Raw genomic sequence first — 67981 nt, forward strand, 5'->3', positions numbered from 1 at the left:
CGTGACTGCAGGGATTAATCTTCTTGGTTCTTTCGGTAAAGTCACGTAGAAGGGAAATAATAAAATAATAAAAATAAAACATGATAAAATAATTCTCACGACGTTTCGGCCACAACACAAGCAGCCGTCATCAGGTGAAGAACGTGTCTGTCGGGAAGACAGCGTCATTTCCCTTCTACGTGACTTTTCCGAAAGAACCAAGAAGAAGATGTAATTAACCAAGTTAAACTTTAGTTACCGTGCAGTTTACTGATAGACAGACAGTTTAGATTTATCTTCTTAAACATATCCATATTACCAGTCTGTTACCCCCAGCTCCACGCACCACCATCAACATCACCACACGTTGCTTGTCATGTTTAGCTTCTTTTTTACTTTAGTTACCTGCTTTAAATTTTACCCACCCAGCAGCATAACAAAAGGCGGATTAATCCTAGCTTGCTTATCTACTTCTGCCATCTACATTACAAAGGCTCAGTTACAGCAGCAGTACTGACCATCTCACAACTCCTCCTCTCCCGCAGCCCATCCTGTCTCCTCCCCCCTTAGCCAGTATATAAGGTCGTGCCTCTTGGGACTTTTCTTCACATGATACAGCAATTTTGCTGTGACGGTTTCACCTGAAGACGGAAGCTTGTGTTGCCTCCGAAACGTCGTGATTTAATGTATTTGTTTTCTTTTTTAACCTACGTGACTTTACCGAAAAAACCAAAGAGTATGAATCCTTGCAGTCACGAAAGTTTCAAATCTAGAACTCTGTGTTGTACCCGTGTGTACTAGACTTTGCGCAGTTCCCGTGTGTACTAGACTGCTGTGTGGACAACGCGGGGCGGATTTAATCAGTTTGCTCATTGATTCAACTACCGTGTAACGAGAATTAAGCGGTGACCTCTGGATTGAAAGTTTGGTGTGCTAACCATTTCACCATGGTTGCACCCTATCGGCTAATATATATAAACAAAATCCAGTTTCTTGGTATAGTCTTGTAAATATCTGCAAGGACTCCAGCTTGTGTAACCGAATCCTTGTTTATACAAGTGGACTGTTTTATAACCAACAGTGTCTCCAAAGGCAATGTTATAAGAGTATAACTTTTATGAAAAGGAAAGCAAGCATCCCACACCGATAGTTTTTGTCAATATTTACCGACAAATCCTTTAGAGGATCTCTCTAGACCAGCAACACGAGTAAGAAATTGCAAAGATTCGCGTTTAGTTTCGCCTATCATTTATGGCCAAAAAGAGCTCACATCTGCTGCGCTTAAAGTTCATGTTACTGTTTGTTTTAACAGCAGCCGCAAACTCCTCAAATGGATTCGTACAAACTATAAGCAGCATATTATCTTTATACTTCACCGTCGAAAATGATATTTGAAATAAATCGGGGGGGGGGGGGGTGTGAGAATTGTCAATAAACGAGCAGGATTCAGAAGTGACAGGGCACGTGTACAGTACTATAATGAATATGGCAAGCTGTTAACTCCCTCGCCTGGTATGCAGGAGGTCGTGGGTTCGATCGCGTCCCTTGACGCCTGTACATTTGGAGTTTGCGTGTCTCTCTCCCCGTGGTCGCGTGGATTGTTCTCCAGGTCCTCCAGTTTCCTCCCCCCACACATTTAGAATCATGCGTTTAGAGTATTTGGCTGCTTTAAATGACCACATGATAAGCTATTTCGTTGAATTTCGATTTAAAGCTTTCGTGACTGCAGGGATTCATCTTCTTGGTTCTTTCGGTAAAGTCACGTAGAAGGGAAATAAAAAAATAATAAAAATAATAAATTTTTATATTACTTTTTTTATTATGTTTTTTTTCTACGTGACTTTACCGAAATAACCAAGAATACTATTTCGTTGAGTTAACATTCGTGATAGCCAGGTCGCTCTGAAAAAGATCTATATAGCTCAATGGGTCTTAACTGTTAAAAGAAAGTTTTCGTTTTTAAATGTTGCAAGGAACCTGAGGCTACGGCTGTATCGATGCAGCAGAGGGCAGAGAGGAGCAGTTTTGCTAATCCATCGATTTTGTCGCTCCACCGAGTGACGTTGGAAGTTCCCCCATTGACAAAACTCTGCCAAATGTTTGTCAATATTTTGAATACACGTGTAGGATGGACAACAAATTCGGAAAAATCAAAGGAACTGGAAAGAGTGGAAGACCTAACAAGATATTGGCTTGACGGCATAAAGAGATTGGTGCCAGAAATGTGTGCACTCCACTTCAGCATACTGGCACAAGACAAAGGAAAGTGGACACAAATAACGAAATGTGCAGTGGACACCTCTGGGCTACATGCTCATGGGCCGTGATGCTGATGATGATGAATGTTTGGTCACGTCATCCTGATGGCGGTCACCAAATAATACAAACTGGCCGAGGCAAATTACTTAACTCCGCGACTGGGGTACCAATCGATCCGAAGTCGGTGGTGCTACTCCACGATGTCGAAACGCAGCGAGGACGACTGCGCTGAAACCCTGAACGCTCGCACGTGGCACCGTGGTGGTGCATCGCACACAGCTCGTCGAGATGAGTCGATTGCCGCATCGCCGACCATCAACAGACTAAAAACGACTGCATCGCGGACATTATTCGAGAGCCTATGACACCCCGGGGTACCGCCATAAGGTTCAAGTATCTGATGACATGATTCCACTTGTGCATTCAGGGTGTTGGCGAATTTTCCACTGTAAGTAGTTGCCATGGCTGCACAAGTGAGTATGCAAATTGCCTGCAGACGTTTCACGCAGCTGAATGTCCGTAACGTAGGGATGGAACAATTCCGCTCAACGTCAACTTGGTGAATTGTCGCGATTCACGATCCCAATAATTTTCATGAAATCATCACAGTAGTATACGTTGTGGTGAAGGGTAACGCCTCCTGTGTTTGGGTTACACGACCTGGCTACAAGAACACCAGTATAGATTGAAAGATCATTATAAACTCGTTCGCATTTGATTCATGTATCAGGAGTCAAATAATCAATACTAAATCAAATCACGACTTAAAGCTTTCGTGAATGCAGGAATTCTTATTATTTGGGTCTTTCGGTAAAAGCCACGTTATTATTTTGATTATTTTTTTCTACCTACGTGGCTTTGCCGAAAGACCCAAAGAATATAATATTTAATCAACTAAACGATGGCATCGTGCAATTGATAATGCAGGGTACTTGAACTGGACATAAAATGTCCCCAGATATAACTACACCCTACAATGCCATACCCATACGTACACCCCTGACAACTTCATCATCATCATCATCCACGGCCATTGTCAATCCACTGCTGGATAAAGGTTCTCCCCAAACTGCCACCAACCTCTCGCGTTCCTGCGCTGTAACAATCCACCTGGGGGCCGAGCACACCGGAGGTCATTTGCACGATTCAAATGCATTGCGGGAGCCTCATCCCACCACCGTACACGCCACACCTGGCACTCTGATTTTTCATCGTTTGGCACTCCGAAGGATGGCTGCATGTGGAAATTACACTGCAGAGGTGGCCGGGTGGCTCAGCTGTGAGCTGCTCAACTTATAATGAAGTGAATTTTGTTTTTAATTCCCGAAGAAGCTCCCAGTACATGGAGCGAAACTTTAGAAATTGTGCTCAACCAGCACGCGTCAACAAGCCGAAGACGGCAGCAACCGCGAAAGTGCCACGCAGCAGCATCAGTTTCACACACAGTCGGTCGCAACCACGAGGACACGAGAGGGCAGCACAGGCACACGAATTGATACCCCCCCCCCAACCCCGGTTTACGTCGAGGATGCGTTCGTGCACGGTGCGACGACGAATATCAAAACGCTGTAAATCAAAGCGATTCACACACACAGGGGAGGTGGAGGCGAAGGTCGAGGCGACCGGATACGACACGGGACGGACGATGCCGCCTGAGGCGACGCAAATCGGGTGGCTGTGTTGATAAATCGTCGACGTGTTTGGGAAGCGAAGTCAAAAAGGGGACTACCCAAACTGGAGTGGTGCTGTACAATACCGTAGCAGCAGCTCCAGGTGGAACTTTGATCGAAATAAAATTAAAATCCTTAATTACGCCGCTTTTCAGAAATCTAATTAATCTATGAACAATGTGAACCTCGTTAAAGTTGCAAATTATGCCTCTGCGATATATTTTGAGCTCGGCACGAAGGTTATTTAGCGGTTATCTGGTTACAGCAAGTGAATTAAGGGGGGGGGGGGGGGGTGCGGGACGTGCATATCACAGGCTCTGGTCACGTACTGATTCTCTGTATATAAAAGAAAATCTGTGCACACTTCATGCATCACCCACACTGGATTAATTATTTAGGCCCTGCCTGCCCAACACAGCACATTGTTTTACGTATGAACACCGTCAGTGGGGCAATGCATACAGATACCATTTTTTTATGAAGTGTTGCACAGACTTAAGTCGTGATTACACATAGTTTCCTATAATTAGTTCAACAGAGTACTGCAAATGCGTATGCCACAGAAATTGGGCCAAAACACTGGCTCATATTATTGTGTTAACAAACCCACATTTTGATTTGTTTACTCACTTCTGATTATAATGGAATACACCACCCACAAAATGCAGTCCTTTGCCGCATGTACTATGTTCAGATGAAGCAAGCCTTTATTATTGGCTCGGACTTGTGGCACAGTGGTGAGCGCATTACACTACGCAATTACTTGAGTTAAATCTCTGAACACGGCTAACATCAGTGGCCAGCGATATCTGGACGGATCTTGGGAACCCCTCTTCACGAATCTGCAGTTATCCTTGATTACCAATTTGACGTGGGGAGGTATTCATCCAGCAGTGGATTTACAAAGGTCTGCACATTACATTACTGTATCATTGTTCTTGTAAATGCGGGGCCAGGCGAATTGCCCACTACTTTATATCCACTTGCAGAAATGATCATTGAAATGAGAAAGGTTTTATATAGCATCATTCATGCGAATTGCATTTCGCAACAATTGCCCAAAACTCTCCAGTCCTCTATATATTAAGATATGTTCAGGAAATTAACGAGTGTTCATATACTCTTAAGGAATGTGGAGCACCGAGAAAAACAACGTGTGCGAGGGGGCAACACTCTATCCCATACAGATGGAAAAGGTGGGGTCCATATTTGGTGCAGCGCATTCTCCTGGAGCGAGGCGATGGTACCAAGACGCTCACGGGAAGGGAGTTTCACAACATTTGTCTGATCCACCAACCCTCGTCTCCACGTGCTGGATCACACGCTACAGCCCGGCAAAGTAGTTCTAAACAAGTTGAGTCGTCTGCACAACACAGAAAAGACTCGAGTCACTGGCTCTCGGGTGTGGATCAATCAATTTCAAGGACAGTGCATACATTATAAGAGTTGTGTTTTTTTTTTGCATTCCGACCGCAGATATTGTGGTCAATGCAAACATATCTTCTTGTAAAAAAAAGGTGTTAGTTTTGTTGCCAGATAAAAGGGTAAAAAAACAATTGTCATATTTTGCTACTGGCAAAGGAGGTTCCAATAGTCTATGGGATGCTGTTGAGATTTTTGTATTGACAGAAGTGTATTTATCCTGGCAACTTCACCGAGATGTTTAACAAGTGAAATGCCTTTGGGAATGTGCAGGGCGAAGGCTCATCCATAGCATATTATAATTAAGGGAAACATTTCAGAAAATTGCACAATAGATTGAACTTCCACAATAAAGTTTTAACAAGGACATTATTTTATATAAATCCCCTCGTTAAATTGTATTCCAGTATTGGATGGATTTCCAAATTATTTCTACCAATATTAACGTACAAATTGGCCCATCAAACAAAGCTACAATCTAGCACCTCTAATGAAGTTGTATTAGATGTTTTTTAATCAAAATCGCAAGTATCAGTTACTTGCGATATACAGACATATTCTTTTAAAGTACCCGCTGAAAAAATACAGAAAGTGAATCTGAACTATCATCTTCGTGGCAATTCAGCACGCAGATGCGGAGAGGCATGTTCTGCACGGGATGCTAACAATTTGAGCGGTCAAGCGTTAAATTATGACACCAATTACCATCGCTACCAGCAAAGATAAACGAACAATTACAGAAAGGGTTTATTCTGGGAGACTGCACATGCTACCATGTGTGTGCCCTTGGAGCCAGAGATTGTAACGCGAAATCAATGGCACCTTTGTTTCATGAGCAGAAAGCACACGTTCCGCCATTTGTCAGTAAAAGGACACCCAGGATTTACATAACGCCAAAGACAGAAAATGCCAGCTAGTATCCCTGGAATAGATCAGTGTGTAGACCACACAGGTCTGCATTTATTATAAATGACCGATTGAATTAAGAGAACATTAGGGTGGCATATCGCAGATGTCCTCAGTAGGAATCGGATAGACATTGCATCATGGAATTGGACAGCTGTTTGAATACATTATATTGTCTCCACGAGTATTACTCGCTTTGAGTATTTTTACTAGATGAATATATCTTTTTGGTTTAGCTTGGAACATTTACACGTTTAAGATGAAATATTTTGGCACAACAATAACTGTACATTCTAGATTTGAAGTTTTCGTGACTGCAAGAATTCATACTCTTTGGTTCTTTCGGTAAAGTCACGTAGATGAAAAATAAAAATAATAATAAAAATATTAAAATGAGTTATTTTCATTTTATTATTTTTCATCTACGTTACTTTACCGAAAGAACCAAAGAGTAATAACTGTACAGATTTTTGGAATTGGTTGCAAAAGGCACGAAACTACTTGCTTTAATAGAAAAGGTATTTTTTTATATCTTATATCATTGATGGTATTTAACTCCAAAATACACCACATTTAACATAGTTTTAACTCTGGAAGTTCATAAAATTGTCTTTGATCAAAGAAAATCTGTAAAACAACGAACGAAAGTGGTTGTATATGAAAGCATGGTGGTGTTGAAGATGTATGCCATGTGATACACGGCTCTTTGATATGCTCACCACTTACTTTGCTCAGGAAATAGATACCTTTAAAAAAATGTGCGCTTCAGCGGGAAGTTTTTTCTAAAATACTTCACGTAGGTCAAAAACGGAACTGGGACAAGATGAAAAACATTTTTTTAGCCAGAGTCCACATACCTGTATTTCTTAAAAGTGTCAATTTAGATCATAGTTTCTCATAAAATTATGAAAAGGACACAAACAAAATAGTGGTAACCCTCCCGTTTTCTCACAAACACACCTACATATATTTTGTACACTAGAGAAAATAATTAAATCACTTCGGTTAGAGAATGTGAGGCCAATATCAAGGTTAGCAGCCAACAGAAGCACTCAAGACTGTGATAAAATCGTCACCTCTGCCACATCCTTAATGGCTAATCATATCAGGAAATGTCTTCTTTGGCAGTGATATTTATTCAACGTCTCCCCACGTCTTCCTTCAAAAGAGTTGAATGTGAACAAGCCCTGGAGTTGAAGCCCAGAGAAACCTCCTGGGCAAAATTAGAAAACTCAGCACAGCATTCTAGATTTGAAGCTTTCGTGACTGCAGGAATCCATACTCTTTGGTTCTTTCGGTAAAGTCACGTAGGTATAAAATCAAATAAATCACGACGTTTCGATCGCAACACAAGCAATCGTCATCAGGTGGGAAAAGCACAGCGAGAATTTTTCACTTTCTCCACCGCTGAGGGAGACACGACAACAGATTCCTGGCAACTGCAGCCAATCCTCCATATCTGGGGAGGTGGCCTTCTTGCTACGCGCAAGGTTTATCAAGCCACTTAGACTTACCTAGTCAGTTCAATCCAGCAAGCCTCACTTGAACCAATGTGAAGGGTGCGTGGCGAGGCAATGGCACAGTGATTGTCACCTTCTGAAATTCCACGTGTTTACGAGGGAAGACGCATCTACACTTTGCTCTGAATGTCTGATAGATAACGAACGTCTCAAAAGCAAAAAGGGCAACAAATATATTCTTGGATCTTTCGGTAAAGTCACGTAGAAGGGAAATAATACAATAATAAAAATGAAACAAAATAAAATTCTCACGACGTTTCGGCCACAACACAGCGTCCAACAAATATGTTAAAAGAACTCAGTTCCATGTAAAATGAATAATAACGTTTTAACTTTATATTGTACAATAGGAATTGCAAAGTTGTAGTCAGGTTTTCCAATAATATTAAGAAATGCTTTGATAATACCATAGATGGTTACCTATAACAAATATTTAGAAAATTCAATGTGTTTCTTATTGCAGTAATATTTGTTAAAGGTCGATAGTTCTTTAAGTTTTGTTTAAGTTTATTTCTTTCACCTCCTCTATGTCTGTATATGTTCAGAAGCTCTCATGACTCAGGTGTTGCCTTCCTCAGTCTTCACTTAAATCCTTTAACAGTTCAGTGGCTTGTTTTAAGAAACATGTTAAAACACACAAATATATTCCAAAGTAAAATGTCCAAACATTTGCTGTCTGCTCGCACAATTTAGGGAGGAAGACATTGCATGGCCAGCCAATAACTTAAAGGAATTCTGTTCCACATCCCTGTTCTTGTAAACTGTTTACACTCCCGCAACCCTTATCACTGGAGCCAGCAGACATTCTCAAAAGAACACACACACACACATTCCTTCACAAAATAGTCTTCACTTTTGGTTACAATTTTTTTTAAAATCATTAAGATGCAATCCGTTTATTGTTTTCTCACATTGACGGAAGGGCCTTGCACTAGAGCCCACCTAGCGGGTATTATTGGCCTACTCTTCCTACACCTTCACACTGGACAAACGTCTTGGAGGAGGTGGGAGTGCACACACTTTACCCCACCACACGTGACGTGCCAATCGACTTGCTGTGGTGAACCTATTTAGACTTGGATGCCACGGTACACTACCTCACGTGGTGTGCCGGAGGTCGTGGGTCGATCCCGACCCTGAAGCCTGTATATTTGAAGTTTGCATGTTCTCTCCGTGCTTGTGTGGATCTTTTTTTTCTCCAGGTCCTCCGGTTTTTGCCTCCACATTTAGAAACGTGCGTTTTGAGTATTTGGCTGCGATACATTTCCACGTGATAAGTCACTTCGTTGTGCAATTATTGTGGTCAGGTCCCTTCTGAAAAAAAGCTATCTAGCTCAGTGGGCCTTACCTGGTAAAATAAAAAAATATATCTAGTTTCGTTTAAATAGTTTATACTGCTGGGTGGAAAGAAGCGAGGGGATGTAAGAAACTGGCACCATTGTTTCAACTCTAGCCGAGAGAGTGAATCGGACCAGTTACCTCTGGGTTTAAAGACCAGTTGACTCACCGTTGCACCACAGCAGCAAGCTTAGATATCATAGCATGCGACATTTCTCTTCTGGTTGCATGCATATGCTTTTTTTAAAGATGCATTGGTTTTTTTGACGATGGTAAAGTTTACATTTTGTAGAATATTCAATGCTATGTTGTTGTAACGCCTTGGCTGTGTTTTATACAGTACTTTAACTCGCTATGATTTATGCCCTTCCTGTCTTTGTGGCTTATATAAGCAATACATTTATTGGTGGTCAGCTTTTATTTACAGAAACACTGTTGTACTTGCATAAACTATATTGCAATATGACATACAGTACGGAATGTTCTGTAGATATAAAATTGCAACATTAAATTCAAGCACTTTGTCGACTTGAATATGCAATTCAACAGCCATAAATATGTTCATGCAGACTGAAAACAAACTATAAACATGAATGAAAAAAATCTCAAATCACACCAAATGTTACACCTCACGATGGCAACAACATCTTTATTTGAGGTCAACATCTTTGATGTCATCAACATCTTTGTTGCCATTAACAATCTGTTTAAAGCCCAGGGATGCCCACCAGTTCAACACAGCAGATTTTAAAACGGGTTCTATTTTTTAAATATGATTTTTTTTCTCAACAATAATACAGAGAACTAGAGGACACACGTCCTCCAATTGACTGACATGTCCCCACTTAACCGTCGTGATCGCCACCCGTGATCCCAGAGGGGGGAGAAAAGAGAAAGTCAGCAAAAGGATCAGAGAGAAAGCGGCAAAAATGAACAGAAGACAGAAAGGAGAAGACGAGAAAATCGGAACAAGGATTGTGAAAGGAGATTGCGACATTCTTTATTTTATGTAAGCACCCGTTTGCACGCACGCAGACAGTCCTATCAAATAAGTACAAAAAAATGCTCAAAAGGTTACCGATTTTTGAAACCCCTTCCTTAACCACTTTTTTCTCTCTCCCATACCTCGCTAATGTGATACAGAAAAAAGCATGTTCTAGGACACACTCCACATACGAAATAATTTTCAGGACAAACAAATCATTCCCATTTGAGTCATTCTTTTTCGAGCCAAACAGAACAGTGTAAGAATTCTCTACTGTGCAGCGTGTCTTATGAGACCTCTCATTTTAATATTACTACTCTCGAAAAGGCAAGCACACAGTTCGTTCCTGTTAGTAGATTATAACCATTCCTGTGTATTTGGTAGTGATAACATGAAATCAATGTACGACTGCAGTGCCTGTAGCCAAACATCTACTAAAATGTGTTTTTTCGCCTCTCCTTGAACTAAACCTCTGAATGACAAACCTGAACCAGCACCTACAAAGCCCCATGGGTAAAATGAAGAGTGCACAGTTGTAAGGCCTTTCTGTTTCAACCTCAAAACTCCACAACTACATGATTCACAGATCAGGTCATGTCCTCGTGATAAAAGCACACAAAGTAGTAACGTTGCAACAAAGTCCCTTTCACACAAATCACAAATCTACCTTTCATCTACCAACTCGCACAGTGAATTTGAATTGATTGTTTAGCGCTCATTAACGACAACTTTATACAGTCATAACACAAGGGTGATCTCTCCAGTTTCATCTTTTAAAAGGAACACCAACACAACAAGTATGTGCGCGCTTACAAAGCACCATTATGTCTATTGATGTTAGTAATGGCCAAATTCCCTACTGCATTGACTGAACTTTTTTTATATAAATAAAATATATCACATTCATCAAACCCATTACTCTGTTAAAATAAGATTGGTATCGTAACTACTAGACAGATAAGCCCAGGTAGTGTGCTTCAAACAGAAAAATATTAAAGTTTTTATTGCATCTTTCAACGTGACCATTTGCAATACTCTTTCTTAGTAGTTCTATCTAAAGCACATAAGGAAATGCCTTGCATTTTTACCAAGCTTCGTAATCTAAATGTTGACGATGGGTGACTACGCTTTGAAAAAAGCTGATGGGGCTTTATTTTCGCAGAGATGACAAGTTTGTGAAAGCAAACGGGCTTTGTTGCTTTGCCAAAAGGCCACGCCGTCTTGTGCACCAGAGGCTGCACAAGTAAACAACCAAAACAACAACAACAACAACACGAGTGCCCATTGCTAAAGATACAGCGGCTGCTTTGGATGCGCACATTTTGAAGCGTCGTCTTCATAGTCGTGATTTTAATCGAATGACTGACAATGAGGCATCGAGCAATCAAATCAGCTCATAGTGCATTTGGATTGTCACATCAGAAGCAGAATATTTATGTTGGAGGAATCCGATGAGCTATAAAGATCCTTTTCACAGATGTCCAGTAGCAGCCAGAAGCAGCGAGTCTTCCTCACTTGATGCGATAACCTCGAAGTGCACCTAGCCTGGCACGAGCGACGGATGTTGACGTGACCAGCCGCTCACTGGGAACAACATCGTCATCATCATCGTCATCACCATCATTATTGTGACAAATAGAAGCAGCTTGGGGAAGGTTTCATACAACAGTGGATAGATCATGGCTAATGACGATGAGAAATTGATGTAAATGTCAGTGTGTTTTGCTGACTTTTGGTGCTGTTCAAATTTGGCTAAGGTTACTGTGCAATATATTTCCAGTTTGATGCTGTAAAAAAATGAATAATATGCATGTGTATTTATGTATGTTGAACTTCTTTCACACCGTACGTAGCCAACCATGCTAATCGGAGGTGTGTGGGAAGGACAAAAATATAAACACAAAAAGCAGTGCGTGAATAATCCCCTTGCATTTCCTCTATGGCTCTGGGTTGTTGGGTACGGTTCAGGCTAAATGCAGCAGAACCAAAAGTTATGTTAAATAGCGTTATTTTTCAGGTCATACTTTGCAAGCATGAAACAATCTCATGAAAACATCTCTATTCTTATTGCTGAACCCAGGTTTTGACCCGTGAAATTTAAAATAAATAAATGTTGCTATGTGTCTAAACAGAAATAATAAAGCACATCTATTTTCAATGTCTGTCAGTGTGTGCAGCCATGTTATGAATGCTTTTGACATATACTGCATTTACAATTATGTTTCACTATGATTTGTAATGTGGTAATAGACATGACTACGTTTTTATTACCGCCTGTCTCAACAAAATTCTGAACACTTTTTGCAATATAATTCTCGATATAAAACCCTTAATGTCAACATTTTATTTAAAAATAAAGTGTTTTAATGCACTATGTATAGCACGTCTGGAAGCTATTGCTCTTACTCCATGAAAAGGAACAATGCAAAATATAATGGCATTCAAATTTTATGTTTCCTTTTGTCTGAAATATCAACATAATCATCAACCATAATCAATCCACTGCTGGAAAAAATGCCTCTCAATGCCATCATCATCATAGATGGTGCAGACACCTAAATTCGAATGCTATTCCATTACTACAAAATGCATTTAAATATTATAGTTTTCCATACGATATCAACGTTTTTACATTTACAGTATCCATTTAGGCAGGCATACACTCTCAAAGTATTCCAGTATTCCATTACGAACATAAGAATGACAGAAATATGTCTCTACGGTGACTCCTGGTTTGATGCAAATAGAAAAAGCCATCAGCTAACATACATCAGATTGCCGAGCCAATAATTGTCAAGAACTATAAATGCTAAATTCAAGGCTATATAAATGAAGGATGAAAGCAAGCTGCTCAATTCAGTTCCCGAAGAAGCTCCCAGTAGACTTGAAACTTTCGTGACTGCAGGAATTCATATTCTTGGTTCTTTCGGTAAAGTCACGTAAATAGGAAACAAAAAAATCTAAAATATAAGCAAAAAACCCACAACGTTTCGATCGCAACACAAGCGGTCTTCATCAGGCGCCTGTTTACGTGACTTTACTGAAAGAACCAAGAATATGAAGCTCCCAGTACATGGAATAAAATGTTTGTTCTCATGCTGACCAAACACACGTTCAAACCCCGATTACACATCGGATAGCCATACAGCATCACTGCAAACACGTACGCAGAATTATTCTCTTGGTTTGGGTTTGGGAAAAGAGTTTCTTATTTAGTACATGGCACTGTGAAAGTTGTGGACATGCCTTAGGTTCAATTGGAACCCATCAGAGGAATTTTTACCACAATATTTATTGCGAAGTACCGAAATTAGTTTTGCAAGAGCACGCATTTGAGGTTTAAGATCAAATATGGCCCTGCATGATGGAAATTAAACAGGAATTAAGATGTTCAAACCCAAATAGATACCTATTGCACTGCATCAGGTCTGCATTAACTACGTGCATGCATAAGTGGCTCATGAGAGACAGCAGAAGCTTGGGGAGGTCTTCATTCAGCAACGGATTGACCAACAATGCTGATGATGAGGCATGCATTCCCTCCTTTTCACAGTAACCCAAAACTCTCATTTGCAATATTCGCCTTTGAACATTACACTGCAGGATTAGCTCCAACAGCCCATGAAATACTATTACCTGTTAACTCCCAATACGACACAATCTAATTGCCATGACAAACATTTTGCTTTAGTAGTCCCTAGGTGGACCACCATAATTACGGGGCCTTGCTTTAAGACCATTACCAAGGTGACTGTGTATATGTGGCTGTGTAGTGCGAGGTCAGAACTTGCTCATTACCTTCTCCCAGTTCCTTTGAGGCCGGTCATCACGCCTAACCCTCTTCACATTTTGACCCCCCCCCCCCGCCCCAACTCCTCTTGCCCTCTTTCACTTCCCATAACACTGGGTTTTTTTGCAATTAAGAAATTGAAACGTGGAATTTACCAGTAAAGTTTGCTTCAAAACATGGGTCTCCAAAACGCAATTTTCACAAGCCTGCCTTAAAATGTACACAAAATCGTAAACTGGTTCCACACCAATTTAACAAATTTATATTTACATGTAATTTGAGGCTTCATTGTAGATTTTCCAGCTGTGGTCAATAATAGATTAATTTTAAGAGTCAAATAGTAAACCTTTTCACTTCATATTAGAAGCATCGTAGGCAGTTTGAAAAGGAAGTTAAAAAAATCGCGGGGCAGCGTATACATCTGACTCTTCAAATCTTAAAATGCCCTTTTTACGAAATTCCCAGCAGTGGTTGTTAATGGCAGTAGATGGTGGCATTGAGGAGGCGTGTTGTGTGCGTGTGTGCCTATTGGCAGACTGGGCTCTTACTATGCAGCAAACTGTTTGGTTTGGTTTTATCGTCTGGAACAAATGTTGATGCAAGTTAAATTTAAATTATGAAATAATAATGGGTTTTAACCTTTTTGGCAATGAAATATGTGTTAAATGTCCCAAAAACCAAAGAGATACCTTTTGCAAGGAATCAAAGTCTGCATTAACCACACGTACTTGTGGTGAACATGCAAACAAGCATGCTCTGATAATATATGCATTGTCTTTGAAACTGATTGGCCTGGTATCTGCCAATCAGTATAAAAATATATCTATTTGGTATTTGAACATATTAACACCTGTTTTATTGCCAGAAAGGGTAAGTCTTGATTTGAAGCTTTCGTGACTGCAGGAATCCATACTCTTTGGTTCTTTCAGTAAAGTCACGTAGGTATAAAATAAAATAAATCACGACGTTTCGGGCGCAACAACAGCGTCCGTCATCAGGTGGCAAACCTGATTAATAGGGTAAAGCCTATTCCTATTTTTCATACTTTAATCTTCGCAAAAAAGGTCCCGTTGAATTGAAAGCGTAACAAGCATGGAGGGAAAAAAATGTGCGTACGTTATTATTCTGACTTGGCTGAACTGACATTTGTTTTTTGGAAATAATGTGACCGTAAGGTGAAAGTATATTCACGTAATTAAAGAAAGGAATTTGTAAACGTATACCTTTGGGGAGTTAGCCACGTGGACCAAGTATGGTTTTGGTTTGACGCAATGCAAATAATGTCTTTTGATGCATGTGTTGGTTCTTTCAAATTATTCCAAGGTCTTTTGCATATACATTTCAAATTGCTTGCCTAAATCTGTACACAATTAGCCCACGCGGTCTGATAGCAGCGAGGTACAAGTGAAGACTGTTTGTTTGTTTTCATTTTGCAGCATTACAAGGCTGATGACAGTGATCAATCTTTTTAGCAATAATACGTGAATAGTGAATGCACTTTTGATTCATGACTTCAAATGTCAATGTGTTCACACTTTGGAAAGCAAATAAATAAGGATCTTCCAGAGTTGCTATTGAAGAAGGGTAAGTTTATGATAACGTCACCTATTATTTTAGATTTTCCCTGTTTTAGGGCAGTAACATTGGGAAAAGTCGCACTCATGACACACAAAGCGCTTGCAACAAATGAACCACAATACCTTGCTGATAAAGGAGCACAAACCATCACGCGAACTCCGGTCATCCTCACACTTTAGATGCACTTCTGCGGCCATCTGGAACGCTCAATCCTTCTGATATTAGGAACCCACTGGATCAATGCACGTTTAAATCAAAATTTTAAAGTTATTTATTTACAACTGCTTTTAGTGTTTCGTTTGCTATCCTTCCCCTATGGATCTCCGATTAGCATGATTGACTACGTACGTTGCGAAAGTTCAATATAAATACAAGCATGTTATTTGTGATTGTGCACGACTGCCAATACAGTATCACACAGTTATTTTTTTGCTTTTATTAAGTCATCAATGCTCAATTTGCTAAAGGCATTTATGAACCAAGTGTTGAGTGAATGAGTGCACTTTATTCGCGGTCGTGAAAGTGGGTACACAGTTTATTCTAACACGGTCACAACGAGGAAGTAATGTTTATGTTTTTTTATGGAAATGTGAGTCTGTTGGATTACCAACCCAATGGAGAGTATTTACATACTAGCCTTTTGCCCGTCCAAGGACGGGTGTATTGCAGTAAATTTGAAACTTGCAAGCGAAAAATCAGACCGCGACGTGATATATTCATTGCATCCATTCATGTGCAATTTGTAAGGGCGCGGTGACACAGACTTATTTCATTTAAAGGTTGTAATCCCTTGTTCATTGTGACGTCATTTTTACTTCTATGTCTCAATAGCGTTACGGAGATCGCGTGACGTGAGGGTTCTGCCTTTGTAGTGAGGGTTGTGAGTTGACGCCGAGGAGGGGGGAGGAGGCGCCTCGCCCCCCGTCCATGTGGAGTGATGTCACCTGCTTATGATTATTAATGAGGGGGGAGGTTCATGTGGAAGACGTCACTTGTTCATGAGTATTAATGAGGGGGGGCTGGCAGACGTAGAGTGACGTCACGCGCGGGACACACAGACATGCTTGGCTCATTATAGTAGTACATTACAACAATGTTGAGGGAAGATTGCCAGTATGGATTTAGTCAACCTAATGTTGTCTGAAAACTTGTAGTTGTACATAGTATGCCACTTCAAATCTATCACCGATTTATTTTTATACAGTCTGCAGATGTTAAAGCAAAAAAATGTTGCCGTTATATCATCAACAAACAGAAAATGCTTTCTAAAACACAACACAGACAAGCAACACGTACCTGGTGCTGACCGAGTTTTCGTGCCTACATTTGGAATTATCAGTTCACAAAAACACACGACACCTTGAAGGTGACCTCGATTTACATCACTCGTCAAGCCAAACTCCCTTTTGAGTAAATAGAAAACATCATCAGCGCCACAATCGTACTGCATCAGACGTCGGTGCTGAACTTCGGTTAGTTGATTGGTAGAGAATTTAGGTCAATATACGAGCAGGATAAACCGGTTAGAGCAGAGCCGGGCTGAATGAGAGCGTGGATCCAGGTGCACGTTCTATGGAATCCCCGTCAGCTGTAGTGCTAATCAGCTGTAGTGCTAATCAGCTGACCTGTACCGACTCCTGCAGTTTGGCTTGCATGTCATTCCGGGCTGGAATATTGCCCCCTGAGATCACTCAATAGACATGTGCGCAGTGCACTCACCTTTAGTTTATGCTCTCATTTCCGTGCTAAGGCAATCACAGCATGAAAATACTCCATTTCCTAGGAGGTCCTTCAGGGATGTGTGTGTGTTCGTCTTTGCAGGGGATCCAGATGGCAAGCTATTTCACTCACAACTGGGTCAATCAGCCTTCTAAAATTGTGAGAAAACAATCTTTTTCGGTTGGAAACCACATCAATATTCATCATTCAACGCTCGTGTAACGAAGAAGTAAAGTGTTTCAGCTGACGATAGCTTGCATGATCAAATTACAGTGTTGGTTTAAGTCGAGGTTTTTTAAGGACAGTGGTCATTTGTAAAATTGTTGGTGAAATATTGCACGCATACACACACGTGTACCATTGTCCACGTGGGATTTTTGAAATCCGTAACAAGCAGTGATGTCATATATATTTGAGTATATACGCTAATAAGTCGTATTATTTGTATGTTGGTAAATCCAAGCGTATTGGGCATTTCATGCAATCGTCGCAAAAACATTTGCATTCCTACACACCAAATTAAGCTCGTCTTTGCAAAGATAAACGTGTAGCGCTGCAATTGTTTGCTCAATCCACTGCTGGCAGAAGTTTACCCACGAGAGGGAGCTCTAGAAAGCCCCCTCTAGAGGACATTTGGCCTACTTATCCACTCTGGCCAGACGATTTGAAGTACCCACACTTTACCCCACCACACGTGACCAGCCGAATGACTAACTGTGATGTACCCATCCATACTGCTTGTGGTTGTCATCTAACCAAAACTCTTTGGCTGTAAATTAACCACTTTGGCCTGGCCAATAGGCTTGAATACCACATGTTGAGTGAAATTGGGCAGGACAGTAATAAGCCTTCACCAATGGTGCGGGATTACACGGGGATTCCATACCAGCTTTGAATAAAGTGTTAGAGTCTGGGATTAGAGATAACACTCAAAACATAAGTGCATGCGAATGTAATATGACTATCTGATAACACCCACATTGTCTTGTTTACCAGCCAAAGATATGTGGTTTGCGCCAGAGATTACTGATGTCTGAACAAGTGGTGTTCATTGAGAACACCTGTATGTATGTATTTGAACTTCTTTCGCACCGTACGTAGGCAACCGTGCTAATCGAAGGTGCGGGAATCGGTATTATTATGCCTGATGTAATCATACACTAAAAAATCACCCAACCGGTTTCTAAAACTATTATTTTAAAATTATAATCACTCATCAATATCGCCTTCGCCTAAGAAACAAACCCGTAACCATTAGCAGTGTCTCGGCTGGAAGCTAGCAGGAGTCCATCTTAGTTTTAGGGTCATTAATGTGTGCAAACAAATTAATAGCCATCTCTGTTTCTCTGCAATTCCAAGCATGCACCTCTTTATTCATGCTTCTTTGCATACTTTTCATCTTTGTTCCATTTTTTTCTCAATGTCCACGTATCTGATCCTTGGTATGCACAGGCATTTTTATCTGAGTGGGATTAGTGTACTTCAACCTGGATATGCAATGTTCAAATGTCCATACATATTGGCAATTGTATTTTTTTTAATGTCTGCGGTATAAAGAAACATTCTAAAGCCATGTGATACACAGGTCTAAAGCAATACCCCACAGTATAAACAACATTCATTACTATTGTAGGGATCTGAAAGTGTTCTTTTTTAAAAAGAAGAGCAGTTAAAATAGGAATATAAATGTGATAGAATAGAATGCAGTGGTATACACCCTTGATGTATGTGGCACAATGACTTCTCTGAATATTTGTCTTGGTGCAAAAAGTTATTTTTCCTTCTTGACAGATACAGATTTCCAACTGCTGTAAATTTTAGAGGATTTCAGTCTGTCCCTCTTTTTTGCGGAATGAATCAAAGAGAAATTCTTTTGTACAAATAAATGCTGGGCTCGTCCATGAAATGTCAGTGACATTGTGTGGTTTTCAATGATTGCGGTAAAGTTGCGAACTCTAAAGATCGTCAAGAGCCCCATCACTTTTACACATACAATCGCACCGCTGTATTTAGCATGCTAGGTATTTTTTTCAGTGACCGCTATTGCCAATAAAACACTTGAAGTTACCATACACCATAAAAAGACCACACACTGTGCTGCTGTCCCACAGCACTAGCAACATATTTGGACATGTGAGCAGGAGCCTTGTCAGCTGATGACAAAAATACTGCATTTTTGCAATGAGCAGTGATGCAGGCTTGCCAGCGATCCGCTTTTGCTATCATGACAGCTTTTCAGTTTGCCCCTCTGTGTTAATAAATTTAACTAAAATATTTAGTTTTTACCAGGTAAGGCCTACTGAGCTATATAGCTCTTTTTCAGAAGCGACCTGGCCATAAATGATTGCTCGATGAAGTGGCTTATCGTGTGGAAATGTATAGCAGCCAAAAACTCTGAACACATGTTTCTAAATGTGGAGGGGAAAACCGGAGGACCCGGACAAAAATACACGCAACAAAGGGGAGAGCATGCAAACTACAAATATATAGGCGTCAGGATCAAGATCAAACCCACTACCTCCTGTATACCAGGAGAGGTAGTTAACATTTTGCTACCGCTGCGCCCCACCTCCTTACAGAGGCTCCCTTTAATCATACATGTCTGCGCAATCGTTTATGTACCACAAATAAAAGGTTGTTTTCTAAAACAACTGAATATAATACGTAAGACTATTATATTAAAGTACACACACAACACACCTTTGATGGTAAGGATTTGTTTTTAAATATCTAAAAAAAGAGAAATATTAACCAAAGAAAATTTGTATAAAAATGTCAACTAAATGTACTTAATAGGTATAGAGCCATTCATAAATAGCTAATAATGGTGTTAAAATTCTGATATGAATCACTTTTGGGCCATTGTGCACTTCATAGCGTATTAATGGAGCCGAGCTTCATTTGTTTCAAAACAAATCGCAAATGTGCATTCAATCCCAAGTGTGCATGGGAGATATTTAAGGGACCGTCACAGAAACGACCATCTCTTTGTGCCGATTTGTGTCCTCTCTCTGTGTGCCGTTGTGATGTCTGTCTGCTTGTATGTCTGTCTATAGTTTTCTAGTTAGATTTTTGTTGCTCACACAGCCGATTTGTGTCCTCTCTCTGTGTGCCGTTGTGATGTCTGTCTGCTTGTATGTCTGTCTATAGTTTTCTAGTTAGATATTTGTTGCTCACACTTAAAATTCTAACTTAGCAAATTTTGAAACACGTAGTCAACCAGGCCATGCGTTAATTGTGTGTTAACCGACTCTCTGTGTTGTATTACATCACATTTCAATATTTTACTAGGTTATTTAATTTTCGTGTGCCTGTATACTCCTCTCTATGTGTGCCGTTGTGATGTCTGTCTGCTTGTATGTCGGTCTATAGTTTTATAGTTAGATTTTTGTTGCTATTTCTTTTATGCCTGATGATGATTGCTTGTGTTGCAATCGAAACGTCGTAATGTGTTGTTTTATTTTGATTTATTATTTTATTTTTAGACGTGACTTAACCGAAAAGAACCAAAGAAGAATAAATGACAATTACAGCCGCAAACATGTTGACAAAACTCCCATAGAAAAACACAGGCAGTGTGGTCTATGTGCAGTTGTGCTGCACGTATTTCACAGCTCAGGTCTGCCCAGCTCATAGAATGTCTGAATTCCACCATAAGCCCAGCATTTTACTCAAGCAAACATGAGGGCACTGAAAAAATATTAAGTTTCTGCGTGGCAGCATTAATGGCACTGGTAGGGTGCAGGTGGCTTTCATTGCTTTTGTGATTTTTAGTGAGTAACCATTTAATACAAAAGGCTGATACCATCTTGAATCTAGCATATGTCATCACTAAAAAAACCTTTAATAACCGCTCACTATAAACATTGGCACAATAATGCATTCCTTACTGTGAAATGCAAATGTGAGAAATGCATTCTTTGTTTGTAGATAATTGGAATGTCATGTAGTTTAGGTGATATTCTCATAGCCAACAGATATGACTTAAACATTTTCCAAATTGCGTTGAATGTCTTACAAATCGTGCACATTTATTGAAATTTGTCAATTGTGTGCCAGGACTCAAGTTTTTATTGGCATGGTACCATATTAATGATTTAAACTGGTGCAATAAAGCGTTATAGAATGTCATATTTTGACACTTAAAACCTTTAACATATTTGGGGGAGAAATGTGTTTAAAGCTGCATTCTTGGCATTTGCTTTACATATATACACTCACTCTGGCGATGCATTTACGGTTTATAATAAATGTTACAGATATGTTATGCAGTGGCTTTTGGGTGCGAAGAGACACTTATTGTCAGGACTGATTCATAAAGTGATGAGGAGTCTCACGCATCACGTCTAACCAATCCAGTCTATTTAACCTTATCATTTGACATTGATTTTATAAATGTCATCAGCAATATGCTCAACCTGAGGTCAAACACGCTAAATTAACTGCTTGTTGAATCTTAAGACCTGATTTTATGATTTATCTTTTAAACATACATATCAAATTCAAAATGCCATAGAACGGAGCTAAATATTTAAATGTCATATAATTCATGGACACACTCTAGCAGTTAGGAGTATTAATTCTGCTACATGCTCATTAAATCTCAAATATGAAAACATATCACGAATACATTTCAGAAATATCAATATTGCCATACTTTACAGTGAAATATGGTCAAAATAACCCCCACATCATGCACGCTGTGAGGAGGCCTTCATCCAGCAATGGATTGGAAAAAGATTGTAGATTCACAATAGAAATGGTTTGGACAATAGCGGGGCTAACAAGCCCCTGTGCTGATCTAGGAAGGTTCCATCTCATTCGTTTTTTTTTCAATGCTATTAATTTCTGCACAGATGGATATGTTTATGGTGCGTGGGCGGTGATGTCAAGAATAATGTGCAGTGCTACTCTGACCCTTACGACACGTGAAGAGAGCTAACAACCATGGCAGTTCGCCTCGGACACACACGGTGCCAAGTGAGGCTTTGCATCTGTCTCGTCACCTCTCAACCCCTTCCTCCCTCATCGTTTCCTCTCCCACCTCCCCCTACGTCCACCCGCCCCCTCCACCACCTCGCCCAATTGAGGGCGTCAATGCAATAAGTAAAACAGGGCTACTCGTAACAACCTCTGCAAGCCACGTGGTGGGGGATGAGGTGTAGTTTCACAGGTGCGAACATATTACCTCAGACCAGGGCTCTTAAGCCGACTGAGATCATTGTCCTAAATTCCTGCCAGACTTCGCATTAAGAGCACAGACAACTATTTGGTCTTAGCAGCACATTACATGTCCCCCTATGAGCCTAAACCTAAATAAACATCCCAAGATGTGTGCAGTGCAAGCCACTCTAGATCCACTCTAGATCTAGTCTCAATAAAATGTGAGACACACACCACATTATTTAAGTTATTAGGCTAATATATGTTTTATTCAGGCCTCGGTTGGTAAGAGCTTGGATGGCTGCATCAAGTTCATCTGAATCAAATTCCACGTCATAATCTATAAAGGCTATGGAGGCATTTTATTTGATATTCATTAGTCTTTTTCCGGATTGTGACCGTTGATGTCTATGGTGAATATATATCGTAAAACTCCGGTAAAAGTTAGACCCTGGATAACCATATTTAGTATTTAGCCACACCAGATCAGCTGAAGAATAACATTACTCAGCAAGCAACCTCCGATCTCCACAGGCCTCGAGAACAAGTTTCTAAACCACTGGAGCAGGTGGGGACGGTCACGGCCCACCACTTTACCCGCCCAATTATTTCCAGTATTGTTGGCCCCGTGACAACGCGGTGTTAGTGCTAGGGTCCGAACTTCAAACATCTTTTTTAACTTGAACGTCTCTGAATAAATATTCTGAGTGTTCTCTTAAACTCAGGTTTGGTTGTTTCAACTGTCACCATTCTGTTGCTGCTTTTCTTGTTCAGCTTTAGCGGTGTTTTATCACCATGTTTAAGGGATTTTTTCACGTTGTTTTAAAGTCTATGATGTATTTTATATCCCTGAACTTTTGCATTGCCGTTTAAAAAAATATATTATGCACCTGTAGTGTATCCCAGATAGTAACCCCACAGCTGTCTCAGATTCCCAGAGTCGCTCTTGCAGTTTTAAAGATGAGTTCAACAGAACTATAACAAAACACAGATATGTAGAGTCTCCTCCTGGATTGAATACACCCTGTAGCAGTGTTCTTCACTCATTTTCTAGAGGGGAGAACCCTTTTCGCCGATAAGACATCATCAGTGTGAGGGCCGCCGCACACATTTGACACCATTGGGGTTTGCCAACACGACGATGGGGAGGATGGTGTTTTCACTTTTTGTTTATTATCGGGGGCCGCACGTCAGGGGCCACACTAAAGGCCACCAGGGACCGCCAGTGGCCCACGGGCCTTGCGATGAAGAACGCTGCCCTTTGGGGAGTCTCGACTCAGGCAAACTCAGTGCCCACACTCCGACCATCCAAAACCGGCTGGAGCCAATCTTAACTTTTTTTTAAATCCAGTCTAGCCTCTCAACCAATTGGCACATTGTCAAATTTAAATACCCGCGCAGCATGTCGTCTCGTACCCAATCACAGAGCCTTCAATTGGAGTCAGGGCTGTCTTGTCTCCGAGCGGATTATATCAAATCCTGGAAGGAATTACCTGTGGGACTTGCCACCTGGTGGTGCCTATGTAACTTCTGATGCCCCGACCGGCGGCCCGGTTGCACACCTCGCTGTGCCCTGCATTGTGCGGGAGGGCACTCCACACCCCCAGCGCATCGGGAAAGGCTCGGCATTGCTTGGACTCACGGTGCAAAGCCCTTTTTTGTACTAACGCTCTTAACCTTCAACAATGCGTGTTCAACCCCCCAACCCCCCTCCGATGAAGCTTGGAGAGGTGAATGGAGTGCAAAATAACTCACAACTGCCTCGTTGTTAAAGAGCTAACGTAGAAGATCCCCAAGGTTTTGATCTTCCACGAAGCTAATGGTCCCCACCCTAAATAGCATTCGCACAAACCAAGGCAGATGCGGATTACTGATGCACACGTGGAAATTTAAAAACAACTTTCCAGTGTGCGACTGTGGTCATCCAGAACAGACTGTAACCAAATAATGACGCAATTCCCGATCGACAAATGCGAAGGAGACATTACAGCGATGCACTCCGCTGCTGTTGACCCGGTTATCTTGCCTCCACCACCCCAGTGTGACATTTGTAGTCGTTCAATCTTGATTTGAAGCTCTCGTGACTGCAGGTGTCCGTACTCTCTGGTTCTTGCGGTAAAGTCACGTAGATCGAAAAAATAATAAAAATAACACCTTTCGGTCGCAACACAAGCGTGTTGGATCTACATCAGCCGTACGAGAATAAGAAGCGTTGATTTAAGGCGTTGGAGGGCAACACACGTGCATGGCTAGTGCTGCACATAACCACACAGTGCACATTAAACACAACTTACGAATTGTTTTTATTGTATCACATGTAACAGTATTTACAGGAGAATAAATGCATGTATACTTAATTTTATACGCGTGTGTAATGGTGGGTGTAATGTGTAGAGAGTTGTTAGCAATATATTACATCGGTTTGCATTGCTGTAAGTAGCTCGTCGAACCGTTTGCGTTCCCTCAATTATCCTCGATAGACAGAGTTTACCGACTCGACGTATCAACTAAAACGACCACAAACTTGCACAACCGCACCGAGATTTCATAAAGAAACTAACAAACGCACGTTGATTATTATTAGGAGAGTCAGACAAAGACATTAACAGCGACGTGTTCTCAGACGGTGGATTGGTAAAATAAAAGCATGAATATCAACAGCAGCAACCACGACCAAGCCACTGATGGATGGAATTGCCTCCCCAAGTGATCACCGCCCCCTCAACCCCGTCCACGAGAAGCAACAATCCATCTAGCTTCTGCACACGGTCCGAGTTCATGAATCCATTGTGATTGATGTTCTCTTGGGCGCGTTCCCTCCTTTGCCTGCCGCTCGACTGCTGACCATTATCCCATCAAACATTGTCGCCTTGCCCAAGCCCACTTTCCTTAGCGAATATGTCAATACGATGTCTTTAAGTTGCTGGTGTTAAAGCTATCGACGTAACCGCGCGTCGATTGACGTGCACATTACCCGTTGTGACACGTGGATCAGAAATATGCCCCTTTGACAAAGAATATGGAAGAAAAAAAGATGCAAAATGCGCCGCAAAAACAATGCCTGCTGGTAATGCACCTTTAGAGACGAAGAGAGGAACACATGAGGCATAGAACACGAGCAAGTTAGATGCATCATGTTGCACGAGCCAGTTGGATTGTTGAATTGCAGGACTTAGTGGTGCAGATGTGCATCATGGCAGTAAATATGATGATGATAGGCCGATACGAATTTTTTTTTTATCTAGTTGTGATGGATTAGTGTTTCTGGAGCGAAGAGCTGTAAAACGATCACTTGAAACAAATGTCAAAATCTGATTTTGCTTTGTGTAATTATACCACTCAGGGGGGTGGGGTGTTACAAGTCTGTATTCACCACAATGTGTTCAATATGGCAAGAGTGATTCATTGTACACGTGTTAAAAATAAAACAGAATGTTGCAATGCACATGAAGCCATATTTTACAATTTACTTTCTGGTGTTGCAAATAATCCACCAACTAATAACATTTTAAAACCTGGCAATATAACAATAAGGATGTATATTACATTTTTCTTATAAAACATAAGAAAACAAAAAATCTTTAAAAAACTGACTGCCAAGTTGATAATTATGCTTTATAAGAAAACATTAAATAATCAACTTAATCACGTGACATGGCATATATATACTTAGCATACATGGCGACATCATACATTAACTAAAAACATTAACAATGAAAAAGGTAATCCATAAATGAATTTCTGTGTTTTCTATTTAACAATGGATAATTAAACACATTCCAAGAATTCACAATTATAGAGCAACTATATTGACCATACGTGGTATTCCGGGCCAGTTGTTCCTTTAAATAAAGCGACAGTATGTATATGTATAAAGCCAAGTCGATGATACTAAACTAGAATTTGAAGAAATATAAAAGCCTATAGACTTTTTGGACAAAAACTTTGTAGGTTTAATAAACTTGAGCCTGCAGGAAGACGCGCATACCTTTCATTTTATACCAGGCATTACTTCAGCCCCTTAGATGGCTCGGTGGGCTGACACCATGCTTCACAGTTACTTCAGAGCCACACCGGGGCCATGCTCAGCCAGCCCGTGTGGCTCAGGAGGCTCCAGGTATTTTCTTTGTCCACTGCGGAACCCAAGCCGTTGCCACTGACTTTGCACGCAATAAACGATTTGAGTCGCTTGTAGATGCAAAATACGACTCAAATTATGAAAATGCTCAACCCAACCCCTGGCCCTGCTTTTGCCCCGAGCCAATTTCAGATGTCTTGTGATGCAAGAGTTTCACCAGTGGAAACCAGCCATGGTGTGAGGCCCCTTCGCTGGCATGGCCCAGATGTGTCAGTGGAAAATGGTATATGTCTAGCCCAAGAAGAAGCATTTGAAATTGGTTCTTAATGTGCATTGATTGCAATACACAGAATAAAACACATAACAAAAATGAAGATTCCCTATACTGTATAAATACACTTTCATTTGTAAGAGGATTTTGGAATTACGGAGGTAGTTGAAAGTAGTAGATATTCCAAAGTGATCATTAACGTGTTGCACGCAGTGCCGATTTAAATGCTGGGATGGTGCAATGATCGCCCTATTAGCCAATGGGAGTGGCAATTTTGACTCCAGGAAAAGGGAAAGAATTCCACTTATGATTTATATCAGTCAGAAGACATCTATATATTAAACATTTGCTGGTATATGCCAACTGAAAGTCCAACATTACAATCCTCCGTACATCTCATACCATGCTGCCAATGATTACATATCGAGCCCCACGTTGCATATCCAACTCGCTTGGGGACTGACAAATAGGTGTATATGTGAAAAGTTCAGACATGTGAACATATATAGCAAATTACAATTACACCGAAGACAAATACTATACAGGACATGGGCAGTCAATTGGTCAGGGTGGATATGTGATGGTCGACTCTGTGACGTTGTCCTGTACTTTTAAATTACAAATTATGCATTTTTGTGATTCCAGTAAAAAGAACGCAAATGGACATCGAATACATGTATTTTACTTTTCACAGAACATCATGGGACCTCCTTTGCCAGGACCAAAATATGAAACTGATTGGTCCACACCAGAGACAATTTTCTCTGGTGTGGACCAATCAGTTTCAAAGACAATGTATATATTATCAGAGTATGTTTTTGCTTGCATTCTGACCACAAGTACTGTATTGTGGTTATTGCAGACATGATTCCTTGTAAAAGGTTTCAGTTTGGTGTTTTAACATCTTAACACCTGTTTTATTGGCAGAAAAAAGGGGAAAACCTATTCTCATATTTCACAGAACATGTCAGAATTAACAATATTTCACTCAGCCGTAAAAACAAAAATCATTTACGTTCGTGACACTTAAACATGCGGTTGGCGTGATGTTGATGTGCTCTTATCTTTGTAATGTTGTTATATATCTATTGGGCGAATCATGATGGTGGTGGCACGCAAAGAGTAACTTGAACCTTTCCAGTAATGCCACTTGATACCATTAAACCTACCCACGTTCTGCCCAGCAGAGTAGTACATCCCATTGAGGTTGGACGGCCCGCAGGCATCAAACCACCAGCCTGTAGTAGGACAACAACAACAAAGACATAAACAACAACATTATTGGGCGCCATGGTGGCGAGCTGTTATCTCCCTCGCCTCGTATGCAGGAGGCCGTGGGTTTGATCCCGACCCTGACACCTGTTGTATATTTGGAGTTTGCATGTCTCTCTCCTACCGTGGTCGAGTGCATTTTTCTCGTGGTCCTCTCGTTTTTTCCTTCATAATTAGAAACATGCTGCTGTTATAAATTTACACGAAATAAGCCACTTCATTGAACTGTCATTTCTGGCCAGGTCGCTTCTAAAAAGGAGACATATACAGTAGCTTTGTGTTTTTACCTGGTCAAATAAAAATTGTAGTAAAATAAAAAAAATAGTTGTAAAAGTAGTAGTCGTAGTAATTGTTCGTTATAATAAAATGTAAATGTGCAGCCCCGCAAATCATTGCTCACCCCACTGCTTGTGGAAGGGCCTCTACTAGAGGCAGGCTGTAGAGAGCCCCACTAAGATGGTATTTGGACACATTTTCCAAGATATACGGCCTACACTTTACCCCACCACACATCACCTACCGATTGACTAACTGCTGTGTAACTATTTATGCAACTGGGTGGACAGAGGCAGGAGGATTTAAGAAACTTGCACCTTTATTTTAACTACCAAGCCATGAGATTGATCGAGCGACCTCTGGATGTACAAGTCCAGTGTGATAGCCATTAACACCACCGCAAAATCCTACATAAAGAATTAAATTGATCATTCCTGACCTTGGCTTGAATATAACACTTTCCCTGTTGGTGATAACCAGTATTAATTGCACCAAAAAAGAGGTGAACACTTCATAGCAGTTAGTTGCAGAGGACAGTCAATGAACAGTGAATTCCACCATCGCTGGCGGTTCTCAATCACTAGATGATGAAGCAGTTCAAAGAACAAATTTAAAAAAAAACAGCCCTGGGAGTGACTAAAAACAACATCGTCTTCATGGACATATGGACATTCATTGCTTGATGAAGTGTGTACATTGAAACTAAGACTGCTTCTAAAATTGCTTCAAACATATCTCGAAATTTGTTATATATTTTAAACTAAATTTAAATAGTTTTTACTCTATCCCTAATAATCAGTCTCCGTGTGTAAGGTACGATGGACATAATCCTCACAGAAAGAAAATTTTGCAATTTGTTCTATTTCACGTGTGCTTTACGTACAAATAAATACCATACATTTCTAAGAGAACAACGCAATGGTGGCTGTACAAATAAATACTTCTGGTGGTCAGTTTTACTCAAATAATAATGACTTCCATGCTTCTGCACTTGTTTAATAAATCGGAAAAAATTTGTTACAGTGTAAAAAATCTGTTCAACCCATCTCATTTTCATTGCCTCCACGTGCCGATGCATTGTAATGTTGAGAGCAGTTTTTGGCATTACTGCCAACATACTGTTCTGCTTAGTTTCCATAAAACATTGTGGAATCTTGGAAAGGTTGCTGGCAGTGTTGAGATAGCCATTGTCTTTAGCAAAGCAATTCTCTAAAATCTCCAGGGTGTTTCTTTTTCAAGTTTGTTCTCGTAAAAAGGCCACAGCCACGGGTCAATAAAGTTAGTTAGTTGATATCAATCAGTAAATACCATCTTGTTTAAAATCTAAATACTGCGTAATTAAAGGGGTTTTGGGCAATTTAGTTTGAAAAATAAGCAGAACAAATTACAGATCATTATGTTTAAAAAATAGTTTCATGCTACGGTGAAAAGAGTTTTATATGTTCAAACCAGTTAATATGGAAATAAATATTATAGAATGCATCCACTAAGTTGGAAATAATACAAAACTGGTGATGTTCTTTTTTCATAAAAATGTAATAACATGTATATAACCACACATTTCCTACAATAAACTTCTTAAATTTACGAGAAAATGTTTATAGAGGTGAGTGGTCAATGCACACGTATCACTAAATCACCCATAATGTTCCCCATAGCATCATATTTTGGAAGCTAAGCAGGGCTTTAGCCGGCATTGCACCTTTGCTACTTGGATGGGAAATTCTCAGATGGGCGACCAATCCTGCATAAAACAGGTGCTTGCGGCTCCTTCAGGGGTTACGTTGTCAGCAAAGGGCAGTACAGCAAAATCCAATGTTGTACAGCACTTCTATGCTCCAACATCTCTGCACCATACCTTTACTAACCTTCACTGACTGGCATGTTGTTGCATGGTTAAACGTATACAGTGTGGTGATGCCCCCATCCAGCGGTGAATTGACAAAAGGGTTGTACATGTTGCATGAATGATCAAAGTACCAAGGCACTGAGCCCCCGCATAATGAAATGCACTTCGAGTAATTCAAAGCAAATGCAAGGGAGCAATCAATCATTAGTGAATGTTGTACCATTTAGAGAAAATTATGGTTTTGGACAGGGGTTCAGCCACTGTGGGTGTGCAGACACTCACGCAATCTTGTGCCCCTGGTTAATGTTAAGCATATCTTAAAGAGGGATTATTTTTGTTACATGTACCATGGCAAGTCTTTAATGGCAGCATAAGCAAAGGACAAATAACATGCATCTGTATCCCAACCAATAACCACTGGGAACCATTCGCTAGCAGGACAGCACCAACTTCCAGAGTGGTGGCTGTTGCCGCTGGTTTATGGTTACACTCCAACTTGTCAGTTCCACATTGTTATCATAATCAGAATCTTTACTCATACTGGACGAATCCAGTGAGTTGTGAAGCTCTTTTTCACAGATGTCCAGTAGGGGAGGGTCAGAAAGTTACGATAACAAATAATACAAAAAGACGATAGGAGTGCAAAGTCTGGTAAAGGTAAGCAAATCATTTTTTTTATCTTACCCGGTAAATCCCACTGAGCTATTCGCTTTTTTTTCAGAAGTGACCTGGCCACAAATGACAGCTCGAAGAAGCGGCTGATGACGTGGCAATGTATCGTGGCCAAATAACCTCCACAAGTGTGTGAGGCTGCCTATCGCTCGTACCTCCTGTGCTCATCTGCGCACATCTGCAGGGGCAGTTGTCGTTGTCCGCGTCCCTGGTGCTGAAGCTGCTGCTTCCTTGGCCGAGGCTGCTGTGCTTGCCCGCCGTGCCTCCGTAGCCCCGAGCGTGCAGCCTGAAGCGGCGAGGAGACACCCGCGTTCACGTCAGCAGGGCGCATCGGGCGGGGCCTCCGGCATTGGCGCCTTCATTGCAAATGAGTGCCCGATGATGCTGGATGTAATTAGCAGCGAAACTTCGTACTCAAAAAAATTGGAAATGTTGTGGATTCACTCTTCAACACACCGGTGGGCTAAAGTAGTGAACTATTTGTCTTTTGTCAACGTGAGACTTTTTTGCTGATTGGCCGTGTCGGGTGGTGGAGGGTTACGACACATTTATAAATAACGCGATCTAACCCAAAAACGTTTATTATGAATAATATTGGTCGCGAAAGCCTACGTGTTAAACTGAATAGTAAACTAAACTATTTTACTAAACTAAACTATTTTATTTTTACCAGGTAAGGCCCAATGAGCTATGATAGCTCTTTTTCAGATGCGACCTGGCCACAAATGATAACTCGACGAAGTGGTTTATCACGTGAAAATGTAAAGCAGCAGCCACATATTCTAAAAGCGTGATGTTGATTCTAAATGTAAAGGGAAAGACCGGAGGACCCGGAGAAAAATCCACACGGACATGGGGAGCAAAAACATGCAAACCCCAAAGATACAGGCATCAGGGTCGGGATCGAACCCACAACCTCCTATGCACAAGGCGAGGTAGTTAACATCTTGCCACTGTAGCGAGATCTTAAATAGAAAAGCAACAGGGAGCTCAAAGAGCAGCTGTCCCACGCTACGCTCCGCAAGTGATGAATCTGGCCTGGCAATTTCTGAAACGTGCGTTTTGCTGCTATACATTTCCTGTGAAACAGGAGTGATCATTTGTGATCGCCAGGTCGCTTCTGAAAAAGAGCAGTATGGCTCAGCGGGCCTTACCTGGTAAAATAAAACATAGTTTAGTTTTGCGTAGTGTTGGTGTATACGATAGAATTGTATTAATAATTCACAGCCCTTTGTCAATCCACTGGCGGATGAAGGCCTCCCCACGCCGCCTCTTGCTTCACCATGATTCACCACATTGTGTCAGTGTGGGTTGTTAAAGGGATCCAGGACCGGTTGACACATACCTCGCAGCTAATGTTAGCCATGTCTGGCAATCGAACTTCGGTTGTATGTATGTTGAACTTCTTTCGCACCATACGTAGCCAACCGTGCTAATTGAAGGTTGCTGCGATCAAAGCGCAATGCAGCAAAAGCGCCATACCAACATGTGTACGTGTGTATTGTCTTATCTAGAGGCCAATGTTAAGTGAGGCACTCACTCGCATTTGTTTGTCGGGGATCGAGCTGCAGCTGAAGGAGATTCATCCTCCCACACATCTCCTGCAGACACTTAATGTCTTTCATTTGTAGGCGAGACGTAGTGGTGCTTTTTTTAAACGAAACTTTTCACACCATTAACGCGTGCATTCCACAGCCATTATCCACGTCTGCTCGCGCAGTTGCAGCACCGCTCAGTGAAAATGTACCCACGCACGCATCCCCATGTACCCACAGCGAGAAGCACACAGCAGCTCTGCAGCTGGAGAAGAGGCGAAACTAATAGGGGCAAGGAAAAACGATGTTTGGCTCCCTGATCTGTCTTCTTGAGGTGTGCGTGCGTGTGTTGTTCAGAATTGTGCCTGTTGCTTCGCTGCTGAACCCAGTTCCAGAATTCGCTTTCTGGAGAAGCTCTCAAAACGTGAGCGAAACGTCGGACATCACGGCGATCAACGTGCGGCACAACCCGAAAACACAACGGGAGCCGTACAGTATGACGGCGGAAGCGTATGCAGAAACAGTATTTGTTACCTGTAATTTTGCTTCTCACTTGCAATGGAGAATCGCTCATACGTGGAAAATGCTGTGTTGCCTTCCCAGTCTTTCAATGTTATTCTCATCTGGTGCGTTTTTTGGCTGCACAGTTGATGGATTATTTCATTTCCCAACCAATGTTCACCTGTAGCCTCCCCAAATCCCTAGACACGTAGAGAAAAACAAATCAGTCATATAATCCAGAAATACACTGCATGTGCATATTCATGTGCGTACGAGCATGCATGTATTTCCCTACAACTATGGGGAATACATGCATTTCTATGGATGTAAAATATACACGCATGAGACATAATGCATGTGTGATGTGAATTCATAAAAAACAACGTCTAACCATGTGCATGTACTAACTGGTGAATGTCCTTTATAGCATTGCATTGTATATCTATGACATTTAAGGAATTAGCACAATAATGATGCAGTAAAGACTTGAGCGAAGTGAATGAACAAAGTAATCGTAGTGAAACTCTAATTTATGAATACCTATGCATTCAATTGATACCACGAATGCGATTAAGCATGTTAGTGTAATTAACACATCAAGGGTGAGGTTATCTTTTAAGATCGCTGTGCAAATTTTGAATTCAGAAAAATCACAGTTTTAAAGAGTCACCTGGTGGCAGAACAATTAACATTTTTATTGGCTCCTATCATGGAATTGTGTCTTCTTTGTTTTGCATCTTGCATGAAAACAATATACCGGAGCCGAGTCCTGACAACACTTACCGTTGTGTAGTCTTGCCAGCTTCGGTGGAAATCCACCGACCCGTCTTCTCTGCGCTGAATTACTGTCCAGCCACCGCCATCTGTTTCCATGTCACAGTAGACCTTGTGAAAAACAAAGATTTGGAAAGCATGGAAGAGTTTAAATTGAGGACAGTAAATGAGTTATATTAAAAAGGAAAACAAAAAATATTCGTGTGTAAGCACCCATTTGTATGGGTGAGTGCCAACAATAAACCTGCTAACGACAGTGAACTAACAACATTTAAAAAATGCATTGCATAACAATTCCATTGTGTATATAGTCCTTGTGAAACTTGGCTTCCTAGCTCAATTGTTCTGATTGAAAACATCCCACTTCAGCCGTGAAGCTTGGTTTCTGTTTAGCAAACTTGCCTTTTAGTTCTTCCTGGTTCTTTCGGTAAAGTCACGTAGAATGGAAATAATAAAATAATAAAAATAAAACATAATAAAATTATTCTCACGACGTTTTGGCCACAACGCAAGCAGCCGTCCTCAGGTGGAAAACATGTCTGTCGGAAAGACAGCGTCTGAATGTCTTCTCGACAGACCTGCTCTCCACCTGAGGACGGCTGCTTGCGTTGTGGCCGAAACGTCGTGAGAATTATTTGATTATGTTTTATTTTTATTATTTTATTATTTCCATTCTACATGACTTTACCGAAAGAACCAAGTAGATGAATCCCTGCAGTCACGAAAGCTTTAAATCGAAATTTGCCTTTTAGTTTTCCATATATAATACCCACACATGTGAAGAGCCACATTAACATGAACTGTTCGACTTTAAAATGTATCGCTGTTCGTTTTTCCTGATGATGAATTATGAAATGTAGTGTTTTATTGCTGTATGCACATGATGGAGTTTGATAGCTGCTCACGTTTTTAATTGCTTTGCCATTTGTCAGTTGGTTTGTGTTTACGTTGATGGGATTATTATATTTTAACATTTCTGCTTAGGGGGGGTGAGTGGGGAGAGGGTGAATGATTACGCAGGAGCCACTGAATCCCTTGAGGTCCAATGCTCAGTACGGAAGAGTTCATGTTTTTGAAGCTTATTTTTGAAGGAGGCAATTAAATTATTTATTTAATACAATAAAACAATATAAAAACCACATACACTGGCAGAGACCTAAGCAATGTGAGTAATACTCAATACAAAACATATGATCCGAAAACCTCATTCATCACTCATCAGTGAAGATTAACATGTGCACGTGGAAATGGCAGTATCCTCACATTGCTGATTGATAAATCAATTACATATATCTTTATGCGGAGATTTTGGAATATAACTTACTTTTGCCGGTACGGTGTCATTGGCAGGGTAAATAACGTACACTCCACTATTTGTATGTCCAGATTTTATGAATTCCCCGCAATCCCGAAATATATTTTTTTCTTCCTTGTCACGGAATGGGAAACGCGCTGTTGGGAAAGAAATACGTTCAATTAAGCATGTGAATATAAGCCACCTGCCACGATTAATTATACATAACTCGAATAATGACTTTTGCGGTTTGGATCAGCAAAATTGTATGAAATGTAACACTACAAAGCATGCTGCAATCTAATTCATAAAGACAGCAAGAGCGCATGACCACGGCTATTAAATAGAAGGAAGTTAGTGTAGTACATGAATAACACTGGTCAACACACTTTTTCTGGCATAAGGTATTCCAAGGGTTTTAATGTAATTTTGAGGTGCTGATTCCAAATCTGGCATCAGTTTTTGTCTATCACATCAGGTTTTGAGATATCAAATATTGCATTTTCAATCAAAATTGCAGAAGAAAAATATTAAATAAATGTGGATATCTACATAAAATGATATTATAAACACACTATCTTAAAAATACAGCACCATATTTTAACACTAAAGCAGTCACTGACTCGCAACAACTTGCAATCATAAGTGACAGAGTTAATTTCGGGTAAAATCAATGAAAATGGGGTTTGCCGATAGCATAAAAATGAGATGTGATAGAGCAAATCTGAGATCAGATTTGGAATCGGCACCCTGAAATTAGTCTAAACAGCTGCAAAAGTCCAGGCCAGAAAAAAAAATGTTTTGTTGACCAGTGTAATTAATCCTCTGCGAAGCCCCTCCAGAGGGCATATTTGACCTACTCTTCCACACTGGTCCAACATCTTGAAAGAGGTGGGAGTGCCCACGCTTTACCCTACCACACGTGACTTGCCGATCGACGAACTGCAGGGGGATTCATTAAAGTTGCCCCATTGTTTCAACTGCTACGAGTGGATATATAAACACTGACCCCTGGATTACAAGTCCAGCGTTCTAACCATTACACCATAGCAGCATCTTGGGTGAACGCATCCTCGATTAGCACAGTTGGCTACGTACGGAGCAAAATAAATTCAACACGTACAAATATGACATACAATGTATATACATCTCGCGGTGGCAGGATGTTAACCGCCTTGCCTGAATACAGGAGGTGCATGTAGTTAAAATAGTTAATTAGTTCCTAAAAAGTATAACTATTTTTTATTTTACCAGGTAAGGCCCACTGAGCTATGTAGCTCTTTTTCAGACGCGACCTGGCCACAAATGGTAGCTCAACAAAGTGGCTTATCATGTGGAAATTTGTCGGTCTGAACGCACGTCGATTCTAAATGTGGAGGGGTAAACCGGAGGACCCGTAGAAAAATCCACACGACCACGGGGAAAGAGAGAAAGATAGACATGTAAACTACAAATATACAAGCTTCAGGGTCAGGATCGAACCTACAACTTCCTGCATACCAGGCGAGGGAGATAACATCTCACTACCGCAGCGCCCCTTAATGCTGTTGTTAATGTCGTTGTTATTGTTCTTGTCCTACTACAGGCTGGTGGTTTGATGCCTGTGAGCCGTCCAACCTCAACGGAATGTACTACTCTGCTGGGCAGAACGTGGGTAGGTCTAATGGTACCGAGTGGCATTACTGGAAAAGTTCAATGGGATGTTCGTAGCCCTCACCGTCGTCCTGCGTGAGGCGTGCGAGCGTCTCTTGCAGGGCGCTGGCTAGCTGCGCGTGCTGCCGCAGCAGGCGGCCGTGTCCGGCGCCTGCCTCGTCCAGCCGGCGTGCCAGCTCCGCCAGGCGGGCGCCCTGCCCCGAGAGCAGCTCCTGCACGCGGCGCCGCTCCTGGTTCGCTCCGGCCAGCCGGCCCTCCTGTTCTGCGAGCCTGCGCTCCAGCAATCTGCAGAGCGATGTTTGCATGGGTAGATAAATTTTAATTGTTGTGTTTTTTTTTATGGTTGATTGCAGAATATACTGGCCCACATGCTGGCACACAACTGGCCGGGTGGCTCAGAAGGCCAGATACGCTAAGCTGGCTTCGCTGAGATCCGAGGTTCGTTTGTGATTAACCCGGGTTCTCCAGTGTTGCGAGTTGATTGTCTCAGCATTGCTCATCATTGATTGCACACATAAAAATAAACATTACATTAATGATCGTTTTAACTTATTTTGGCTAAATTCTAGCTGTGAGAATTAAATATTGTGTTGACTGTCATGCTGACGAACATTGCTCTCATATGCAGGGTGAGTGATAAAGTGCTGCCCCCTACTGTGTGGGTCAAAGGTCACTTGAAGGAATCTCAGAGGTAGCTCAATGTTATCCATTTCTGTGGGTCGTTCTCTGTGAGAGATCCACGTGGATACTTCACGTCAATATTACAATCGGAATGAGATTGGATATAAAAAATTACTAAGCTGAAGCTATGGTTAGTGGTCGAAATATATATTTTTCAGCACAATAAGTAACACAGATGAAAAATGAAAATCTTATTGCGAGACCAGCATGATAGCCTGTGTGCCACAGTGCAGTTCTCACAGTAAAGAGGCAGACAAAGATCTCCCATAGAGCCTTAACAGACTTTTTTGGGGCAAGTGCTGTTAGCGAGAAACTATGAAGGCCGGCATGGCACACAAGGGGGTGGGTGGGTGGCCAGCACCACGCCAGACCGTCTTTGTCTCTCCTGAACAACGATGCTTACACATTGTACTAGGTACTTATTCCAGGCTGAGTCGACCTAGGTGAAGCCCAAGAGCGGTTCAGATAATAATCACTGGCGTTGGCTGCGAGCGGGCATCAAACTCATCCGAGAGGTTCGTAGGGCAGCGCATTAACTGCTACTCTACCACGCCCCTAAAAAGGGAGAACATCCTTACACACACGTACACATTTTTCTCCTGGATCCTGCTGATGTCCTGTGCCTGTTGAAGAAGTTGTTTCTCCAGTTTGCTGGTCGAAAGGGAGTTTTCCAGCAGCTGAATCTCCAGCCTTGAAGTATGATTTAGGACCTTGATGTTAAGAGAAACAGCAGAGTTTATTAACGCTGCTACTCCAATACCAATAACTACATATGCCTGAGTAAATAAAATGTCCCTAAATAAACAACGAACGGAACTTCTCAACCGTGAAATCATATAATGACTGTAATTGGAAGTTGTCCATCTGTAAACAAATGATTTGTCTTCAACATTCAAATGGAAATTAAAGCACGTGATGCAGTAGATTGTCGTCATTTATTGTATCAGACTCCCTGCCATATTTATAAATATCCCAATGATTAAACACCTGCTTATGAATCTATTTATTTGACAAGCAAACATTAGCACAGATCATTTTTAAACAATAATTATGTGGGCTGTACTTTTTCCTTATAAAATATATAATGCAACATAACCAGACACATCTTTCTTAAGATATGTTTGCATGTATTTGTGTTACTTTGGTACCGATTTCATTTCCATTAACTGTATGCATTTTTCGTCTTATACCTGTATATTTAAGCATTACATAAAAAGGAAAATATAAACAAAACACCACACCATCATGACCATGAACAACAGTCGCAGCTGTAATGGCATCAGCAGCAAATATCAGGAGCATCAGCATCCTCAGTGAACGTTGATGCCAGAAAACAACAAATAGCACGCCTACCAGACTGAGCCAACATCCACCTGTCTAACAAATGGTGTCAGAATGCAGCGGATACACTGAATCGTCACCAAGATACAGTAAATACCACATTTGATATCGTGCAAGAGGTGCATGGATTGCATGAAATGCACCTCACCCAACAAGTAACTGCAAATCCTCATGAAGAGAACTGCAAACTCTATCCACCTGGGAACATCACCAGCTCATCGTTGCAGAAGGAATGGGATCGGCTCTACCACAGGCTGCAACTCCCACACCATCACTATGCTGAATCAGAATATGTATTTATACTGGAGGGATCCGATTAGCTATAAGGCTTTTCGTTCACAGATGTCAAGTAGGCATGAGCGGCTACCTGGCTTTGAGCTCCTCACCACCTCTGGAGCAACGTTAACAGGTTTCAGGTGTGAGGTTCTCCATTCTGTCGAGACCGCCCAGGCCTGCTTTATTCAGGACACCCCACGGGGCCACGATGGTGTTGTGGAGGAGGGAGAGGATGCACACATGCTGAATGGCTGCTCTGTCCATGCCGGACTTCCCGGAGGTCGTCGAAAGCTGATTACAGCTGACTCCAAGGTCCATGGCTGCCTTAGAACCAATTAACTGTTTGTTTGGTGTGTGTGTGTGCGTGCGTGCACTCTAAACCTTGTCTTGCAAGGTGGTCGGGTGGCTCAGAGGTCAGGGCGCTGGACTGGCAACGCTGGAGCTCATAGGCTCAAATCCAGGCAGCCGTCCATGATGAAAACAGATTCTCTAGTGCAATGAGTTGGTGGTCTCAATCTGGTCACCAATGACAGCACAAAAAAGGCATCATATTCAATTTGGTTCTGGATTGAATTTGGATAAATTCCAGATTTGAGAACTAATAAAAAAAATCTGTTTGACTGTCATGCAACAGACATTATTCTGAGCGGGCGGTAATGTGACCAGGTAATCTTTGTGATGACCATCTTGTCCACACTGTTCTCTAATATGCAGGGTTGCACTGCTGTGTGAGATAATTTCATGGATTCTTCATTCCAGAACGTCCTTGCCTTCCTCTCGCAGGTAATTTCTCTGTCGTTGTCAGCGACCTTCGTGACCGTCGGACATCCTGCCGATGGTATCATCACTTGTGCGTGCAACTGTAGCTCTCGAAAACAATGTGTTATGAAAATAATCTACCACAACTATAATTGCTAGGATTGTTGGTTCGTACGCAAGCACAGGGTACCTTTGCCCCAATGGGAACGATTCTTGGTTTACACAACCCGCACGTACGATTTTTGGTTTTCACACCCGCACGCGTGCAAGTCTCGGATTACACACTCACACGCACGGGTCTTGGTGTTCGCACTCGCACGTTACGAGTCGAGGTTTACATGTCGACACGTGCTCTACCTGTGCCTCGATGGTGGCGAGCCTGTGCGTCTGCCCAGCGGTGTGCAGCAGCAGGTTGCTGCTTGCCTCCAGCATGGCGGTCGTCTGGTTGTGCATTGAGCGTTGCTGCAGCTGAGCCAGCTCCATCATCACACCTTCCCGAATGGAGTTCTGCAGCTGCGGACAGGGACACCGGAAGACAGGACACTTGACGATTTAGATTCACCCGCCACAGCGACGCAAGGAATTGTCACGAATCGTCGTCGTAATTTTAATTCGAGAATTAATCCTTGGTTTTTTTTTGTCTCGTTATTAGAAGAAAATGAAAAAAAACGTACAAAGTGACCAAAGAAGCATGGACAGGAAACACGCTTGAAATTACATTGACAGACAGAATGGAGGAAAACGTGAATGAGAGAACACACAGAGGTTAAAGACAACATTAATTACCGTTAAGGAAAGTGGACTTGGGAAGGATGCGTCTCAGAAAAGGTCAAGAACAGTGACGGAGTGGCAGCCAAGGAAGTGAACGTGCCAGAGACAACATTCACTGAAGAGATGGTGGAAGGCAGTGAGCTCGCGAGTAGGTGCTAGGGTGATGATGATGATGCAGATAGTGCATCACTTGAAATGTATTTTGTTCATTTTATTTGTTGTTTTGCTCATTTTTGTTTCCTCTATTGAACTAAACGACTCCGCGAATGTACATTGAGCATTCACATAACCTTTAATCCGTGAATAAACGCATCAATACATATTCATTTGTATAGCAGATTAAAGATAATGTACGGGGTTGCCCAACACTCGTGCTATAAAAAAAATACAGGAGATTTAATTTACAATATCAACAAAGCAATGTGCCCGAGGCAATATAATATTAAAAACATTTTAAAAAGCTTGTATTACAATTAAGACCAGTGCACTCAACACCAGCATGGAAAAATAAACACGAAGCAATTGTTTATTGTTTATAAACTTCCAGCTAACGCTTGCTCCTTCCCGTCGTCCGCTGCCCTTGATGTGAGGAGATCCCTTCTCCATGGCCCAACAGAAGGCTGCTGCTCAAGCAGAGGTCGCAAACGGGTTTTAATTCCTTACCCGTACCCGGCCGCACCAGGGTCGCAAACGGGTACCCATACCCGGCCGTACCCTACCCGTACCCAGCCGGGTATGGGTAGGGTACGGGTATCGGGTACCTGATTGCGACCTCTGGGATGAAGCCATGTTGCAGGCGCGGGTGGGTTGATTCTAGGAACCGATCTACCCGTACCCGGCCGCACCAGGGTCGCAAACGGGTACCCGTACCCAGCCGGGTACGGGTAGCCGGGTATTGGGTTGGGTACGGGTAACGGGTACCCGGTTGCGACCTCTGTGCTCAAGTCCACGATCAAGGCGGCTTCTCTTCTCCTCTGCTTGTGACTGATATATTTTTTGACCGTTGAACACCGATCTAATTTTCATTTGCAGTGCATCCCAAACCCACTGAGCCGAATTGCACCTTTCCCAGATGGACATAATTCTACTTTACGACCGCTACACTACTTTTAAAAATGAATGAATGTTATGTACATTTAAAATGTTATAGTATGTTTCCCTAGTAGCTACAAATGCACTTCCTATAATGTGCAATAATTCACATTGCAATTCACCTTGGAAATAACATTTAACACCAGATAAATGCAATTAAAATGACGTGCGCTCTCGTGTTGCTTCGAACTATTGAAATATTCATAGACGCAATCTCCACAGGCGGTTTTTATTTCTCCTTTCGAGACCTGTACGTGTCAGTGAATAAACATCTGCGCATTTCCAAGGGAAGAACAAATGACACTTCGCACAAATTAGACAGCCACAGTGGATCATTTTCTGTAATTCAGCCCGGGGGCACGTAATGGCAATCGCATGCACTATGAGACGCATTACAACGCTGAGGAATGTGGCCAAATCCCCACAGAGCTTGAGCGTTAGGGTCTAAAGATGTAGATTGGACAGATTTAGTGGCAATGGCCGAGCCACCCCTTCGCAACAACGGCACCTCAGGACACATACGTTACACACACGCTGGTTCTGACATTCCTAAATTACAACTGTCATTACCAATGTTTTTTTTGCATGTAAAGATGGCAAACATCGCACAGCGCCTGCTGTTTACAAAGCAGTTCATCAAAAATTATATATTTTTTTCTCCTTTCTCTTCTCTCTCTCTCTCTTTCACCCTTCTCTGTTTGTTTTGTAATGAGTTTTTTTTTCGCGAAAAATATGTCAAACAGTAAATAAACCTAAGTGAAATAACAACCTTTATAAAACACTAACAGATGCTGAAGGTATAGGCGAATTTGTACGAAACACAGATTTCTTTCACATCCACAGCGCACAAACCTCGGCTTTGGCCACACAGCGTTCCATTTGAACCCGTTTATTTTATTTGCATTTACCTACCTTCTACGTCTGCTTGTGGAAGCACTCCCCAAGTCCGGTCCACGTGAACCATTAAAGTTTTGGCTTCCCAAAGCAGCTCAATGTCCCATATTCTCGCGATGGCGAGATGTTAACTACCTCGCCAGGTATACGGGAGGTTTGTGGGTTCGATCCCGACCCTGATGCCTGTATATTTGGAGTTTGCATGTCTCTCTCCCGTGGTCGTGTAGATTTTTTTCTCCGGGTCCTCCAGTTTTTCCCTCCACATTTAGCAACGTGCGTTTAGAGTATTTGGCTGCTTTAAATTTCCACATGATAAGCCACTTCGTTGAGCTATCATTTGTGGCCAGGTCGTTTCTGAAAAAGAGCTATGTAGCTCAGTGGGCCTTACCTGGGAAAATAACAAATATACTTTAATAGTTTAATCGTAAATGTTTTTGTACAAGTGAAATAAGAGGAAAATTACATTAATTGTTACTTTACACTTTTTTCTATAGATTGTAATCATCTGAGTAACAACTGTAACATCTAAATCGATGATCTGAAAATTAATCATTCCAAAATATATTATACAGTATGTAATACATGTAGACTATTACACTGGCACTTTGAGTGGCAGATTTGTGGCAAAAAGGTGTCACGTGGGTAAACAAAAATAAAGTTGACTTCACTTGACAGGAAATGGCCGGCTCTTTAAAAATTGTTTTATTGTTTTAACGCTTTGCAACGAAGGTGTAATGCGTTTATGCCTTGGCTTTATCAATCTGGCTCTCTGCCTGTCCATTTGTCTCTCGAAATGGGGTCGCCATCACCCTCGTAAAGATGATCCAATTTGAGCAAATATTTATGATATAGTTATGTTTCTATTAATAACCAAAGCTATTGAAAAATGGCCCGTTTGATAAATGGGTTGCTCTGAAATTGGAGATGAAAACGAGAACAACAAAAACACACTGTTTGTAAATATGAAAATCTGTTTACCCTAACGATCAACGCGTCGGCTTGCATAGGGCTAATTAAATGCATCTAAAAACAAACGCAAGTTGGAAAGCATTACCTAGCCCGTGCGTATGCATGATTTTTTTTCCAAATCTTGTTTATTAAAGAAACACATTTGAAAAGCATGGCAATACAACTAATTTTTTTTTTAATCAAAGTTACCTACCGCCACAGTCCAAGAATAAACTCTTCAAATGCAAAAGTAATTGGCACGTATGAGTTTCACGGATGACCAAGAACAACATGTGCTTTACATGAATGGTATGCACTTGTATAGAATTTAGTCCCCAAAGGCAAGATGAAAGGCGAGTCAGCCCAGAGTCACAATTGCTTCCGTCACTGCGAAGGCATCGAGACTTCTACGATTTTACCGGGCTCTTATCTTCCTTGGAGAGATACCGTCTAGAAATCCTCGATCTCATCACTTCTCTCCTTCTCTTTTGAATCTTTGTGCAACTCAACCTACCAGAGTTGACAGAGGCCTTACGCTCTCGACACTATAGCAGCAGCCTTATCTCTGGCCGGCAATCTGCCAGCAAAACTATCAAAGGATGGAGAAGAAGAAGCTGACTGACCACTGTTCGCATCAGTAGCCAGGATTGATGACTGCTGCTAAGTGACATTTTCTCCACAGATCGAAAAAATATTCGAAAGCTACCGGGTATTTAAAATACCGCTGCGGACTTATGTACGTGATAACCATCAAATGGGACTTCATGCAACTGTTCATGTGAAATGTTTTCATGAAATAAAATATTAAGGGATTGCCGGCAGTGGTAGGTAAACACAACATGTCATCACACTCGTCATTCACAGGGCCCAGCAGCGCGAGTGTGATTTCCAACTCTTATAATGCCAGTCTCACTCTCTCTGTTGTGATGAAGGCCCCTTGCCTTAAACATCTGGCGATTATATTCAAGATGATGCATTTAAAGATACTCCAATGGAAGAATAGAGATACATTATTGAGAAAACAACACGTTATTCCAAGGTTACTACATGCCTCCCACCATATCTCAATACACGTATTATATATTCTCACACTCTCCCCTGAGATAGATGGGGCCATCGCTTTCGCAATATTAAGTCAGCTGTTGAAATTAAAGTAAGAGAGACATTTTCTATAAGTGAGATGTCTATACGTGGATTGTCCTATAATACTCTATTCAACAACATTATCGATAACATGTGGTGATGATTTTAAAATGTTTTTTACTCGTAATTATAGGACGCAGGTGCAAAGTGTGAGTGCGTGACATTGATTGTACGACCATGAATTGCCCACTAATTTCTTAGACACCGCCGTTCTCAAACACTCCACCACACACGGTGCACAATCCGAGGCATGCGGGTGGTCAATGCCCATGACCCATTTTAACAGAGGGCACCCACCCCAATCTACAAAGGTAGAAGCTTGCCATCAAACGACGCCAAATCCAGCACCTCGAGATGTTGAGCTTTGCCTTATGGGAGCAAACAATGGGATCGGCAGAGTGGACAACGTAGCTATCAATTATGAGCACTTGTGATCACGCACAGGCCTTTAAACATGAGAATGTGCACTGCTGCAGAAGAACAATCTCTCACACCGTGCATTACTGGTGTCGCATTACAGCGGCTCTCTGCGAGCCTTACAAACGGCGAGCAGTCACAAGTCATATGCAATCAGAAGCACACTATGTTTAGAGATCCCACCTGGTTAAATGCAATTGCTGGCATTGACTATACGAACGACTCTTGCCCACTACACTAATTTGTTTCTTGCTGTGGATGTCCCACCTGATGACGGAAGCTTGTGTTGCTTCCGAAACGTCGTGATTTAATTGATTTTTGATCATTTTTATTTTTTATTTTATACCTACGTGACTTGACCGAAATATCTAAAGAGTATTGACTATATTATTACAAGCAGTTTTTACATGACTCAAGGAAGTGAACGATAACAACAACTTAACAAAAAATGGACAGCCCTTTATCAATCCACTGCTGGATGAAGGATTATTGCATGTCATGCCGGTCACGGGGATTGTTTGCCCAAACCTCACCGTGCTTGTCAGCGACCACTGCAAAAGGGGACCAGGAGTGGTTCCGTTGCTGTGGATATTCGCAGTGGTGCCAAACTGAAGAACGGCTCTTTTAGAGCACACAATCGACAGGAAGTACAAGAACAATGAACTTGCATAACGCGCATGCACAGTGTACGTTGATTACCATATCGGCAATAGATACCCATATTCATGTATATGCATTCATTAATCCCCCCCACCCACTGCGCGCAAGAAGAGCACACAAGTGACGTCAGCACATCTATTCCTCTATTTAAGGAACGAAACAGGAGGATTGTTTCGTTCCTCCACAAATCTGGCTGTCGCCTGATGAAGCAAGTTGTAATTACTGGCGAAACGTCGTGTAAATGTTGTCTTTGCTCTCCAACACACCGGTGTGCTGTACTAGTAACGAATTGGCACGTTCTGTTTACGTGACAAACCTTACTAATTGGCTGTGTTGGCTGGTGGCGGGTTTAACGACACATTTATATGTTTACGAGATATAACCCAAAAAAAACTGTATTATGGACAAACTTAAGTTACCGTGTTCATAGTGCAATGTGCTAACCACTGCACCGCTGCCCCCCCTCACTAAAGGGGATATTATCCGTATGTATTTCTGAGCCTTTACTCAGTGCACCTCCTATGAATTGTGAACTTGCAGTGAGTGAAGCTTAATGAACAAACAAACGTGAACCACACCATGATATTTTAAAGCAATATTCCAAATAGAGGCCACTCGTTGCAATGGCGAGTGCGTAATCTCCCTGCGTTCGCTCGGAAGAACGATTGCCGAATATTATGACGTTTAGCACTCAACCGCTAACCGCGAGGTGACATTAAGCCAATCAGCAATTCTAGCGGCCATCCTCTTAGCCCTGTTTGTGGACGGGTTCCTCGTTCACCGTACGATTACGGCTCTCTCTGATCCCACGTTTCAATGTCAAGCAGGGTGACTGCTTTCACGGGCATTGTAAGAACTCCCATCTTGATGCATGTTGGCAGGCACGGTACCAAAACAAAACGCCACACTCTGGTTCTGCGAATTCTTTGAGGAACCCGCACAAATGCAGGCGTGGATATCTGTTACACAATCACTCAAATTCTTTTCTCCTCCGGTGACTTGAAAACAAACAAAGCTGTGGGTCAGCGGTACCTTTCTTTTTGGGGGAAAAATTGTTTAAAACATTCGAAACCGAATTCTGCAGCGGTGTTTATTGGTTTTTTTTCCCCCTTTTAACACATATTTTTAAAAATGTGACCATTCATAAAATTCCTTCGACGAAAAATATTACATCGTTCCAAGCTAAACCCATGCCCTACTCTGGTACAAAATATTATCGACAATATCATTAATCACTGTATAAATAATCGTTTAAATAAATAATTCTAGCTTAAATTTAGCGTAAAACATGTGTGCCAATTTATTTAAGTATGTTAATAAATACATCAATGAGTGAGAAGGGGCACAATTACTTTCCTTAACGATTTAAATTGGTATCACAAAAATCTTTAGACATGAAACGTGTTGATAGAGGCCCACGTGTGATTATTTGAAATCGCTCTTTAAAAAAAGGACGACAAATTATGCTAATTACTGCTTGTTTTTTTATGAGACAGGGGATAAGCAACTTCGAACATGACTCAGCCCCCAATTGGTTTACTCTGCCAGTAGCAACAACCAAGACATTCCACCAACATCGCTCACCAGCCAGCTGTTTGAACAGTGCAAGAGGGTTCCTACAACAGCAAGTGGAATACCTAGAACAATTCTACGGAAAGATAGCGGCTCTGCAAGAATTACAGATTGTAACCGATTAGGCAAGCTTTAAACATCAAAGCGCAACACTTCAAGTCGAGTTCCTCAATGATGCTAAAAAACAATTACCCCATTAACTTCGTAATGCATTTCACCTGTTGGTGCAGAGTTTGTGTTTTCTGGTTGTTGTCACACACCTCACACTGTGATATAATGACGGCGATTTTAAAGAAAACAAATTGGTCGCAAGGACATTTATCAAATCTGGGGTTAAATGTAGCATTTCTCACAATTCATTTCCCTTAATGTAGTATCTATGAGCACCTGGTGCTACTCCATATTTCAATGGTAATTTTTTATTTTTACTTTGTAAAAAATATTATAACGAAGGGACTCCAAAGTTGAACTTGTTATAACGGATATTTGCGTGGTCATTAATTTGGGGCCGATTTAATTCAATAACTATATACTTAATGTTTGGAACTTCTCTTTGAAGATAAAAGTGACCACATGTTTGCATCAAAATGCTGCTATTATTATGCTAAAATGAAAACAAGACCCATATTTCATTTAAAAACAACTACATTTAAATAGGCGCAAGATTACATAATTTTATTGCCTAACCTGGGGCAATGTTAGTGAACATTAAACAGAGTTCTGCCCTAGTATAAATAGCACTAAACACGATCTTGGGCGAGTATAATTTCGTATAATCATTGACATTTCATTTGCTGCTCTGTCATAATATACAACCAGATTTCCAACTGCTACAAAACCAATTTCTCTATCCACACGTAGTACAACACTCGTTCTTGTGCACTTACACTGCAGACGCATACCATCACACCCATCTATTACCTCTATTTATTTTCTGTAACTTCTACTAAAATACACACATGCGCATACAAACACACCCACGCAACGGCCCACATGCATGCATTGCCTATACTGACATGATATTGGGCCACCATTGCAACGTATATTTCACGACGCATGTGCTTTTATTGTATCAAATATGAAAATGCGAGTGTAGAAAGGAGGAAGGTTATGTTACATCACAAGACAAGTGCATTGTTTACGAATTACCGCACTAAATTTGTGGCGTGCACATTTCTGCAAGGTGATGCTGGCCTCTGGCATTTGTTATCCTCGTTTCAATAACTGTCACCAATCAAATTGTACGAATCTCCCTGATGACATTTACATTTGAGCTCTGTATTTACCTTAACAACATTGACTGTTGCTAGTATTCTTGAAATATTTCAATGAATGAACAAAAGGTAATCGAGTGCTTATCATCCTCCAATGTTTTAATTATAAAACTCTTACGATTGTGCATTTGGATTTCGGTAGTAATTTCATGATTGATATATGAGTACAGTATTCAAAATCGACCTCCAACATATGCTCCACATCCACCTCCACAGTAAATGCTGCAGCAGTTAAACCGTTTAGTACAAACCATAAACGGATGCAGAGTAAATTAAAACCATACCCATCCCTATGGGCATGAAAACACCATTTCTGCAATTTACAACATAATCCCATGTGTGATTTCACAACAACGCACACTTATTAATATTAATAACAAATGAGTTACTCACGCACACGTATTAATATTAATAACAAATGAGTTACTCAACTCATAAACAATGTTTATTTTGTTGCAAAATCACAACTCTGCATTGCACTTTCATTATCCTGATTAACAGTGGCTCAATAGCATTAATAACAATTCACCACTTTTGTTCACAGCGCTGGCTTAATCGGAAAACACAGAAAAATAAGTGACTATTTGGGCAACAGCCCTTCTTCACGACGGCAACATTCAATCGATGCGTTTGGCTACATTAAAGTGGGTGAGTGACGAGTCAATGACACACACCTTCACGAGCCACTGCGTGTTGTTCTCCGTCGCCACCTCGAGCTGCTGCAGCCTCTGCTGAGAGCGGTCGGCCTCAGCGTTCGGCGCGTCTCGCTGCAGCGAGTTGGTGACCAGGCTCTCGGCACCGCTTGGGCAGCCCTGCTGCGGCTGCTGCTGCTGCGGCTGCTGCTGCTGCTGGTGGTGCTCGGCCAGCTCCGGCAACAGGAAGGTGTAGGTGCAGGGCCCGTGCTGGATCCTGTGGTGGGCTCTCCCGGCCGTGTCACCGCCCACCGCCACCGCTGCCGCAGCTGCCACTGCAACCCGGTGGCCCAGCCAGTAACCGGCGATCACGGCTCCCGGGCGCAGAGCGCAGCACAGCAGCACGAGCGCGTCCATCACCCTCGTGGCGAGCATCCTGCCGGGGACAGCCGTTCCAGAGCTGTCAGCCTGTTCACGTAATACGTGCACGAACCGATCGCAGCCCCACAGCTCGCTGCTATATATGCATAGCAGCAGCTGCTTTTACCAATGAAGGGCAAGCATAGCTATGCATTTCCTCCATGAGCTACGAACATGAAAACTATTCCACTCTCAAGAATAATCTACGACTGACAGCACTTGCAGCCAGCCTTGCCGATATGTATTCATCCCATTCAATGCTCTGCACGATCCCTGGTGTCACAGTTTTTTGAGCGGAGCGATGCTTGGGTTCTATCAGGGTGCGAGTCAGCCAAGCCAAGGTGCACGGTTCCCAAGACACATCAAAGAATGCAAACCCAGTAAAACGTATGTGTGCTCTGAATCTCACCCTCGATTTTGCTCTCTGTTTCTCTTGTGTGTGTGTCTCTCTCTCTTTCTACACTCTGGAATCAGGCCACTGGCATGCCCAGTGGAGGGTCACAGTGCAGTAAAATTATTAAAACAGCACGCGTTCAGGGACCCCCACCCAAAAACCTTTTAAGCCTGGGCTCCCACACCCACTTCCATTGGCTGAACGTGAACAGATGAGCCACCAATCAAAGTACACTGCCAGATTACCCACAAGGGTGAAAAGTTGATGGGATTATACAACCTTGCTGATTTAACATTTGGGCACACACTTTTATCCAAGTTCATAATATATTGCTCTGTGGACTGTTAGAGGAATACTTTTTTTAAATGGAAGGTAAAGTGTCTGTGTCTGCTTCCTTTGGACATATATGATTGTCCCATAGTATTAATGTTTTGTCTTATTTGCTATTTCTATTTCAGTTCCCCACATTAATTGTGGGGTACCACGATGGCAAGATGTTAACTACCTCGCCTGGTATACAGGAGGTCCTGGGTTCGATCCTGACCCTGACACCTGTATATTTGGAGTTTGCATGCTCTCTCTCCCCGTGGTAGTGTAGATTTTTCTCTGGTTCCTCTGGTTTTTCCATCCAAATTTAGAAAACAGGCGTTTAGAGTTTTTGGCAGCTATACATTTCCACACGACAAGCCACTTCGTTGAGCTGTCATCTGTGCTGGCCAGCTATATCTATATATAGCTCAGTGAGCCTTACCTGGTGGAATAAAAAAAATAGTTTTTTTGTACAAGTGAAATAAGCAGAGGAAAATGACGTTCATCGTTATTTTACACATTTTAAATAAATTATGATCACCGAAGTAGCAGCTGTATCCGTTAAATCAATGATCTGAAAATGTATATGTTATATGTAATGCATTTAGACTATTACACTGCCACTTTGAGTGGTACATTTGCGCCAGAAAAGGCGCCGCGTGTGTAAGCAAAATAAAGTTGACTTCACTTGAAAGGAATTGGCAAACGCTTTAAAACTGTTTCATGTTTTCCTGCTTTCTAACGGAGGTTAAATGCGTCTATTTAACCTTCGAAAACGAACTATATAGCTCAGTGGCCCTTACCAGGTAATATAAAAAAAATTGTAACACTTATTAGTATAGTTGCTGTGCTTCAAATTCCCATTGGAAACAAACATTTTTAATTGGAATACAACTGGGATATATGTATGCATTCACGTTTCAAATTTAATTTCAACTGGTAAAAAACCCGAGCATTTAATTATAATAACAAAACCAACTCATCTCCATTAGACATGCAGTATGTTTATATTGCAAAGAGAAATGCAACACAACCACTTCATGTGAAAGTTTAGCAATTAATTATCTGGCTTTAAGAGATCGATTTCATCAATTGCCACCCTCTAATGTTTCCTGACAAGTATCTGAAGCGACTTTACGTGTTTCTTTGACCTACGGTGCTCCAGTTAAAGGCTCACGTGGGAACGAGGTCTGTAAGAGATATGCATAAGGCGATTACAGGTGTGGGTTCCAAGAACGAGCATTGTTGCAGGTAAAGCTCGACACAGCTGTGTGGCTCAGAGTGAAAAGTTGGGTCAGAGGAAAAGCTGAGCTCATCCCCAGAATGAATGCAAAACGCACAAGCTCGTGTCACGATCCGGGCGGATTAGTGTCCGAGTGGCCAACGCTCTTTCACCGCCGACTCCTTGTGGAATGCAAAACTACATGGGGGCAGAACATTTAAAATGCATGAATTGCTATAGCTCACCGTTGGACCTCTCGCGCTGTTTTATAAAGGACTGGAACATCAAATCATTGCTTATACGGCAACATTGTCACGTGACTATTAAGGGGGGCTTTGGGGATGGTGGGGGAAGGTAAATAAATAACGTTACTTGTAAAGTAAAATCCCTATCCATACACGGTATTATTTAATTGTGCGATTGTTAATAAATAATATTTGTTCTAGCTGTATCAATTGTAATTTGTGCCGTATTATTCCAAAGCAATTTAAAAACATCACACCTGATACGGCTTTTTGTCTGTGCCCAGTGCCCATCATTGTCTCGAGGAATTTTCTTTTGAAAGTGTCCACTTCTTGTCAGTGGGTCATCGATCAGTGGCGATCAGAATCTTTATTCATCCTGGAGAAATCCTATGAGCTACGAAGCTCTATTTCGCAGATGTCCAGTAGGGGCGAGTCAGAAAGTTACAGCAACAAACAAATACAAAAAACGATAGGAGTGCAAAGTATAAGGCGTATAAGCAAATCACTATAAATAAATGCATACATATTCTCAAACTAAACTATTTTTATTTTACCAGGTAAAGCCCACTGATCAGTGGAGATGATCTCAACAGCAAGAAACGTTCGATAAAACAGAGGCAGAACAGGTGATTCATAATATGATACAATTATTTTCACTTACTCGCAGAGATGGTGGCCACAATGGTTGTGAGATCACACTGCACTCTTGAAATGACACCTGGGTTCGATTGCAGGCCACTGATATATGATACCGGTCCTGGGCATCCCTTTCACCAACCTAGACTAATATTGGTGAAGTATGGTCAAACAACCTCCACAACCTATATGGCAATGGGGGGGGAGGAGGGGCCTCATTCAGTATTGGTAAAATGTTATCATTACTATTTTTATAAATGGAGATGACGAAAGATTCTCAACAATACAAATTGCATTATACCCTTGAGATCGGTAAAGTTTGAGTGCCGAAAAATTTGTAATAACTTTAATACACCAAAATTGTATTAATGGGAGAAATGTACGTGTCTGCGACTAACGTTTGTGTGCTTATAACAGTGCATTGGTTGCAGTACGTGACATATATAAAGGTCCGGCCCTACAACTTCCTCCTCATGCTATTACTACTGGTAGAAAGGTCTCCAATAGAGAGAGCTCAATTAGAGCCCCTCTAGAGCAATGTTTGGCTTCCTCTTTCACGCTCGTCAGACAACTTCATCAGTAAGTCGGTGTGTGGCACAGTTTGCCGCTAGCTATCATAGATTGTGGTCGTGCTGCTTCAGTTATAATATAAATAATTTACATTTATTTGTAAGGCGTCTTCCACTAATGTCTCAAGGCGAGGTGAGTACAAGGCCTTTTAAAAACAACGGCGCTATGCCTCTCGAAATCAATTTAACGCTCACCGCTTGCGCGTCCCGAAATTCAGCGGTGAACGGAACTCACCCTGCAACTTGAAGACGTCACGGAACGGGAAAAGGTTAACAGCGGATGTTACATTATTAAAAATGAGTAAGCCATTGTGTGCCGGCACCATGTTCCAAATGTTGCCAAATTCGAATATGACCTGGAAATGTTTCAATTGAGATTACACATAGCAACCATCGCACCCTACTGGCAGACTAATGCTCATTTGCAGGCCAGGTGGTGAGTCACCGTGTGCCCTCACTGACAGCTGTCACCGGGGAGGGCTTTTTAAATGTTTGAATTTATTGCGTGTAAGATGCTCTCAGATGCCCCAGTGTACAGGGAACTATTTCATAAATAAACAGCCATCATGATTATTCTCATTCTTGTTTCAACTTCCGCGCCGGGAGATTGACTTGAGCCGCCGACCTCTGGATTGCGAGTCCAATGAGCGACCCCATGCACCACAACGGCACCCTGGTTTACAGATACGTCCCACACCATATCCATTAATGGAAGCGCAGCACTTTGTGTTCTTAGGAGCATTTTCAAGTCGTTTTATCTGACCTTCCAGCAGCAAACATTGTATACATTATATTCTCAAAGTATGATGAATGACAGTGATGACCTACTAGTATGCAATGAATAGTGACCTGGATAATGTACACACAAGGTTAATGGCACTAATAATGTCTTCAAGCGGTAATGGGCCCACTTTATCTCATCGATAATAATTGGAGTCGTTTCATCGGAGCATTGCCAGGCAATTGCGGTAAGTAATTGCTTACAGTACCCAGTTATTAACATTTACAGCGTTTGAAAGGCATAATTCCGGCCTAAAAAAGCAGGAAATAACTTAAAATACGACTGCGTAGGTTTTCACGGATGTGCAGTACAGCTCCCTCGTGTGTTTTCGTGTTGTACCAGTTGTTGTTTAGGGACGTTATCCAATGTTTCACTTCATGTGCGGGGAGCCTACTTCTTCCTGAAGATACCCCCAGTCGGCGGAGCGAAAAAAACATCATGCGGGACAATGCACGGCACGGCCTCGAAACACCATCGGCGACGAGCTTCAAATGGTGAGCCCGACTTGATATGCAAACGTTTCTCCGTGGTCTTAACATCATTTGCAACAACAAAAATAATTTGACTCAGGACGTATTCAGCCTGGCATCACAGGCAGGAATCTCGCAAGGATACCTGCCCGCCCACCTCATCCAAAACGCAGGAGATGCATCATCCTTGTCAGCAGCAGGAAGAGCTTAACCGCCCCGTTGTTTTTACTCGGGAGCTAATTGAGGGACCCTTGTTTCACTCCACCATGCTTCCTACAGCAAACACTGATAACGCCGCAACTTGCGGTGGAACAGAGGGCAGACGCGGACGCGGAGATTCTCTGCATTCTGGCTGGAAGTGGCTGCCCCCCACCCCCGCTCTGATTGCAGGGAAATCTTTACTTACAGGGGGGGGTGGCCCTGTTGAAAGAGGGCTCTGCCGCATAGACTTTCATCTCTGGAAGGTTGAAAGATGAGTTATGTCAGGCATGGGTGGTCGTTAGTTATGCTTTAAATTCACCTGCTGAGTCTGCATGTATAATATATAATGTGCATCCAGCGACTTAACATTACAAAATCATAATTTGTGTAGTCGGTATACATAGACTGCACCTGGTGTGGTGTTTGTGTACCTATAATGCAAATACACAGTTGTGTAATTTTGTTACTGACAATGAATAAACCCAAGATCGACAAATCGTTATTCCTTTTTCAGCCGGTGTATGCAAAAATATAAAATAACATTGTATTAACTTATGATTATAAAAGCACAGAGCAGAGTAAAAAGGGTGTGTGTACAACTTGCATGCACTTATTTGATTAAAAATATATATTATTTTAAGAGTTATTTGGGTCCGTGCTTACATATGCTTGACTAATGTTACCCAATAACATTAAGATTATCTGTAGATATACGACAGGCCACTATGTTATACCCCTCTGAAATGGATAGCATTATAAGTGTAGAAATTATATGGTGATGTTCATGTGTCACTGTAAATATTTTTGTTATAAAGCATTTGTTTGGCATTTTGTTGAAAAGTAATACATGATGCAGTACTTTACTTGCCAAACTGCTTAATGTTTATATTCATCTATTTCATAACCATGGCTTTAAATGACTAACATGAAGGCAGTGTGATTTTCATATGCACTTACTGCCCCCTTGAGAATGAGATTTACAAGTTTTCACATGATGCCTATTTTACTTGCGCTAAAATTATTAATATTATTATATTAAACAAAATCCCTAAACAACAATATTTCCCGCACCTCCGATTAGCACGGTGGGCTAGCTATGGTGCAAAAGACGTTCAACACACAGTACATTGTTTCGATTTAAAGCTTTCGTGACTGCAGGGATTCATCTTCTTGGTTCTTTCGGTAAAGTCACGTAGAATGGAAATAATAAAATAATAAAAATAAAACAATAAAATAATTCTCACGACGTTTCGGCCACAACGCAAGCAGCCGTCCTCAGGTGTAGAACAGGTCTGTCGAGAAGACAGAGTCTGACATTGTTTACTCAGGAAGGCCTCACTGATCCTCGTGACTCTTTCTACAGGAGGGTCCTGCCAAGTGTTTGCAGTAGGGTGCAATGATTGCGATATATAAGCCAACTGAGCAATCTGTGCCTGGATATTGAGTTCTATCACTCACTGCATATTGTCAGCTGTATCACACGGATCAAAAACATGGAAACTGACAAAGGAAATTGAATACAATTAGAAAAGTGCGCAAAGAAGCGTGGGGAGATGCACGCTGGGAATTACACTCATACACATTATATCACCTTATTTTGAGTTATATAGTGCCTTATTCCAAGCGCTTTTACAGCAAATTATAAAAATTGTGCTTAGAAAAAGGAGCGCCTGGATCAGAGAACAATCATTAATCAGACACATCATCGTGACTCTTGAGGCAAGTAAGCGAACTTGCATATGACTCATTGCTGAAATAGGTGGCAGTCAGTGGACAAGACTGATGACGGAATGACAACCAAACAAGGGAATGCAGCTGAGATATCAACCACGATAATGACGATTATGTGCATCTTCTTGGTTCTTTCGGTAAAGTCACGTAGAATGGAAATAATAAAATAATAAAAATTAAACATAATAAAATAGCATATGTTATCGTTGTGTGATAATTATTTTATTATGTTTTATTTTTATTATTTTATTAATTCCTTTCTACGTGACTTTACCGAAAGAACCAAGAAGATGAATCCCTGCAGTCACGAAAGCTTTAAATCGAGATTATGTACATGTCACATTATCTATGGCAAACATTTATATATTATTTCCACTTCGCCCGAACAAAAAAAAAACCTGATTCACTCAGCACTGCTTACGATGTTGTAATGACTCTTGTCTGAGCTCGTGACTAACAACTGAGCAAGGTTCCTGTTTAAAAACACTCATTTGTGAGCCAGCCAGCGGTGCGTGGCTAAGTAGGCTACTGCTTGGCTAAGAGAGGCAGGCAGCAGCCAATGATAAACACCAGAAGGCAGACTGCTTAAAACCAACACGAGACGTGACCCATTTGCTTGCTTAGTCGAATGCAAACGCTAATAGCACTCCTTCCATAAACATTCATATAGAGAAATATAACGTTTTGGTAAATGCCACGGCTCACTTTTGACACATTCATGAGAAGTCCCCTGTACAACTCAACGTTACGATTTCACCTTTTTTTTGTAATAAAGACAAACGACCGCAAGCGGTAGCCATGGAGTGGAACAGATACGAGTCCACTGAGAAGCTGGAGCCAAGAGTGAGTGAGCTGGTTGTGCAAGGTGCCAGGTGGATCATTATCAGATCGGCACGAAACGTGGGGAGAGAGCGAAGACTTTTGGGAGAGGCCTTGATCCGGCAGTGAATTGACGATGAGATACGAATGTTTGTTTACACGTTTGCATGTATGTTGAACTTCATTCGCACCCCACGAAGCCACCCGCTTCTAATCGTAAGGAATTGACTTAACATTCCAAGCAAGACCTCATTAAGAAAAATCCTCATGCCTCGGCTGAAGCTCTCCTGGGTAAATAATGGATGGCCATGGTAATTATCAATCAATGCAGGGTTGGTTACGATAAGGGCTTCGTGGTCCTGCCTAAAGGAGAGGCCAACATGAAGCGTGGCATCTCGACATTGAACGTTGCATCGATTAATCAATACCGATTTTCTTACGAGTCATGTGCACAGACAACGAGCGGTTACGATTCGTGAAAGTGACACGCGGAGGCGATGTGCCGGCGTCACATTTTGGTCCCGTGGGTCCGACAACTGAAACGAAACAGAACCGAGTGAGAACGCAACACCATCCCACGGACTCCGGATTGTCAACAACAACGACGAAGAGACACAAACGTGACGGGAGAAGAACGAGACGAGAATTCCCAAGTGACTTTGCTCATATCCAGACCTTGCGCTTGGACATTAGACTACGTGAGATTATTATCCGACAGCAAACGGTGGCTCTTCGTGTTTTGAGCTTGGCCACTGCAAACCTGGACATGATCAAGGCTTGCCACTTTTTTTTGCGTTCCTCATGATCAGCAACACTACCATGTTTCTCCGTACATACAATGATTAACTTCTTTTTTTTACCTGGCATTATGTACTGCACAATAAACGAATGGCAACTTTAGTAGTTTTGATAAGTGGTGCAAGCCTGTGAAAGAAGAGCAACAGCAATTAAGGTAAAAGCCAACGTTCCCTTTGGAAATGCTTTTTGTCATTTACAAAAGTCAGTTGTAATGATAATAAACAAAAGATATGAATCTCCCAAATCGTCCGTGACTTTGGCCAAATGACGTTGCTGCTCCATCTTCCTCACCAAAACTCTCAGGCTGTCCAATGATGTTGAAGAGCCGAGGTCAGGGCTTTTATATGACTGCACCATCTCAAGATGTGGACTCTCAAAGGTGCATTATCACTCGAGTGGGAGTCGGGATTCATCTATTGGGTAGAAGCTACTCAGCAAGACAACGAGACAAATCGAGACCGTGCGATCAAATGTTAACACGTTAGTGGAGGCGTGCGTCGTGGAGATGGAGCAATGAAATCAGCCCGTGCTCACACATGCTCGGTAGATTATCGCCGTTAAACATTTATAACGATGCAAGATCGTGAGAGGTGGCGGCAACGGCTTGGGTAAGCATTCATCCAGCAGTAGATCGACCATGGCTGATGACGATGTTGTTGTTGCTGCGATAATAGCTTAGTTAAGTGGCAACAAATGGAGAATCCATAACGTTTGACCACAGAAATTCGTCAACAGCAACAACAAAAACACCACTTGCCTTCCTTTGTTGTTTTACTCAAGGGGGCTGTGGACATCGGTCATGTCCCACTGTCCAATGCAATTTGCTTTCAAACGCACTCAATTCTACACCAGAGGAGCATTATACCACCCCCTCTCTACCCCATGGTTTTATATCGTGGTAGCCCGAAGCGGTGGTCAAAACAAACCACAAATCCAACAGGAACGCAGGGCCCCCGTTGGTGCGTTGCCACCAAACGGACAGAAGATGGCACTGCAACATTAGCCAGTTTCACGTAAAAAGTGCTTCAAAATGGTATCGAGTGAATATTTCATGTTGACTGATGAAAGTGATTTTTTTTTTAAACACACATTGCTTTTCATTAAGGTTTACCCTTCGAGTGCAGTATTGGCTCATCAAACTTTAGCAAACGTGACAACAAACGAGGGAGATAAAAATGATCAGCTTATGCTGGCTCACTGACTTATCGGAACATTTAACATTTTCTGTGTTCATTTGTGAGATGGGGGCTCTCTATGAAGGGACATCCTCTATGTGGCGCGATGGTTTTCAGTAACTGTGTATTCCATTTGTCGACCAGCACAAAAGAGGGGAGGCTGAAGGTCAGCTATCAAGTTTACACGGCTGATGCCTCGCTTGATAACTACAATATAGTCAATTTAAACAAATCTATGTGTCCGTACTGATAATGCCATCGGGACATTTCGTCAATTCATTTAAAAGCATGCTTTGCATGTGGGAAGAGACCGAAGTGTCCAGAGAAAGCCCAAGCATACGAGGACTAACAAATGTCTACAACGGTGGATTCAGGAATCTATTGGCTGTACTGCCATCTCCTGGCCAACTCACAGCCCAATGGGTGTATCAGTTTCATAGACTGATGTGACCTACTGACCCTCACTTTGAATACACGGGCTGCCGGACGTATGCCAACACGCCCGGTCATAATAACACAGATTATAGCAACGGCACTCAATGGCCTTCTTTTAATTGTAATTCATGCCGTAAGCCCTACGGTGGCCACGTTACAACCAATAAAACACCATAAATTTGGAGCTTTCGTGACTGCAGGAATTACTCTTTGGTTCTTTCGGTAAAGTCACGTATAAAGATAAAATAATAAATTAAATAATAGCATACGAAGTTTCGATTGCAACACAAGCAATCATCATCAGGTATAAATGAAATAGCAACAAAAATCTAACCAGAAAACTATAGACAGACATATATAGACAGACATATAAGCAGACAGATATCACCAAGATGTGATATCTGTCTGCTTATATGTCTGTCTATAGTTTTCTGGTTAGATTTTTGTTGCTATTTTATACCTGATGATTGCTTTACCGAAAAAACCAAAGAGTAATAAAACACCAATTAAAACTTCCTCCCGTAGCGCTACGCAAGTCAGAGTCGATTCAGTAGTAGGAAGAAAAAAACCTTTGGAATTCACGAGGTGAGTGACAACAGCACAAACCAACAGGCGTATCCAGACACTTCGACCCGCCACTTTGTCTTGCCTGGCCGCACGGCAGGGCATGCAGACGCAACCTGTGGGAATCCGTTCACTGGCGGTGACCTTTGCTTCAGACAGTGAGAGAAGGGCTTGCCAAATGCATTTTAAAGGGCACGCGCTTCGTTGATGCGACTCGTGTTTAATCGCTAGCAATGCTACGTCAAATCACAATACTTTTCATCGTATGGTTTGAATAAAGCCACGTTTTTTTTATTAGCTATTAAACAATCGACTGATTAAAATGTACATTGAATCGAGGTTGACTTTTGGGAAAACTATCAATGCAGCACGTGTTTCAGTGGTTGTATTTAATCTTCTGGTACATATCGGTAATCTTAACTCATTCAAATCACGCTTGCTGCAGAACTTTCTATATGAAGAGGCAGTCTGCCCTGTTTAATGTGCTTGACTGCAGTGTCGTGTTCATGCCCACTGCCTTGGCTAACTTAATCCTGTATTTGGTGGAGTGTAAATGTGTGATGACATTGCATAACCCTATACCGGACACGTACATTTTAAAATGTATGTGTATACGCGTCATTGCAGATTTGCAATATGTATTCGTCCCAACACCCTGGGACACCCTTGCAAATTAAACGTTCCATCTCAAGGAATTATCTAGTGTAATAAATGTCAAGTGCAAAACTTACAATTAAATCCATTAAATGCAACCAAAGTATAGTTATAATCTTGATTTGAACCTTTCGTAAACAGAAACCCGACGTCATCAGGGCGGACGCTTGTGTTGCGACCGACACGTCGTGTTTCTTTTATTATTTTTTTCTATCTACGTGACTTTACCGAAAGAACCGGAAAGTATAGTTATAATGTGTGTTAACGTATACAAAACGCAAAATTCGCAACGATTTTCCCCATTACATGGCTGCACAATGTTGTGCATGGCAAAAAAAAACCATTGTATTATTAAATGGTCTGCGTTATATTACCTGTAATATTTCTGTACAGGCAGTTCTCCCAGGCTTATTTGCGCTGAGTAACCTTAGGTGGGAATCTCGCCGTCCTAACACTGCTGAGCACATCCATTTGCACTTGTTACAGAATTCGCCGGAAACAAAATGGAGGTCATACATCTCAAGTAATTGCTCTGCTGCCAGTGAATGACCAAAGAGCCGATCAGATAGTAAACTGCTGTGGCATTATTACTGAAAATAATTCACCGTCGGTGAAATAGTAGGGGTCTCCCTTTAAGAGATCTCGCCTTCAATCTAACTCGGTGATGTAATAACTCAAACCGTGGAAGTGTTGTTTTTACTGGCGACTTTGAAAAGCCTTCGGGCATCTACGACAGCAGATGATTAACGCGGTAATGCATGAACTTTGTTCCTGTCCAAATAATATAAATACTCAGATTTTAGATACCAAAGCAAATACAATCAACCGTCACCCTCTGCAAATGTGTTCAAAACAACACATTGCAATAAATGGAATTTTCAGATGAAATAAATTCATTATATGCAGAGTTCAATTAAGGATGTTTTTCCCATTACTGTTAATGTCTTCTTCCAGTACCTAATTTGAACAACCCCTGTATAAATGTTCTAAGACTCTCGTTTAATAAAATCCTACACCACGTTGGTCACAGAAGTCATTTAGTCAAACTGGATGAAGAATGACTTAAAGCTTTCGTGACTGCAGAAATTCATATTTATTGGGTCTTTCGGTAAAGTCACGTAGATAGGTTGAAAGAAAATAACAAAAACTACGACGTTTCGATCGCAACACAAGCGGTCGAAACGTCGTAGTTTTTGTTATTTTCTTTCAACCTATCTATGTGACTTTACCGAAAGACCCAAAGAATATGGATGAAGAATCTATTATACAAATATTATATGAATAAATATATCAGTCAAGTCGTTAAAACCTGCGAGGCATATGGTAAAAATGTAAGATTTTTTAATATATATGTAATAAACGACTGGACCACGATGTCTGTCCCAGTGTCCTTTATTATTCGGTTCGTGCTGTACACCCACACGGCTGTCTTTACTCTGTAGCTTCTCCACGGTGCTGACTCCAATGTCGGCCCGATCCACAACAGCAGCTCCGCTGCTGTTTCTCTCACACAGCCCCCCTTGGCTGTACTCTCTGCTGCTCTTCTCCCTCCGCAGCTCTCACAGCTTCTTGCTCTCTCTCTCTCTCTCCGCAGCTCCTCCTGGCAGCCACACCGCTGCCTCTAACACGCAGCCCCCTCTCTCTCTCTCTCCGCAGCTCCTCCTGGCAGCCACACCGCTGCCCCTCCTGACTGTCTCCTCCCCAGCTGCACACCACTCCGCAGCTTCCTCTTATCTTCGGGGTTGGCTCCCGATCGCCGTCGGCGCCCCCCCTCTCCACACTTGCCCGCGTGGCCTCACTCTTTTCCGCTCACACCCCGACTACCTTCCCCTTCCGGTTTACCCGCTTAAAGCCCCGAACCTTACCCCCACGTCACATGACTCCACCCCCCGTGACGTCACCTCCGGAAGGTCGCTTACGCCCGCATTACACCACCCTCCCCCGTAGAAAAATCCCAGCCGACCTCGGCTGACCAAAAGCCAATCGTAATGCGGCGAACCGAGCTTCCCCCCCTAAAGGACACTAAGCATATAATGTAACAGCAAGAACAACAACAACGCAATCAACATCAACGATCGTACAAAAGCATGCAATAAATACAACTGTAAGAAGAAAATAACAAGACAGCAACAATCAACGAAACGTAAGCGATTTGGAACGTGTGCGGGTCGCCGGCCCGTCCCGGACGGTCGGCGGCCCACTCGCAGAACGGGAACGCGATGAAAGTCGAGGAACGACAGGGGGTAATCCCCCTCTCGCAGCTGGAAGTCCACCGCCGTCCCGTGTCTCTAAAGAGTTAGTCTTGGGCTCGTCCTGTGACCGTGCCCGCAGCTGGGTCGGAAGGGCTGCAGGGCTCGAAGGTTCCGCAGACCTGGCAGGCGTCCTCCGAGCAGGGCCCCTCGTCCCCCGCAATGTCACGGCCGGCCTGTCTGGAACAGGTACGACAGGCGCTCTAGCAAAATCAATGGACGCAGGCAGGGGAGAGTCAGCAGCAACAGACCCCGGCAAGGCAACATTGGGGGATGACGCATCATGTAAGGGAGCAACATATGGTTTCAAGCGCGACGTATGCACAACCCAGCGACGAGACCCAATCTGGACGCGTGCTGTCTGTGGGTTGGGAACCGCAATGAGGCGTACGGGACCATGCCAGGGTTTGTGCAATTTCGGCGAGGTCCCCGGACGTACCTGTGGACAATGAAGCCAGGCTAGGTCCCCAACCTTCCAAGGGCACTCCCCCTCAGACCGTCGCGCATATCGCTCGTTCCGGGCCTGGGCTTTGGCCGTAGCCACGCGGGCATTCTCCCGCGCCTCCGTGACTCGGCGAACCGTGTCCTGAATGTATTCAGGAAGTGGTTTCCGAGGTCCCTTCACCCCAGTTCCCAATTGCACATCCACCGGCGGCACGTTTTCCCGACCATACATAAGGTAAAACGGCGAATATCCCGTAGCCGCATGAGGCGTCATCCTGTACGCCGAAAGCACCCCGGGGATGTGCAGATCCCAATCTGATTGTTGTTCACTCACGGTATGGCAAAGCATGGCAGACAATGTCCTGTTCAGTCGTTCAACCATACCATCCGTCTGCGGATGGTATGGGGATGTCCGTACTTTCTTAGTCCCAAGGCCCGCGCACACTTCCGCCAATAATTTAGAAGAGAAATTCCTGCCCTGGTCCGTGAGGAGTCTCTCAGGCGCCCCCTTATCCATAATATACCCAAACAAAAAGGCGTCGGTAATGGCCGCGGCCGACTGATCAGGCAACGGCCAGGCCATCGGCCAACGGGAGAGGTACTCAACCCCCACCAGCAAATATTTATTACCCCTCGCCGATGGTGGAAAAGGTCCCAATATGTCCAGTGCCACCAATTCATTGACTCGAGACACCTGAATCGACTGGAGAGGCGGCACGTAAGGATGTTTCGGCGGCTTACGTTGTGCACACGCAGGGCACGCGCGCACGTGCCCTACGACATCTGTCGCCATGCCGTGCCAAAAATAATGACGTTGCAACGTCAACAAGGTCTTCTGCACCCCTAAATGTAAGAGAGTGTCACAATGGAGGGTTCTAATCAACTCGAACCGCAAGGACGTTGGTACCACCAGGCGCCAACGTTCCTGGAACCCCTCCCGCCACATAAGCAGACCATCTCGGAGAGCGGTTTGCGGCCCCACAGCCGTACTCGGACTCCCATTGTCCTTAGCAGACCGCTTCCGCAAGGACACCAATGACTCATCCATCATCTGTTCCCGGATCCAGACAGACCGCGGCAGATTCAAAACCCCGTCAGCCGGTCCCGGTTCCATCGGAGTGTCCGACTTCTCGACGGCCAACGTGAGCGGCTGAGGGGGGTTTGGAATCGGCGAACACCTATGCGTCCCCGACTCACATTTACAAGGGGCGCGCCGCGGTAATCTGGAAAGTGCGTCAGCGTTCGCATGGCGCACACCCTTCCGATGTTGAATTTGGAAGGAAAATTCCTGTAGCGTGTCCAACCAACGTGCCAACTGTCCGGATGGCTGGTCAATTTTAAGGGCATATTGCAAGGCCGCATGATCCGTACGCACAATAAAAGAACGACCGTAGAGGTATGGTCGAAATTGCCGTAGGAAAAAAACAACCGCCAATAGTTCTCTGCGAGTGACACAGTAGCGGGTTTCCGCAAGAGACAAGACTCGGCTACCATACGCCACGACACGCTCTACACCCCCTTTAGACTGTGATAACACCGCCCCAATACCTGTGTCACTTGCGTCCGTATCAAGAATGAATGGGTGATCGAAATCGGGATAATCCAATGTTGGGGCCGTGGCCAATAGATCACGCAGACTCCGAAAGGCCGCCTCCTCCGGCTGTCCCCAACCAAACTTCCGTCCTTTACCCGTAAGGAGATGCAAAGGCCTCGCAATCGTCGCAAAACCCGGCACGAATCTTCGGTAATACGAGGCAAATCCCAAAAACCGCCGAACATCCCCCACGGTGGCCGGAGTCGGCCAATCCCGGACGCACGCCGTCTTTTCCGGATCCGTGGACACTCCCTCAGCGCTCACAATGTGCCCCAAATAGCGGACGGACCGTTGCAGTAGGTGACATTTCTTTGGTTTGAATTTCAATTTGGCAGAACGCATCCTCGTGAACACTGTCTCCAGCCGCGTCAAATGTTCATCGAATGTGCGGCTGAAGACAATGATATCGTCCAAATATATAAGACATGTCTCCCACTGCAACCCCGTCAAAACGAGCTCCATCAATCTTTGAAATGTAGCAGGGGCCGCATTCAATCCCATCGGGAGACAGTTGAATTGAAATAACCCCTGCGGCGTACGGAAGGCGGTTTTCTCCCGTGAGGACTCGTCAAGGGGAAGCTGCCAAAATCCCGAAGAGAGGTCCAGTGTGGAAAAGAACTTAGCCCCCGACAATGCGTCGAGGGAGTCATCCATACGCGGCAGGGGGTACGCATCTGCCACCGATATCTTATTCAATTTGCGGAAATCAACACAAAATCGCAATTTGCCATCCTTCTTCTTAACCAAGACGACTGGAGCGCCCCATGGGCTGTTAGATGGCGATATAATGTCCGCAGCCAACATGTCTTACACTGCCCCCCTTACGTGTTCTCGTTCCGCAGGACTCATCCGATGCGAATTTAATCGAATAGGGGCAGCATCGCCCGTCTCAATGTGATGGTAAAGTAAGGAAGTGCGGCCCAAATCCAAATCATCGGAGCTGAACACATCGGAATATGTCAACAACAATTTACGCAGCGCACCACGTTGCTCCATGGACAGGGAAGAATTTTCGTCACATAATTGAGCAACCCAACGATCATCCGAACTCCTTGGCTCGGAAACCCCAGCAACAACTCCCCGGCTATGTGGACAATCATGGGTCGCAAACGCCGTAGTGGCATGTGCCACAACCGTACCGGCCGGGACACGGACGTTTTCTCCCCCCGCATTAAGCACCTGTAAAAACGGTAATTGATCCGGCCGGACGATGGTCTGTGCCCCCACTAACGCCAACCCGGTTGTTATCGTGGCGGACGGTGACAACAAGACCCCTACTGCTCCTAGCCGATCAGGCAGGGGCTTCCGATACCGCAAGGGTATAAGCATCTGTGTACCAGGTGGAATGTCCACAGATGCGACGGACAGCGCCTGCACTTGTACGGCCGAAGCAGGTCGCCCCCAGGGCGACGGCAGGAACGAGATTTGACGGCCCCCCGGCAGTTCAATACAATTCTCATTGATTTTGATCAAAATGGGCATCTTAGCCAAAAAATCGGTGCCTAACAAACAAGGAACCGCCAAAGATCTCGATATCAACACAACACCCGAGGCCGACACATCCCCAATAGATATCTTAGCATCCACCTGACCCACGATGCCCATGCTACCCCCGTTCGCAGCGACGCACGACCCATAAACCGGACGCACAGCCCCCGACGGAATGCCCAACAGATGGAAAATGACATCCGATATAATAGTCGCAGACGCCCCCGAGTCGACCAAAATGCGCACGTCCACACCTTGTATGGACCCCGGTACAGTGGACGAACCCGTAGCGGCCGCGACAACTCTCCGTGCCAATTTGCGCCACTGCGTAACTGAATGACAAGGCCCCGTCGATGGCCTTTCTTTAACAACAACAATAGGGTCGCGCAACACAGGTGGTGGGTGAGGTGGAAAGCCTTGCCGAGTGTCTGGTGCGTGCCGACATGCCTGTTTCGGAGGATCTTTAGCCGACTTGACCGGTGCCGAGGCCTCCTGCTGCGGCGGAGCCGGGAAGCGGGCCCAGCAGTCTCTGGCGTAGTGGCCCCTACGCCCGCAGCGGAAACATTCGGCCTCGTTGCGCCGAAGCGCAGGCCTCGCCTCCTGACGGCCCCGTTCTGGTAGCACCGCGCGCGGTCTCGGCCCGCCGCGTCCCGTCCATGGAGCGGAGGCGGCCGTCAGTTGTTGAGGGCCCCGGTCATCCGGAACATAGACGGCCTGCGCAGGGTTCCACCCCAGCGCATCCCCTTCTTTGACGGGCCCCCCCGTCCACGCCGTCACTTGTTTCCAGCGACGGAGGTTGAATTGCGCATCGAGACACTTAGCAGCCATCCGGGAAGTTAGCTTCTCATGCCCACACACAGGCATGGGGATCCCTAGATCCCGAGACAGCTCCAACATCTTCCCTAATATGAGAGGCTCAAGCAGGTCCTGTGGCGTCTCAGGATAAGCTGCCATGGCCAGCTCCAGCACCGCACCCCTGAACGCCACGGGCGACTCCTCTGGTGCTCGTTGTCGTTGAGCGAATCGCCGATGCGCATCATCTGGTGGCTCATAAGCATCGGCCATTTCTTGAAAAACACCACATAAAGTTGCCTTCTTATCGGTCGCTATGGAACGGAAGAATCGGACAGATTCGTCGTCCAGGAGAGTCGGCAACACCTCCAAAGCCTCCGCATCGGTCCATCTTGCTGTGCGTACCGCCGCCAAGAAGCGGCAGGCGAACGCGCTCCAGTCCCCACCGACGGAAAATTCTTTAACTGTTGTAAGGTGGCGACTCCGACTCCTCTTCCCGCCGTCTTCCAATGGTGGTGGTTGTGATGGCAAATTCAAAATGGCGTCGGCCCGCGGCGTGGTCAAGATGGCGGTTTGGCGCCACGGAGCGCGCAAAATGGCGGCCTCTTGCCGCGTGGGCAATGGCGGCGGCAGGACAGGCAACGTGGCGGCCCGCGGAGCACCACTTGCATCATCCATCGTCCCTGGCGCGACGAGATGGCATAGATGCGCCAGGACGTCCTGAAGTGCCTCCAGTTGTACCGCCATCGCTTGCCATCGTTGATCCGCGTCTGATGATGTCGACGGACCCGCCACCGCGCCAACATCCTCCACACCCGTTCCCGTGGTCGCCTCAGCCTGGCTCTCCTCCACCACCCCAACAGGATCCGTGGTTGGAGGGAGTTCGTCGTCGTCGGACGAAGAAGCCGATGCAGGCGCCGGATTAACTTTCTTCCTCACTTGTTTCGACATGCCGTTGCACTTCCGACACCAGTGTAATAAACGACTGGACCACGATGTCTGTCCCAGTGTCCTTTATTATTCGGTT

At 43.0% G+C, this 67981-nt stretch overlaps 1 protein-coding gene across 1 annotated transcript; it reads right to left on the reverse strand.

The window, feature by feature from the left end:
- Positions 1-27650: 27650 nt before the first annotated feature.
- On the reverse strand, positions 27651-49399 carry LOC144717858 (angiopoietin-2-like). Its single transcript, XM_078593572.1, has 9 exons — positions 49007-49399; positions 39919-40074; positions 37774-37895; positions 36569-36789; positions 34882-35009; positions 33567-33668; positions 32817-32983; positions 30903-31033; positions 27651-27916 (listed from the first exon to the last, which is right to left on the reverse strand). The coding sequence occupies exons 1-9, from the start codon at positions 49397-49399 to the stop codon at positions 27756-27758; spliced, it is 1581 nt and encodes a 526-aa protein (XP_078449698.1). The 3' UTR covers positions 27651-27755.
- Between the last annotated feature and the right edge of the window lie 18582 nt (positions 49400-67981).

Source organism: Lampetra planeri, chromosome 4 (genome assembly GCF_965212315.1).
Source record: "Lampetra planeri chromosome 4, kcLamPlan1.2.h2, whole genome shotgun sequence".
Taxonomy (NCBI): Eukaryota; Metazoa; Chordata; class Hyperoartia; order Petromyzontiformes; family Petromyzontidae; genus Lampetra; species Lampetra planeri.

Excerpts from the sequence above, each read along its gene's own strand:
- LOC144717858 (XM_078593572.1), bottom strand. The coding sequence starts at position 49,399 with ATGCTCGCCACGAGGGTGATGGACGCGCTCGTGCTGCTGTGCTGCGCT. Across the intron at positions 32,984-33,566 it reads GCTGGCAAGACTACACAACG|GGATTTGGGGAGGCTACAGG; the intron begins GTAAGTGTTGTC and ends CTACGTGTCTAG. Across the intron at positions 27,917-30,902 it reads TGCGCAGATGAGCACAGGAG|GCTGGTGGTTTGATGCCTGC; the intron begins GTACGAGCGATA and ends GTCCTACTACAG.